At 38.5% G+C, this 56,240-nt stretch overlaps 4 protein-coding genes across 6 annotated transcripts in view; 1 reads left to right on the top strand and 3 right to left on the bottom strand.

Moving 5' to 3' along the window:
- The first annotated feature begins 5,919 nt into the window (after positions 1-5,919).
- Positions 5,920-28,878, top strand: tlk1b (tousled-like kinase 1b). 2 transcript variants are annotated; one of them, XM_084425559.1, is made up of 22 exons: positions 5,920-6,235; positions 11,337-11,455; positions 13,781-13,852; positions 13,985-14,023; positions 14,772-14,847; positions 15,081-15,124; positions 15,324-15,413; positions 15,496-15,582; positions 16,850-16,942; positions 17,062-17,172; positions 17,262-17,398; positions 19,502-19,687; positions 19,945-20,011; positions 21,028-21,125; positions 21,610-21,691; positions 22,714-22,805; positions 22,882-22,971; positions 23,064-23,233; positions 25,048-25,183; positions 27,295-27,406; positions 27,495-27,602; positions 28,321-28,878. In XM_084425559.1, the coding sequence occupies exons 1-22, from the start codon at positions 6,100-6,102 to the stop codon at positions 28,483-28,485; spliced, it is 2,310 nt and encodes a 769-aa protein (XP_084281685.1). In that variant the 5' UTR covers positions 5,920-6,099; the 3' UTR covers positions 28,486-28,878. The 2 variants fall into 2 exon arrangements, with proteins under 2 accessions (XP_084281685.1, XP_084281684.1); XM_084425558.1 differs by having other exon boundaries at positions 5,955-6,235; positions 13,781-14,023.
- A 3,296-nt stretch (positions 28,879-32,174) lies between these two features.
- On the bottom strand, positions 32,175-40,605 carry gorasp2 (golgi reassembly stacking protein 2). Its single transcript, XM_084425557.1, has 10 exons — positions 40,219-40,605; positions 39,556-39,636; positions 38,893-39,096; positions 38,553-38,639; positions 37,311-37,441; positions 37,067-37,199; positions 36,856-36,979; positions 36,673-36,759; positions 36,441-36,572; positions 32,175-32,982 (listed from the first exon to the last, which is right to left on the bottom strand). Exons 1-10 carry the CDS (start codon positions 40,279-40,281, stop codon positions 32,723-32,725), a joined length of 1,302 nt encoding a protein of 433 aa, XP_084281683.1. The 5' UTR covers positions 40,282-40,605; the 3' UTR covers positions 32,175-32,722.
- A 994-nt stretch (positions 40,606-41,599) lies between these two features.
- On the bottom strand, positions 41,600-45,869 carry LOC311301511 (uncharacterized protein). Its single transcript, XM_084426704.1, has 3 exons — positions 44,958-45,869; positions 44,284-44,425; positions 41,600-42,678 (listed from the first exon to the last, which is right to left on the bottom strand). The coding sequence occupies exons 1-3, from the start codon at positions 45,527-45,529 to the stop codon at positions 41,917-41,919; spliced, it is 1,476 nt and encodes a 491-aa protein (XP_084282830.1). The 5' UTR covers positions 45,530-45,869; the 3' UTR covers positions 41,600-41,916.
- Positions 45,870-48,438: 2,569 nt separating this feature from the next.
- The window catches only part of gad1b (glutamate decarboxylase 1b), a 21,858-nt gene continuing 14,056 nt past the window's right edge, over positions 48,439-56,240 (bottom strand). For both annotated transcript variants that reach the window (XM_084426987.1, XM_084426986.1), the window contains 11 exons: positions 54,860-54,972; positions 54,541-54,656; positions 54,302-54,381; positions 54,062-54,116; positions 53,708-53,824; positions 53,554-53,618; positions 53,379-53,457; positions 50,714-50,863; positions 49,789-49,896; positions 49,600-49,689; positions 48,439-49,518 (listed from right to left, as the gene is read on the bottom strand). In XM_084426987.1, the coding sequence (XP_084283113.1) occupies positions 49,345-49,518; positions 49,600-49,689; positions 49,789-49,896; positions 50,714-50,863; positions 53,379-53,457; positions 53,554-53,618; positions 53,708-53,824; positions 54,062-54,116; positions 54,302-54,381; positions 54,541-54,656; positions 54,860-54,972 (1,147 nt within the window). In that variant the 3' untranslated portion in view covers positions 48,439-49,344. The remainder of the gene's footprint in view (positions 49,519-49,599; positions 49,690-49,788; positions 49,897-50,713; positions 50,864-53,378; positions 53,458-53,553; positions 53,619-53,707; positions 53,825-54,061; positions 54,117-54,301; positions 54,382-54,540; positions 54,657-54,859; positions 54,973-56,240) is intronic.

The raw sequence follows: 56,240 nt of genomic DNA, 5'->3' as shown, positions 1-56,240 counted from the left end.
ACATCCTTAATGCATACCGTTCATATTAACTTTAGAAAACCAATAAGAGCTCAAATCATTCCAGAAAATTGATGAAACATTACAAGAAAAAAACAAATGACAGATGTCTTCAATTTCATTCTTACAGAAGGTGCATACATCAGCTACATCACAGTATTTGCATTACAAGGGTATATATTATGCAGAATTTTAAAATGCACTTCTCTCATTTTATTGGGTATGCAATATTTAAATGGTAGTAACCACGTTTTCTTCCACTGAATGTTATCTATTATAGAACCCCAAAAGAATTTTCCCTTTACACACAACACAAATAAATACCATTACCAGTCTCGCGATGACGTCCTGGATTCAATCAGAGATTTTAATTAAATCCAAAACGCACTAGACGCGTGTTTTTTTTAGTATTGGTTTTTAGTATTCGATTTTCTTATACTAAATAATCTAAATAATAACATGCAAATAGAACATAACCGTAAACCCAGCAAAAAGAAATGTACAAATTTATGAAACATTTTGAACAATATTTAGCTTAAATTCCATATCTAAGGGCCAGTGATAGTAGTCAGAAATTAAAATGATAAGGAACATGAAAGAAAATAATAAAATAAATGACTAAAACTAAAGGATAAACATTAAGGAGTGTAATGCTGTAATAAAAAAACTACATAGTACATATTATTTACATAGTAAATTTAAAAATGTCACTATAAAGTTTTCTAAGGAAAGCAATACATATTTACATAGAATAGAATAGAGTTGAATAGAATAAATGCAAAGTTTCTGTGATATATAACATTCCTAAGTCTTGAAGTTATTTTCTTAGTTGTTAGATCAGAGACATGTTTTCACGTGTAACTGATGTATAAGCATGACGTTTAAGCAATGAATAAGTAAATGTTTTTTTACTGGTGTATTCATCCATACAGTCTGGCACTTTCTTATTATAAAAGGAAAGATGAATATGTGTAGGCGGTAGATGCAGAGCTCTATTTCTGGCTCTGGTTTTATGCTTTGTCAGGTGTTATTGTCCTTGTTCAAGTGTCTTGTAAGGGAATAAATGTAAGTCTGAATGTAGTGTATATGTTTTCAGTTATATGAAGGGCAAACACTTGTGCATAATCCGTACTGACATGTGAAAGAATGTGATCTTGATGCATTAATTTATTCTGCAATCATTCATTACAAGAGAATATAAATCAATAATTCACCAAAAAAAAAAAAAAGTAATACCACCCTCATGTTGCTCCAATTATGGATGCATTATTTTTTTATTTGCATCTCTTTTCCATATGACAATATGGAGTGCAGTTCACAGTGCTTACGAATATCAAACAACAGCAGCAACAACAACAAAACGTCCTAAAATTGGTCCATACAGCTCATTCTACTTCTCATGTTTTCTAAAGTCATATGATATGCATATTCAAAATGGTGTACTGTGTTATGACATAGCCTATGTGAGAACCTATACTGCATTGTTGTGTGAATGACACCAAAGCTGGCTAAAAACAATACAAGTGACAATAAAACTGTCATCACATCGTTTTTTTTTCTCCCACCACACCCTGTTTGCCAATGCAGTTGGTGATTTCATTTATGAACTGTTGTGATTTTGATATATGAGGGGAAATATGACAACCTGAGGATGAGTGTGTGTGCATGCTGGTGCATGTGCTTGATTCAGGGACTGTGTGTGTGTGTGTGTGTGTGTGTGTGTGTGTGTGTGTGTGTGTGTGTGTGTGTGTGTGTGTGTGTGTGTGTGTGTGTGTGTGTGTGTGTGTGTGTGTGTGTGTGTGTGTGTGTGTAGAAATGAGTAAAAGCCCTGTAACCCACATCTCCTTTGTCTTTTGCCATATGACAATGGCTGTAAAGGGCCGTTGTAGTTTCCATGGCAACATGTCTGTGACTAAAAATCGGGTTATGGGTTAGCAGGTGCATGAACATGCATATGTGTAGAGATGTTTAACTATATTTTATCACCCCACATCAATCACACTCCCACGGCATCAGAGGAAATATATCTGCAACAGACACAAACGTCACCTGTTACCACATTAGTTTGGGTAGCTTATAATGTCTGATAGTTGAAAGGCACAAAATGCACAGATATATCTTGAAACTATATGTAGCCTATATAGTTTTAGACTCTTATAAGCATTTGCCTATTTAAATCCAAACAGCGACTTTCTTTTTGGCCGAGCAGTGTAGGATCTAACAGAATCAGAGCTTGATAAGTTTCTTAGGTGCTTTAAACAAAAATGTCCAGATTTTAAAGATATGACGCCACAAATCTGATAAACTTGATTATTTCTTCCTCAAAAAATGCTCATTATGTACAGCCGGAACTGTGTAAACACAAGGAGGACTGATAAAGCTGGGGGACCTATTATGCCCCTTTTTACAAGATGTAATATAAGTCTCAGGTGTCCCCAGAATGTGTCTGTGAAGTTTCAGCTCAAAATACCTCACAGATCATTGATCAAACCATGTTGTAAACAGAGACAGTGGTTGTAAATGCCAGTTTTTGAGTGGAAGGGAAATCATGTTGTTTTCGTGCACTTTCCAGAAGAGGGCGGAGCCTACAGCTCGTGCCTCGAAAAAAACACAAAACTGTTTGTTTTATCCTATGGTTTTATCACATTATCTGCATGCGTTTTATGGCCATATCAGTCTAAACCTCTGATATATGGTTTTCTGAGCGCACACATCCGAAACACGCGCACAGAAAGCTGGATGTCAGATGGAACATCCCGTGAGGATTAAACTGAGTTCTCTTTCACGTCTTATTGCGCTTAAACTATCAAACACACACGAAGTTCACATTGTGTTGGTTGTGTCTGTGAACGTAAACAGCAGGGAAAGAAATCGCATGTGTATTCAGTACCTACTGCTATATATGATGTTAACATGAATCAAACAACAAAAGAAAAACAGAAAATCACTCACTGCTCTTAATTGAAAAACTTGCCCGTAAATTTAGGTAGGGGTGATTCTGGGTATTAGCGCTAGTTTAACATGATAAACATTTTGTATGCTTTATATAATAAATAATCTAAAATAAAAATCTAATAGAATTCTAATGTCCTTGCATTATTCACCCTGAGGGTGGCGATCTAATGATGATTGACAGACTTTAGTACACATGTCAAACGCATAGAATTGCTTTAAAGGGATAGTTCAGCCAAAAATGAAAATTAGCCCATGATTTACTCACCCTCAAGTCATCCTAGGTGTATATGACATTCTTCTTTCAGACGAATACAATCGGAGCTATATTAAAAAATGTCCTGGCTCTTCCAAGACTTATAATGGCAGTGAATGGCCGTTTATGTTTCGAAGTCTATAAAAGTGCATCCATCCATGATAAAAGTGCATCTATCCATGATAAAAGTGCATCTATCCATGATAAAAGTGCATCTATCCATGATAAAAATGCTCCACACTGCTCTGGGGGGTTAATAAAGGCCTTCTGAAGCGAAGCGATGAGTTTGTGTAAGAAATCCATATTTAAAACTTTATCGACTAAAATAACTAGCTTCCGGCAGACGGCCGTACACAAGTCGACTTGTGCCGAAAGAGTAACACTTGACGATGACGTAGGATGTAGGAGTAGCGTAAGCTTTGACGCCTCTCGCGGGTCAAACAAACAGGGCTGGGCAACAAACTCAAGCTCCTCCGACATTTCTCTTTAAAAATTCTCGTTTTAAACTTCTAATTCATGACCGGTGTTTTGTTTTGCTCTTTCCTCTGTGCTTCCGTGTTCATCATTACATTGTGAATCAGGTCAAGGGTTACTCTTTCGCCGTAAATCGATGCGTACGGACGTCTGCCGGAAGCTAGTTATTTTAGTCTATAAAGTTTTAAATGTCGATATTTTTCTTACAGGAACGCATTGCTTCGCTTCAGCCGTGTCACGACAGAGTCCGCCAGCAGTCGTAGGCGGAGCCTAAGCATTTGTGACATCACAAAAGCTACAATCTGCAAATGGCTTGTTCTGAGACACTGCTTTGATTTATGGGGATTAAAATGTATAAAAATACTACAATTTAAATTAATCATTTGATACAATGCACTTATTGTGTTTTTACATTGTACTTATTTTATTTTTTAACGGTAACACTTTATTTTACAGTGTCCTTGTTACATGTTACATGTACTTACCAACAGTAAATTATGCATAATTACATGCAACTAACCCTCAACCAAACCCTAATCCTACCGTAACCCTTCAGTAAATAGTTGTTGTTAATTAATATTACTCAGTACTTAAATGTATAATTACATTGTAACAATGACACCTTAAAATAAAGTGTAACCAAAAAAATACCTGCATGCAATTACAGCTGTAATTAATCTCTGTAATTACATCTATAATGACCCTTCCCTTACATCCTAACCCATGCACCTTAAACCTAACCATCCCACCAAACCTGTACTAAGTAACCAGCCGTATACACCTCAATAGCAGCAAAAGACTTTTGCAATACATCATTAACACAATAACAAGAAGTTCATTGTACCTACCTATCACTTTTTTTTTAATGTAAGAACATCAAAAGAAGGTAAGAAGGTAAAGAGGTTCTTTAAAGATTGATAAATGCAACGTCTAGTCAAAGAACAAGGCATGATGACTTAAACTGTAGCAGCATTTTACCCTTCAGCAAGACATTTAATTCAGATTACAACCTCAATAGGATAAAAGTGTCTGATGCATTATTTTCCTTTTAATAACTTGATGGTGGGGGTGAAATTATGTCTGTGGAAATTTTAGACTCTGTGACATAAAATTTTCCAAGAACACCTTCAGATTGTGAAGGAGGAGGAACCTGACACATTTCCGGTCAGATGGCAAAAAGCAGTTCCTCAAAAAAGAATCTAGTGTGATTCAGCAGGATCTATACATAAACCGATCAACCCATGAACCGATACTGCTGTCATCTGTTGATGTGAAAAGGCAGAACATTTGCATTTGAAATTTTCTTCAGTTCAGCAGAATATATAATGTGTGCTCTTATTGCGGTGAATTCCTCTGTGGTGAGTTGAGACAGAGGAAGATAACTTTAGTGTGATGTGTGTTGTGAAATATGTGTCGTTCAGAGGGTAAAGCTCAGTTCTGGGCAGATCTCTGAGTCAGCAAATCACAGATCAAGATGTCTGCGTAAACCTGCATAGACAACCACACACACACACACACACACACACACACACACACACACACACACACACACACACACACACACATTAGGAAGTTTCATCCATTAAAAAAACACACTTTACATTGCAGTAGAAGCTCTAATGATAACATGAACTTAATGAACCTCTTTTGTGACGATGCTTGTACATTTTTATTATAATATAAATATTATATTTTTATATATTATGTTTTGCATTATATTTATTTAATAGTGATTGTTGGTAACACTTTATTGTACAGTGTCCTTGTTACACCTGTTACATGTAGTTACTATATTAATAACTAAAACTATAGTAGCCTACTATAGTAAACTACTACAAGTAGGCTACATGTTGTTAATTAATATTACTCAGTAATGTAAAAGTACACTGTAACAAGGACACCTTAAAATAAAGTGTAACCTAATTGTGATCTTAAAATATTTTAATAATATCATCAAATATTTCGGAATAACTATTGGACAATAACTAACCACTCATTCTACATAGCTGTGAGCTCGTGTCTCAATATCAATATGTGTTGCATATCAATCAATATGTTTATGGATGCAGTATTTGGTGAGTATTAATGTATGCTTATACATATGCTCATAGGCTACTTATCATTTTATTCATTCATATTTAATAGAATTTGTTTGAAGGGTTGAAGCATCAAACGTGGATTTGAAGTTTTGCACTGATGTGTGTGTGTGTAACCTTTGCAACTGGCGTCACGCATCGGCTACACACACATACACACACCAAGAGTGAGTTAGTGAGGATCTCAGTGCGCACTGCGGAGCTGAAAACATGAGCAGCCTTGCATTGATTATCAGTGTTAGTGCATGATGCATTAGACACACACAGGTGTGATTTGACGGAGATCATGTGTGCGATGCGCTCTTCGCGGGGGAAAGTGTCTTCATGAGTGTCCAAAGTAACAGCAACAGCAGTGGAAGTTTGGACGGAGCGCCATCTTGCTCTCAGTTCTCGACTGGATCTCCGACCCCGGGCTCACTTTCTCCGCTCGATATCTGCGCTCCGAGGAGGCATAAAGAAGGTAAAACCGGTGTGAATATCAATTTAAAGTCTGTTCATGTGAAATCGGTCGGGATTGTGTTAGATTGACGTGTGATTTTGAGTAAATCTGGTCTTTAATCGAAGCGGTCGTGTCGGAGGCCGCTGATCTCTCGTCTGCTGACTGTGTCTCTCTCTGTGTTTTTATAACTAGCATCGAGTCCTAGAGATGAGCTGGTGTGTTTTAAACCGTTTGCGATGGAATCCTGTCGCTTTGTGTGTTCATAACACGGTTCATTTGACGTGAGGATGCCCATGGTCACATATTAGGGGACTCAGTCACTGGTTGTGTCTCAACCTAGCGAGACGTCTTCTCAGACTGCATTTTTGGGCATCATAGGTGCTTATTTTTGTGTTGTTTTTATGATGCCCACAAAATGCTGTCTTTGTGTCTAGGTAGGCAGCTCGCTAGATTTTTTTAGAAACAGCCAGTCTGATTCAAACGAGTTGATGTTTTTGAGGTTCAGAGTGTATGTTTATCTTTGATGTATGTCATGCAATGGCTCACAAATGAGACACAGTCTGTACCTGATAAACTTAAGAATGTTTATCACCCATGCATGAAATGCAACGGCCCAAAAATGCTGTCTAGGTTGGTAGACACAGCCAGTACCTGACAAACATTAGCTGACATTTTTAAGGTTGACAGTATGCATTTGTCACTTATGCATGCATGCAATGCAATGGCACAAATGCTGTCTCACTGTTTACTAGCTTTTGAGACACAGCCTGTAAAGGATACATTATATAAGTTGATGTTTTTATGCTTAAGTGTATTTTTTTTCTAGCTCTTACGATTCAATGGTTCAATATCAACACAAGTTGATGTTTAATCTGTGAGAATGAAGTCAACAATGCACATAGAGAACTTGCTGGATTTCATTACAATAAACGTGATTTTGTGTTTTAATGGTTAAGTATTGATTTAATTATCTAGCACTTAGTGCATGTCATGCAATGGCTCGCAAGTGAGACACAGTCTGAACCTGATAAACATGAGAATGTATAGCCTACTGCATGCATGGAATGCAACAGCCCCAAAAATGTTAGGTAGGTAGATAGAAACTCGCTGGCTTTTAGGATGCCGTCAGTATCTGATGAACATGAGTTGCTATATGCATGTCATGCAATGGCTCATAAATGCTGTCTAGGTTGGTAGACACAGCCAGTACCTGACAAACGTTAGTTGACATTTTTTAAGGTTGACTCTGTATGCATTTGTCACTTATGCATGCATGCAATGCAATGGCACAGACTGCTGTCTGTTTACTAGCTTTTGAGACACAGCCAATATATGATATATTATGAGTTGATGTTTATGTGCTTGAGAGTCTGCATGCAGTAACAAATGTTATAGGTAGGCGGTTCAATATTAACACAAGTTGATTTTAAATGATTGAGAATGTCAACAATGCACACAGAGAACTTCCTGGATTTTATTACAATGAAAATGATTTTGTGTTTTTCTGGGTTGAAAGTATTGATGTATTTATCTAGCACTTAGTGCATGTCATGCAGTGGCCCAAAATGTTGTCTACTGGCAACAGACTAGGGTTTGAGACACATCTAGAACATGATACACGTTAGTTGGTGTTCTTTGTGTGTTTTGTGTGCAATGCAATGGCTCTAGGTAGGTAAGATTTTGGACACATCTGATAAACGTGAATTTGTATGATTGAGTATCAGCCTATTTATTTATCTAATTCATGCAATGCTCATAGCTTTTTCCCTGAAATCATCTGGATGACTTTGATCCTCTGAGCTAAAGACCATCTGATACACATCTGATTTAAATTAAAGTGCTTTTTCAAATTAAGTTGTTTTGCAAAATTTATTTTTTGATGTATTTTTGAAGAAATTAATGAACCTGTAAGTGTTTCACCGGATGTTTTCTAGTCCACCAGAGACTGGTCTGTGTTAATATGTGCTGTAAACACATGCATATGTGCACTGATGAGTGTAATATCATATGTGTGTTAATGCATTACTCAGATTCTCATGTCCAAGAATAAGTTCTCAGCCATGTAATGCATGCTCTGCCTTAATTTATTTTTTAAAATGATTTGAAAGAGTAATCTTTTACCTGCTTGTCAAACCAAAAAGTACAATGGTTAAGGATGAAGTACCACGTTTTATGGATATCTATACCGTATAATGTTAAATAAAAATGGAACTTTCTATTCATCAAAGGATTCTGAAAAAATGTATCACTGGTTGAACAAAAATATGAAGCAGCGCAACTGGTTTCAACATTGATAATAATAATAAATGTCTCTTGAGCAGCAGATCATCATATTAGAATGATTTCTGAAGGATCATGTGACGCTGAAGACTGGAGTAATGATGCTGAAAATTCAGCTTTGATCACAGGAACACATATTCTAAACTAATAATATTTCACAATATTACTGTTTTTACAGTATTTTTTGATTATTTAATTGCAGCATATTAAAAACTTCTTACGAGCCCAAACTCTTAAGCAGTAGTGTATATTGAAGTGCAATGCTATTAACGTCTGATGATACTAATATATATTAAGTGGAATTAAGATTTGAGCATGTAAAACAAATGGTTGATGTTTCATCCATTTAATTTTAAATCCTTCACTTGAATGAATGAATGACTGAAATAAATTCTCACTTTAAACAATTGGGTGTTGTTGCCTATTAAAATCAAATCAACAATCAGATATAAAAGTAGCTGTAAAAAATGTGCAAGATCATGGGAAATAAAATACAACCTTTGTTAAAGTTAGGTTATAACTGTTCATTGTTAGTTCATGTCAGCTCAGGTCCATTAAATAATATTAGCACAGACAGAGACTGTTGGAATTAAAATGAAAGTTTAATAAATGCTTAGTTCATGTTAACAAACGTAACCTTACTGTAAAAGTTTTACCATGTTTTTTTTAATACTCATGATTATTATCATGTTATAGTATGATATCTCGATGGCTCAGTCACCTGTGCATCGGTGCACAAACTAGGATGTGGTTTGTTTGTTTCCTGATCATTTGCTTGTACTAATTCTTCCACTCCACCTCCTGCATGTTTGGATCTTGTGTCTTTCTTATGCAGCCAAGCAGTACTTGGGTAATTTGCCAAACCAGACGTGGCCTTAGGTTTGTGTATACCCATTCCTAGTATTTTGATTTGTCATTTATGTCCTTTATCTGGGCAGCTGTGCTCTTCCTTCTCTGTTGACCTTCATAATTTTTCCACCCCTCCACCATCTTGGGATCTCTTTGGCTTGTAGCTCTTTCTGGCACGAATCTTATCATGGCAGTGGTGTCGTTCGCTTCCAGTGCGCAGGTTATTATGGCTGGAGAACACGAGTGAACCTGGGCTGTTTCGTCTAGTCACTGTAATGAGGTTTGAAGACCAGATGATTCTTTGAGACAGGTTTTATAATGATGATTCATATTGGTCTTGTCGGCTGCTGATACTGTATTCTCATGTGCTGAAGAAACGGGGCCATTTGGCTGCGGCATCGATGATGGATTCTGTCATCGGGCTTCTGGTGCCAGATCACGTCAAACATGTTAAACTAAAGGAATGGTTAATTCACCCCAAAAATGTAATTCTTTCATTATTTATTCACGCTCTCATGTTGTTCCAAACCTGTACGCTGTCATTTTTCTGTGAAAATCAAGAAAATCTTTCATGATCTATTTTTCCATATTCAGCAATAATTCCCAAAAATGGCACAAGAACTCTATAACTAACTAATGCACAATGATCGGCCTTATGAAGTCATACAAGATTAAATTGTTATTCATTGAAAAGAACAGGAATAGAATTTTTAATTCATCTCTTTCACTCAGAATTCTTAGAAGAACATTATTTTATACTTACTAAAGTTACATTTATTTGGTCAAAAATAAAGTAAAAAAAGGTATGAATGTATTGTAATTTATTCCTGTGATGGTAAAGCTATATTTTCAGCAGCATCATTACTCCAGTCTTCAGTGTCTGATCCTTAAGAAATCATTCTAAAATGCTGATATAATGATCAAGAAACATGATTTCTGATTATTATCAATGTCGAAAACAGTTGTGCTGCTTCATAATTTTTCGGAAACTGTGATGAATGTTTTTCAGGATTTTTGATGAATAGAAAGTTCAAAAGAACAGCATTCATTGAAATTGGATGTTGACTTTTGTTGAATAAATGTATTATTATTATTATTTATTTATTTTAAATTTCCTGACCCCAAACTTTTGAATGGTAGTGTATGTACAGTAGTCACAGTGGCATGTGAAAAATACTCATTGTATTTACTTGCATTTTTAGTTTTTTTCTGTAGATTGTGTCGTCATTATTTTCTGAGACTAAAATAGATGAATGGAGCTAAACTGTCAGTGGCATCAGCTGATAATGAGCAGGAAACCTCTCATTGTACTTCCTGTTTGTCATTCTGACTCCCGCAGGAAGACGCTGTGCTGAAGTTTGCCATGAAAAATGGCTAAAAGAGCAGATACATTTTTTTTTTGGTTTTAAGAAGCTTGAGCATAGTCAGATCTGAAGGATGGTGGACGTCTCGAGGCCGGGACACACCAAGCCGACACCAAAGAACTATCAGCGACGAAAGCTGACTGTGTTGTCGGCTGCGTCTCGGCCATAAAGCCGTGCTTGAACAACTAGCGACTGTTAACTAGCATGTGCGCTTGTGCCTGCGTGTAGTGTATGATGATGTAAAAAGTTCCGGCGCGACGCAAAATATACGTAATGAAAGCCGAGTAGCCGACCAATCAGTTTGTGAACATATCCCTATGCCTTTAGGTTCAGTATCTTTAGGTTCGGTGTTAAAATGCCAATGTGAACGCTATTTAGGGTTTTTTATTTTATTTTTGGGAACAGAACTACAAGTGTGAACACATCCTAAGTTCTTGGTGTGCCTTTAAACCAGTAATACGTATGATGTTTTGGCTCTTTTAGGGTGGCATATGATCAGAAAACAATGACTTGATGGTCTCGTAAGATTCCAGGAGGATGCGTCACCATGATCACACCCCTCCCGAACCCGAAGCCTGAGTACCTGTGTGTGAATGTGTTGAGCGTGACATGTTTGTCTGTGTTTGTAGGAATGGATGAGCTGCATTCCCTGGATCCACGTCGGCAGGAGCTCTTGGAGGCACGTTTCATCGGGGCAGTTAGTGGAAACACCGGAGGAAGCACAGGGAGCGCGAGCGGCGGACCTAAAGTAATGCACACGCATGCAAACACACACATGTGCACCATCATGTAATTATAACTTATTATTTATATAGGGGTGGCACGGTTCACAAAACCCACGGTTCGGTTCGTATCACGGTTTTAGGGTCACGGTTTTCGGTTCTGTACGGTTCATGTTGTTGTTTTTTCTTTTAATCTTTAACACTCCAAAAATTTACTTCAGCATATGATATATAGCTGAATTATCTAATTATTTATTTATTTATTTCATAAATGGGGTGTGTTTGCAAAACGCAGCTTCTCATTTCCCATTCTGAAGTAATATGAGTGAGCAGTCACCCTGAGGAAACTTTCAGTGGCCCTGGAGGTCCATCATCTGTAGAGCTACGTGGGCTGTGTTGGACCGTTATTTGTCAATTTATCCTCGTGTCTCGTCATCATAGGCGGGACATGTCCCCACCATTTTTTGCCAGGGTTGATATTATCTTGCAGCACGGCCCGGGTGTACCAATACAAATAAATAAAACATTTCCAGTTAACTAGCAAAGTATTTGTTTCATTCGTTTGTTAAATAAGAAGCAATTTAGCGCTGAAATGTGTTTTTTTAATCAAGTGATCAAAGTGCTCGTTGCAGTTGCGATCAGTGGTGCTGATACAGTGTTCTCGTGGCTCGCGCACACACCGCAGCGGCCGCACATTCATCACTCGGACGCGCGCTTCAAGCCATTGAGGAGACTCAAGGCTACTCGTTCCGATTAAATAATAAAACAAAATTCATACAAATCGGTCCCTGCTTGATATACAACCGCTGATAAACATAATCGGTTTTGATAAAGAAAAAAATATATACGAGCGCAGATTAGAACTCAGAACCTTTGATACGCTTGGCAAGTTCTGCCACTGGACCATTAGGCTACGTGGAACAGTCGATCTATGTAGCCTATTTATTCACATGAAAAAACAACATATAGTGGAGTAGATCTCATTAAATGTCTAGGTAAACTCAGTGTACTATATAAATCGATTGCTGGACATTGTAATGTAATTCTACATATGTCTGATTTATGATTTAGCATTGTATTAGCACGGGCACGAGGCTACATTGCGCATGCGTCGAACCGTGCAAACCGCGCGACGCACACGCGCACCGAACCGAGACAAGCGAACCGAACGGTTCGGATGTTTTTTCATGTACCGTGCCACCCCTATATTTATATTTAATTCATTTGGATATAATTTAGATATGTTGATACTTTCTCTAAAATGGCAAAATGGGTTATTTTTGTTTTCTTTAAACTGAATCATTCAAGCATCTTTCAACTAATTAAACGATGTTTAATGTATAAAACAAGTATAAAGCTATTTGAAATGTTTTTCCGACACTAATTTCGTTTTAATTTTTCACTAAATGAACACCAATAAGAATCTGCTCATTTTATGTGCATCAGTTCAACAATAGATAGTAATAAAAAGCAAAATGTAAAGGATTTTTGGTAAAGGATTGAAACGTCCAATGCATGGACTTTATTCTGAATCATTGAATAAAAGATTGAATCGATTCACTTTGAAGTGAACTGAACTCACCAAGCCTAACACAGTTTTAGCTGTTGTAGTTTAAATCAAAGACTCCATTAAAACCATATTTCGTAACACTCACATACTTGCAAGAACCCAAGATGAGACTATTGTTGTGACATTATAGTCATAATATTGACCTATTATGTCTTTTTTTAAAGTCTTAATTTTGTTTTGGGCTCTGCTAGAATAGGTTTTCATGCTTGAATGTTCAAAAAAACAAATTTTCACGTATTCGACATTGTCGTAGCGAGCATCTCTCTTCCCAGTCTGTCAGTAACGCTTAGTTTAGTTCCTGTCTCTATAAAGCCCCTCCTGAAAAGCGCAGTGTGCTCTGATTGGTCGGCTGGATCAGTGTGTTGTGATTGGTCAACCTCTTCAAGCATGTTTGGGAAATGTTACGCCCCGTACCATAACAGCGAGTTTCAGCACACTACTAACGCAACTCAGGCCTCACCTGCACATGCCTTGGGCTGGAATTATTTAAATGAGGAATATTGTGACGCGTTCGTTCCTGGAAGAAAATTCAAGACTCAGGGAGTTTCAGGGAGTTCAAGAGAGAAACAGTGCGCACTGATATAGAGAATAACACCCTTCAGACTGTTTCATGCTCAAACAGCAACATTACAACCTAAAGAAAGTTGAACATGTAAAAAAGCATTTAGGGACCCCTTTAATTTGGTTTCACCAGTGAAATCAGTGTGAATATTTAGAAAGATTTTGAGCTCTCTGTCACGACCTGGACTAAACCTGCTTTATATTCTTTTTCTTTTTTTAGGGTTTGAACAATAACGAATGTTCTAGTCACAGTTTTGGCAGCCTGGGGTCATCTAGTGACAAGGAGTCCGAGGTGAACTTTATGGACATGTATACTCAAAGATTTGACATTTATATTTATAGCTTTATATTGATTGAACGGATCCGTTTCAACAGTTCAATGTGTTTAATGTGTTTAAAAAGTACTTTTTTCATTCCCATAAAGAACTCTGACATAAAGAAAGGAGGATCGCCTGCCTATTCAGTAAGTTGGACGATTTTCACTTTGCTGTGTGACTTTTATTATTTTTATATATATATATATATATATATATATATATATATATATATATATATATATATATATATATATATGTATATACATATATATATATATGTATATACATACATACATACATACATACATGCATACATGCATACACGCATACATGCATACATGCATACACACATACATGCATACACACATACACACACACATATATACATATACATATATATATATATATATATATATATATATACACATATAAAATACAGTTATGTGATATAATATCTTAGATGTTAAAGTTGACGTGCCATAATTTGAAAGCTGAAGTGGAGAGAAGATTTTCAGTAATAACTTATTTTTGAGTTCCTTCCTCCTGCAAAGCAATTTGATTCTTTGTTTTCTAAGTGCATAACTCTTATGAATTGCTTTTATGATTGTTTGATTGTCATTTTGAAGCGTGACTGCACCTGTCCATATTCACATTTATTACATGGAAAAGAGCAGGATAGTAATAAAAAAAAAGTCAAATGGGTTTGGGAATGACATGGTAAATGATGTTTGGAATGCAGAGTGTGTGTCTGGAAGCCTCTTTGGTGAAACTTTTACAACTCCTTTGAGGCCTGAATTCAGCTTTAGATGGAACGTACCCAAAGCATTTATATTGATTTAGTGAATGGAAGAACTGATTGAATAAAATAGTAATGCTTTTTCCTGTTTTCCCAAGACTCCAGAGAAGAAGCACTCCGAGTCATCCAGGGGAAGAAAGAGGAAGGTTGATAACCAATCAGAGAGCAGTCAAGGTAACGTTGACTTCCTCTGCTTATGAATGAAGCATTTCTTAACGAGACATAATAGTTTGTTTGACAACTACATTTTTCAGTTAACAGACGTGCATTTTGGAAACATCCAGGATCAGAGTTTGTTGGGAAATACAGCATTTAATTTTTAGCATGGAAATAATGCAGTGCACTCACAGAAAAGTGATTGTATCCATTGACCATACTTTTTTTTATTTTTTTTATTTTTTTTTTAGGAAAGTCTTCCGGCCGAGGGCCCAAGATCAGCGATTATTTTGATGTAAGTAAAGCTTTGTGCGGATGACTCTGCGTTTAGTCATCTGTGTATTAAATGTCAGTCAGGTGTCAGAGAGCTTTTAGTCAGAGTACTGCTGCTTTTTCATCGTGTAATGGCTGCTCGCTTTAGGAGATAATTTGACTTGTGGAGTTGTGAATTTGGTAACATTGTGATGATGCCACATCATATCTCCTTCCTGAAGTTCCAAGGAGGAAACGGATCAAGTCCGGTCAGGGGTCTTCCTCCGGTCCTGCGCTCGCCACAGAACTCTCACTCTGCACCTGGGGCTATCGTAAGTCGTGAGGAAGATCTCAACCTCAGCATGGATCCAGTGATGCTTATTTTTATTAATGTCGCTGTTTTTCACTCTTCAGGTCAGACAGAACAGCTCCTCACCCACCAGCCTGTGTTTCATAGATCACATGATGAATTCAAAACAGCTTAGCAGCAGAAGTGTCCAGGTAATACTTGCGTCACTATTGCTCGCGCGCTATCGAATATGCTCAGCTCTTTCTGATTCTGTTAAACTTGTCGGTCTGCAGGACACTGTTGTGCACTGCGCTCAGTTGCACTATGAGACACTGATTAACGTGCACTGATACTGTTAAACCTGTGCATTGCACACTTGGACAGTGAAACATGCGCTGCACACTGCCATTGTTAAATAAGCACTGCATGCTCTGCTGTTAAATGTATGCACTGTTAAACAAGGTCAACATGACACCGTTGCACAATGCACACTGAATATTACTGTCACTGTTTAACTTGCACTGCACAATTCGTCACTGTAATGTGCACTGCACACTGACATTTAAATATACACTGCATACGGTGACACCGAAGTAGTTCAAGGTTATTTGTCACACATGTGCACTGCATGCTCTGGCACTCTAAGCTCACTCTCACACTGATGCTCTTAAAAATACACACTGTACACTATGATTCGTTTACATTAATAATTGCGCTGTACAGTGACAGTTCAACAGGCACATTGGGACACTTTTAAAAATATTCATTGCACGCTCTGACACTGCAAAACTTACACTGCACACTGGCACTGTTAAATAAGCACTGCACACACTGATGCTGTTAAATGTGTGCACTACATGCCCTTGCACTGATAAACAAGGTCAACATGACACTGTTTAACAGAAGCACTGCATGCTCTGATGCTGTGAAATGTGCACTGCACTTAAGCACTATATACAGTGTCGCTGTTAAGTGGTTCAAAGTTCTTTGTCACGTGTCCACTGCACGCTCTGGCACTGTTAAATGAGCTCACTCTCTAAAAATGTACACGGTTACATCATAATTTGCACTGCCCAGTCACAGTGACAAACCGTTTACTTCACACTGACACTGTTAAATAAGCACTGCATACGCAGATTAAATGCATGCGTGCTCTGGCACTCTTAAACAAGTCAAACTTTGATGCTGTTAAACATGCGCACTTCTCTGACACTGTTTTTAAACACCTTTTAAACATGCACTGCACACACACACACACTTACATTATTAAACCTGCACTGCACATACTCCAAATACTACATACTCTGACACATTTATATGTGTGGTGGACTACATGCTCTGATGCTATTAAACAAACTCGCTTGCACTGTATGATGCACAGTTTACTGTGACTTGATAACACATGATGACATAGGATATTCTCTCTCAATCTCTGTTGTTATTTTCATTCTTTATTTCTCTTTCCTTCTCTGCTCTCAGACGGATTTGACACTGTTGAAACTGGCTGCACTTGAGAGCAATAAGAATCTTGACCTTGAGAAGAAAGAGGGCAGAATAGACGATCTACTCAGGGTGAGTAACAAACAGACGAGCATCTGAGTGTCACCTGTCCTTGAGATTTATTTTTATGCAGAAATCACAAAGTGCCATTTGGGTTCAGAAATTGAGTGGTTTTGATATTTTCTCCCCAGGCGAACTGTGACCTCCGCAGACAGATAGATGAGCAACAGAAGCTGCTGGAACGTTTCAAGGAGCGTCTGAACAAATGCACTACGATGAGTAAAAAACTCCTCATTGAGAAGGTGAGCTGTGTTTGATATGCTCACAGCTGCTTATTTCTAACGTGTCAGGGGTAGTTGAGTGACTCTTGAGTGTGTTCTCGTCTTCCCAGAGCACTCAAGAGAAGCAGTCCTGCCGGGAAAAGAGCATGCAGGACCGGCTGCGCCTGGGGCACTTCACCACAGTCCGGCACGGAGCGTCCTACTCAGAACAGTGGACAGATGGATATGCCTTCCAGAACCTGGTCAAGTAAGAGTCGCACACAGACGCACACTCAATCTGTGTGGCTTTGTCTGGGACGGAAAAAGTGCAGAAATGGACCGTCATCATTTAGGACTTGACCTGGATGCAAATGTGCTGCTATTCAGTTTGACGCAATGTAGTCTCACAATGTAACCGGTCCTTCAGGCTGACGGCAGAAGGACTAGACTCCATAGCAGCTTTCATTGGCCAAGGACCGCCCAGAGGCCGTCTGACTGACATGAAAAGCAGCCAATCACAGTTCGTTTTGTTTAGCGTCATGTTTAGGGGCATGAAAATATAAAGTCAATGTCCCAATGATAACAGACATTGATTCTTGGACGTCTTTTAATGGATCTATGCGTCTTACACCGTGTCCTATCCAGATGCGATGCGATAAGATTCCAGCGACAAATAATTAGTCTGTCCACACTAGACGCGACTGCGAGATGCGTCGAAATCAATCAAAACCCACAGCCGATCAGAACAGCGTGTGGGCGGCGTCTCACAGCACCAGAGAGTAATCTTGACGGCAATCGCAAGAAAATGGATAAGAAGCAACATAATCAAATTCACAAATATTACACCATTTAAACAGTATTAAAAATACATAGGCTACTGAGTTACTAAAACAATCTTTGTCTATGAATATGCTTGTTTGTTCACAGTTTGAACGTTCTTGTTTCCATTTGTTTAATTTCAAGATCTGAGGTGAATTATCCATTGTTGCTTTTACAGCCACAAAGCTGGAGCACTAAATGATATTCAAAGTCACATTACACGCTTTTAACATTAAATAAAGCACATAAACAGTACCTGAGATTATCATCGCCACACTTTGTGTTTGTTGTTCCAGCGCGACGTCGCCGAAAAATAGAAACCGTTTCTAAAATAGAATCGTCGCGTGTCGCCGTCGCGGCTGGTTAGGACAAAAACTCTGATTAACATTGGAAAATATACCTTAGTTAGGACACGGTGTTAGCTCCACCCCTTAGGATGCGAGGGAAGGATAGACCTGTGTGTCCTCGCTCATGACTCCTCAGAAAGCAATCCTCACTCCTTGTGGGGCAATTAGAGAATTGAGATGTCCTTAAAGACGGCTGAGTTTGATCGGTTTCTGGGTCACGGGCTGGAGGACGTTAGCCTGGTCCTACCAGACTCTCGTACATTTCATTTGGACAGAGAGTCTGGCCACTCTCCATTGACAAGCGTTAACTTCCTTGAAGGTGGGTACTCTGTTGAAGTTTAAAACTATTGGATCTGCCCAGAGCCACTCTGGATCTCCCAAAACCAATCGCTAACGTTTGGTCGTGACGTAACCCTACAACTCAAACTAGCGTCATCGTTCTCAGCCACTCACTCTGTTCGCTGATTGGACCGGTAAAAATTTGGCCGGAGAAAACCCAAGAATATACCGCAAACCCAGACGGAGTACTGAAGGAAAATGAAAATTGAGCCGAAGTACGTAGGAGGGCGAGGAAGCATTAATTTGAGTATTGAGAAGCACCCACTGACACTCTACTACAGGATGTAGTGATGGGTCACATGCACTCCACTGACTTCACTCCTATTGGTTGTCGCTTCCGAAAGTCACTCTTCATTTGCATAAAGTTAAACATGTCTTAACTTCGTTGCATATCTACAAGCTACATCCTGTCGCCGGAAATGGCTAGCTCTCCATTGAAATGAATGGGATCATGTTGCTTTGTCATGCTGGTGCATGTTGGTGGTTTGAACCGAGCTTTATGCATCAGATGTTCAGCCAACGGTCTGGGCGTGACATCTGAGGCTGAGACTAGACGAAATGTGACATAAAGCATAAAGTTAATGCACTGACCTCAGCCCTAACCCTAATTTTCAGAATTTGACATTATATTTAGTCTGTAAATAATTCTAGAAATGAAATCCAGATGGGATATTGGTGAACTTTTAATGAATTAATTAAATATAGAATTTTTGTACAAACGTTGGTGTTAATGCATTGTACATTAGTTTGGATTAAAGTATCTGCCATTGTAAATAATAAAATAGGGCGAGTCTTTTCTGTCCTGCATTTGCCTGTTATTATTTTTTTATTGGGGTTTTAATATTTTTCTATTTCTGTTTTAATAGGCAGCAAGAGTGGATAAACCAGCAGAGAGAAGAGATCGAGAGGCAACGGAAACTTCTAGCAAAGCGCAAACCTCCCAGCACCCCCTCCTCCCAGAGCCCGACCCCCAATGAGTCCAAACAGAGAAAGACCAAAGCCGTCAATGGAGCTGACAACGACCCCTTCCTCAAACCCAGCCTGCCTACGCTGTGAGATATTAACACACACACTCACACACACACACGCGTACTCGTTTCTTGCCTTCGAAATGCAGACTTCCCATTGAGTTCTAATGTTATTAAAATTAGATAATAAGGACACAATTCATCATTTTTAAGATCATTATACAAGCATGGATGATTTATAGAAGCAGAAAAGGCTGATAAGGAAAAAAAGTCAAATGTGTTCTGCAATATTGTCTTCAAAATGGTTCTATTATTGAAATGCTTCTGTATTGAATGTGCAGACTGACTGTGGCAGAGTATCATGAGCAAGAAGAAATTTTCAAACTGAGACTGGGTCATCTCAAAAAGGTTAGTTTCTCTATATAAACATAATACACACACACACACACACGGTCATGAGCATCAGAGTAATATGGTTAAAAGGCAGTGAGGTGCTTCATGCAAAAGCAGTCTTGCAGAAAGGATGTTTTAAGGTTTCTTTTTGTCCTTTCACTGGAATCTGTCATTCGTGTGTGTGGTCCAGGTAAATCCTACGGTATGGGGACAAAATGTCCCCACAAAGATGGCAATTTCTGAAATCCTTGTCCATGTGGGGACATTTTTTGGTCCCCATGAGAAAAAACGCTTATAAATCATACAGAATTATGTTTTTTTGAAAATGTTAAAATCATAGACTGTAAAAAAATATGGACGTAGTGTCCGTGACGTCACCCGTAGGTTTCTGAAGACCGGTTTTGAAGCCTAAAGTGGGCGTGGCCGACCGTCGCCATCTTGGCAGCGCGTCACTCCCTGAATTTATTTATTTTTACAGTCAGACAATGAACTGAGGTAACGTGACGGCTAACAGACAGCAGACAAACGGCTAATGATGACTATTGACCACAGCAGCGGGAATCCACCCGTCACTCAAAAGTGGACACCCTTAATTATGCAGAAATTTTAAGGCTTAATATAATGTAAACGGATGAGTTATAAAAAAATTCACCCCCCTCACATTTGTCATGAAGGGAAAAATAAGCTATATAGACCAAAGCCACTTTTTGCACCAGGCTGTAAACGTGTTTTTTTCTCCTGTAAAGTTGGGTATTTTAACATGGGGGAGATACAGATTTGACTCACTTCTGCAGCCAGCCTCAAGCGGCCAGTCGATTAATTCCCGCTGAATTCACTTCCGTGTTGGTTTCAAGAGAGAGACAGGGAGGTTGCCGCTTGGTTAAAATGCAGAAAGTTTTGTGCGATGGGTAGGTTTAGGGGTGGGGTTAGTGTAAGGGGAGAGCATATACAGTCTGTACAGTATAAAAATCATTGTGTCTATGGAAAGTTCCCTTAACGCATGAAAACCCAACGTGTGTGTGTGTGTTCAGGAGGAGGCAGAGATTCAGGCGGAGCTGGAACGGTTGGAGCGCGTGAGGAATCTGCACATTCGAGAACTTAAAAGAATCAACAATGAGGACAGTTCTCAGTATGTCCCGCCCACTTCTTATTACATATAATTATTTCAATGAAATCTTAAATATTGTTTTTGGAGATTTAAAATATGGGGATGGAAAGAGCTGAGAAACACTGCAGAGTTTGCAGATAAAATGCACTGCCTACATGCATGTAAATGAAGCGCTGCATCAGAGACACGTCAGTTATTGCATGTGTTTTTTCTATTGGCCGTACACAAGAACAACTTTGAGAGTGTGCTACTCTGTGCTGAATTAAAAAGTCTGGGTCAACATTTTCATGTGCAGTTTAAAGACAGATTGCAGACATGATTATAGCTTAAAAAACTGCAATTGTAAAACATACCCCCCCCCTTTTTTTTTTTACTATTTTATTGACATTTTAGTTTTCTTTGCAACAATTGCTGTTTGCTCCATAATGTGCTTCTGAAAAGAAATAATAACACTCTTAATCTCAGAATATCTCTTAAGTTGTGAATATGCCTGGTGTGTTTGTAGGTTTAAAGACCATCCAACCCTTAATGAAAGGTATCTTCTGTTACACTTGCTGGGAAGAGGTGGTTTCAGTGAAGTTTATAAGGTATTTAGTTTTTTATTATTAGATGCACGCACTCACTTTCATACAGTTTGTGTTCTCTCCTGTTCAACACAGAGATATATTACTGTATTTTACTGTTTTTTTATTTATTTAAAGAAATGAATGCTTTTATTCAGCAAGGACACATTAAATTGGTTGAATGGCAGATTTCTGTTTCAAATAAATGCTGTTCTATTGAACTTTTTATTCATCAAAGAATCCTGAAAACATGGTATCACGGTTTCCACAAAAATTTGGAGCAGCAAAACTGTTTTCAACATTGATAATAATCAGAAATGAGCAGCAAATCATCATATTAGAATGATTTCTGAAGGATCATGTGACTGAAAACACAGTAATGATGCTGAAAATTCAGCTTTGATCACAGGAATTACATTTTACTATATATTCACATGGAAAACAGTTATTTAAAATTGTAATAATATTACACATAATTACTGCTTTTATAAAAAATTTAATTAAAATGTAGCCTTGGTGAGCAGAAGAAACGAAAAGAAAAAAAATCATTAATGTACATTAAAGTCAACAACAAACCATTTTCACAACCCATTTGACTTCTGTGATATGACATTTCATTGAGAAATATGTAGAACAGGACTGGATTTGATCAAATATTATTAGATCATGGAACTGTTACATAGCATTTTGTTTAAAAAAAAAAATCTGATATTTATATTAGCATTCATGTTGTGAATTATTCTCAGTAATACCAGAAATGTATATATTTGTACATTTGTAAAGAGAAAAACTGATAAGCCTGAACCATTGTAAAACTACACGCAGCTTTGCATTGCTTAATGCAGACGGCAAATGCAATATCATAAAAGACACCAATTTTCTAAAAAATTATAGTAATATAAAACATGTGGTTACAGCTGTGGCGTGAAACACCCAATCATTAGAAAATGTTCACAGACAGCATAGAATTATTAACCTTACTTTATACGTGTTGTGAAAAATTGGGTCTTCTTGCCTAATGTAGCGTTTTCTGTTGTTGCGTGAAGGCATTTGACCTGTTTGAGCAACGATATGCTGCTGTGAAGATCCACCAGCTCAACAAGAACTGGAGAGAAGAGAAGAAAGAGAACTACCACAAGTATGTCACCCACCTTTTTTTTTTCCTTTCTCTCCCTCCCAAGTTTTTCACGCTCATTTGTTTGCGTCCACTCCAGACATGCCTGTAGAGAATACAGAATCCACAAGCAACTGGACCATCCCAGAATAGTCAAACTTTACGACTACTTTTCTCTGGACACTGACACGTAAGCATTTTCCATATAGTCTTTTTTCTGCATTTCACTTGCTCTAGTTTTTGCGACTATACAAATGTCGACTTGATGTGTTTCTGTTGTAGATTCTGCACTGTTCTCGAGTTCTGCGAGGGGAACGATCTTGATTTCTATCTGAAGCAACACAAGCTGATGTCTGAGAAAGAGGCTCGCTCCATCGTCATGCAGATAGTCAACGCCCTCCGATACCTCAATGAGATCAAACCGCCCATCATCCACTACGACCTGAAACCGGGTGAATGCAACACGCACAATTTACCTTTGTGTGGTGCGGGACGAGTTTTGAATTGCGGGAGGAAAGATACTGGGGGTGTGTTCACACTTGGCATGTTTGGTTGGATTAAAACGAACCTTGGTGCTATTGCTCGGTTAGTGCGGTTCATTTGAATAAGAGTGAACGCTGCCATCTGAACCAAACAAGTGGACCGAGACGCTGAAAAGATGGGTTTCAGAACGCAACACAGACCGAAGACATGTAAACGAACCAAAAACAGGACATGATGTCACAAGATGTGACCCTAAAAAGGACAGAATACTCAAACACACCTGGTTTTTCTCATCATAGTCGTGATGTTGCTCATCACAGTTCAGTACAGGCATCAGAACCGCGTCTGCTCGCTGCAGATCTTGGTTTGTGTGACGGAGGGATTCCTGACGCTGTTTTGACGCCTTTACACATTTTATAAGCTCTTCACGAGTTCCCAGCTGGTCAGAATACCATCATATGTAGCTACGCACATACAGCGAGTGCATTTATCCCAGCACACAGCATTGTTTAGGATTTTCGGTAAGTTCTGTCATGAAATATATATGAACCAAGCCAACCAATCAGGTTGTGAACATATCCATATGCCTTTAGGTTCGGTGTTAAACGTTTTTTGGTCCGGTCCAAACGAGCAAGTGTGAACACACCCTAGTATGTGTACGGGAAGCGGGAGAAAGAAATGACAAATTATAATTATCTAATAGTAACAGCATGCACAAGTCTGTCACTGGAGATCTGAAGCATCATTTGTGTCTGGAAAGTGGAAAAAATGGCCTATAGACACCAGAACGAGACAGAATCCAACCGGACCGGGACTGAAAAATCTGTGTAGACCTCTTCCAACGGGACAAAACGGGAGTGGGATAAAATCTTAACATATTTTTGACAGGAGCGGGATTGAAAAATCCTTCCGGCACAGAGCTCTACTACAGAACATGGCTGTGTCCGAAAGCTAAAAAACACTGCCTCAATAGGCGGCATACGGTGCTACAAAGACAAGAAGACGCGTCCGAATCCAATAATCGTGTCAAGTCCCGTCTCCTGAGATCCCTTCATCTGATCGATTTTTGAAGGCATCATAGATGCATCTTTCCCTGCACTTAATATCCCACAATCCTGTGCGTTCCATTCCATGACCCTTGAGCTAAAAAAAATAAAGATGGCGCATGAAAGTTGCAGTTGATGGTCAGTTTGTGTGTAAATGTACATTTTTGACCATCTTTTTCCACTCCATTTCTAGTGAGAAATTACTATTTTAGTAATTCAATATTTGCTTAGTTATCACCAAAGCTCTCTCTGTTTTGTTGTAGATCATTAAACCGTTACGCCGCCTCAGAAGTCTGTCTGAAATCAGTTTCGTGAGGAACCTTCGTGCGCAAACGCTGCCTGGCAGGTTATCGCCTGATAGGGCAGCGAGGCAACAAGTCCCTAAGCTTTCGGACACAGCCAATGGCCTCTTTCATTCACACACGTGAACTCTTCTCAGAGACTAGCGCAGCTCTTGTAGCTCATGGTGTGAATGGTGAATTGGTGCAAAAAAATGCTCCTTTTAAGGATGGTTTACATTTTATGCATTTGGCAGACGCTTTTATCCAAAGTGACTTGCTTTGCATTTCAAGGTACACATATACATTCTTATCAGTTCTTGCTTTCCCTTGGGAATCGAACCCATGACCTTGGGCGTTGCAAGCGCCAACACTCTACAGGAAAGGTGTTGATTGGTTGATTGTTATTTGTCATGTAGGCTGTATAGGAAGTATGTTTTTTTTGTTTTGGTTGCTCAGGAAATATCCTGTTGGTGGATGGGACAGCGTGTGGGGAGATTAAAATCACAGACTTCGGCCTGTCTAAAATCATGGATGACGACAGCTACGGAGTGGACGGGATGGACTTGACATCACAGGGAGCCGGAACCTACTGGTCAGTGTCCAGCTAAAAACACTGCGCTTTCTAGTGCATATTACTTCTGTGTTCCCCCATGAACTCAATCCCATGTCATTCCAAACATATTTTGTATTGTGGAACAGAAAATGTAGGAATCGGCTCTAAAAGGACGAAATAGCTGCATAAATTTGTGAGGAACAGACCAGCTGTTCTCCACTGAAAATCGTTTCCTCTGTCATAGCTCTCATATCAAATATGATGGCAGGGATCAGGCTGAATGACAGTAACGTCATGCATTAAACATGCATCTGTTTTTGCATTTACATTTATGCATTTGGCAGATGCTTTTATCCAAGGCAGCTTACATTTTATTTAAGGTACACATTTTTATCTGGTCATGCATTTTTCCTGGGAATTTCCATATGACCTCAGAAGAATTATATGGACCACCTTTATATTTTTTTATTTTGACATTTTAGAGTGAAGCTTAAAGGGATACTTCAGCATTTAGCATTAAGCTTTGTATCAGTAGAAAACCTGTAGTATTTTCGAGTGACCATGCTTCCCTCCCTCATGTCCCGCTGAGACGAGAGATTTATGTATTTTTTGTCTGGAAAAAATCCTCCGATGATGCAAAAATCGTCATTTAGCTCATCAGAGGTGAGAGACTACAGCCAGTAGGAGGAGCCCGGAACGGGCTGGAACGAGGAGCCCGGAACGCATGTGTTCAACCCGCCCATAGGGGGATCTCACGATAAAACGGCCTCTTTTCAGTTTCGACTCGACTAGTAGCCTAGTTGTGTCATTTCTTCCAACACTGCCCTCTGTAACCGGTAGGCGTGGCTTGGGAGTGTCCTCGTAGGGCAGTGAAGCAAGTGCATTCTGGGAGTTGTTGTCTTTCATCCACATGAAAATTTCTAAAATTTCATACAATTTCTGGCTTTTCTCAGTCTAGAAGGCTCCAAATTCAAAAATAATTTAACATTTCTACTACATAAATGACCCAATTTAAATACACATACATCTTTCCAGCGGTGAAAGATCCCTTTAAGATTCTTAAATTTCTCTCTTTTTTTTTTTTTTTTAGAAAAATCATGTTAAATGTATGCATCAAATATGATCCATCAGGCTTATGAGGAATGTTCATTTGTTCATGTCAATCATCATTGTATTGCATTATACATTTTGCTCCCCAGAGTTAAAACTACAGAGCTTTGATCATAAAACTAAGCATAGAGTGACAGCTGATACTTAGGCCTGTATCCTAGTATTAAGTATTGGTATTAAGGACTGGTATTAAGGCCATTAAGGACTGGTATTAAGATGTGTTTTGGTCGATCGGATCACAAGCAGACGAGGGAGACACATTCCCGTTTACACCTGGTGTTTTAATCCGTCTCTTTTGTCCACTTTCAACCACGTCTGTCCTGATTTCTTTGAGGGAATGGTCTATGGGCTATGGTAAATGTATGGATTTTTTCAGATCTTTCAATCTAATGGATGAAATAAACACTGCAATTTACATATGAACGCCCGGAGACAATGGAAAAACAAACGGAGAGCAGCATAAATGCGTTTCATCTTCAAACCAAACTTGGTTCTTCAGTCGATAAAGTTAAATCCCGTCTGACTAGAGCTTTTTCTATAATGTTTATGCTTTAGTTCAGTAGACGGTCTTTTGTGGCTGTTTGAACACATTCGACCACATGAGCGTTTACTAAAAGCAAGTGGTCGAAAGTTTAATGTCGTCTACTTGTGATCCGATCGACCAAAACGCATCTTAATAACAGGTGTAAACGGGGCATTTTATGCAAGTAGTCTGTTATACTTTTACAAATATCTCATTGATTTACATTTTCAAGCTACCAGAATTTAATCTTACTTTTTGGCCATATTATATAAATATCAGCATCTGCAGCAAATAGTATATTTTTACTCAGTTTGAGGTCCCCTGTTTTTATCTCCACTATTATGAGCTCCATATTCTCACTATGTGGACCATAAAAGTTTTGATGTATCAAATATATAAAACATGCATTTTATTGTCTTAGTTCAATAAACTTGCATTAAAAAAAGTTGATTTTTCGGACTAATATTTTAAATGTATAACAAAACCAAATGTTCTATTTTTTATTTTTATTTTGTAGGTATTTGCCACCAGAGTGTTTTGTTGTTGGTAAAGAGCCTCCAAAGATCTCTAATAAAGTAGATGTGTGGTCTGTGGGCGTCATCTTCTTCCAGTGCCTGTATGGACGAAAGGTCAGTCTCAGTGTTTAGAAACTGCACGGCTTTTGATCTAAACTGCATTTTAGGATGAAGCTGCATTGAATCTTTTGTCATTCTGTAGCCGTTTGGCCATAATCAGTCCCAGCAAGACATCCTTCAAGAGAACACCATCCTGAAAGCCACTGAGGTGCAGTTTCCTGCCAAACCCGTGGCTAGCAACGAGGCTAAGGTCAGTATTGCGCATTTGTATGTAAACGCAGTAGTGCTGCACAATTAATCGCAATGAAACCGCACGCGATTTGGCGAAGGCTGAGATTATTTTATGCGCAGCTTGTCAGTGAAGTACGGCTGATCGGTAGTAAATGATGCTCCATCTGAACACCAGAGGGCGTCACACACACACGCCAAATATGCCCCGCCGCAGAAGTACAAGAACACACATCATTCCAGGAAATCCCTATCAGGCATCATCGCTGTAGCTGAATAAACAGAAGATTGAAACGCTTTGATTAAACATGACTAATAAACACACGACTGCCTTATTCTGTGTAAGAAGCACATCATCTCACAGGAGGCTGAGCTCAACTGTCGTTATGAAGTGAGTTTGGAGTAAAAGCATGTTAGTAAATGTTGTCTTTTGTTGGAAAAGAGGGTTATAAATGCCTCTCATGCTTGGAAAGATGTTGCTTTTTCAAATCCAATCCAACTTTATTTGTAAAGCACATTTAAAACAACAGATTGACCAAAGTGCTGGACATTGACATGATTTCGGACAAAAATGCAACTCAAACTCGCAGTGCTTTCAGAGCCGTACGTCACTGACAAGCTGCGCGTAACAAATAAGCCAAATCGGTTTAAGAACGATTACATGTAAATTACGATTCATCGTGCAGCCCTAAAACGCACGTGTGGGAACGACCGTCTGAGTTGCTTCTTGTCCTCCGCAGGCGTTTATCCGCCGCTGTCTGGCTTACAGAAAGGAGGACCGTTTTGACGTCCACCAACTGGGCAGTGACTCGTACCTCCTTCCTCACATGAGACGGTCCAATTCGTCGGGGAACTTGCAGGCCACGCCCGCCAGCCCCGCCTCTTCAGGAATAATCTCCTACTGATCTCATTGGCTGATCGATCGTGATTGATGGTTCTGATGGTGATTTCCCTCCCTTCAACACCTCGGGGTGGACAGGAAGGGGGAGGAGCTATGTATCAGCTGACAGGCTGTAGGACACACCCACAACGGCCACAGTGACTGCCATTGATATTGGGGCAGGAATGACTGACGTCATTTCCTGTGTGGATCCAGATGTCAGTCAGAGCTAGAACCATTTGAAAATGGATATTTGTTTTTGTTTTTTTTTACCCGAGGCATTTTGTGGAGTAGATTTGGGAGGGTTGCGCTAACGTGTTAGCTTCTTGTTGATATCCTCCCTGAGCTACGCCTCAGTAAAGGGGTGTTTTGTTTTGTGTAAGTGTGAAATTTAGAGGCAATTAATTGTAGTGTGATTGGAAATAGACGAACGAGTGTTTTAATGTGGCACAAAGGTGTCCGTAAGAATTTGTGTGTGTGTGCGCACCTGAGAATGGATGTTTTACGCCACAGCGTTATATGTTGGCTGTTCATAACATACATGTGTGTTGGCCACAGATTGCAAGGTGTGTGTGTGTGTGTGTGTGTGTGTGTTTGTGTGTTACAAAGTACTGTCTGTTTCACTTCAAAGCAACATGTATGAACATTGTCAGCTTATGTTTAAATGGGCGCAATATTTAAAAAATGTGGATGGATGAATCTATACAAATAATGTCCAGGTCATGTTTCACCCCAAAAACAAGCGTGAAAAATTCATTTTAATTTACATTAAAGAAATCAAGTTTCAGGACCATTACAGATTTTGGCACAGATTTATCGTGACACTATTTTTATTGAGTTTTACTGTATTTACATAATTCAACTTTATAACAGTAAAACTCATCAAAATAGTGTCACAATCTGTATATCTCATACTGCAATGATGTATGCATACATTTAATTGCCATATATTGTCAAAATTGTGATTCTTTTAAGTCGCGTAATTATTTATTTGGATTTTGGGCTGTAAAATGACCTGCACGTGTTATATAGATCAGTTTGATGAGACCAGTTTCACCTGGGCGTCCTGCATGTAGGAGGAGACGCCGTAAAGAGAGTCGTCTCAGTAGACCTCTCGAACCACGCCTGCGTATTTAATGAATCCAACCCTGAGCAGGTTTTCATATTTTCTCCGTTTGTTTGTAGATTTTGTCGTCTGACGCAGCATCACCTCGCTGCTACCCGATGTTGCTTTTAGTTCTATGATTTACTCAGAATCCGACCAAATATAAATTTGATTTACCCGGAAACAGCATGAAAAAAAAACAAACTCCATTGTGGTTGTGAATGAGGTGTGTTGTGAGTCTGAGGGTCTGAGCGTACGAGTGTGTGTTCGAGCAGACGGAAGGTGGGCCGGACCCCACCCTTGATCGTTTAACCCCTTTATGCCCAGACCCAGTGCTGTCATGTTGCTTAGCAACCCTCGCTGATCCCGGAGCCTGAGTCAGGTCAGCATCTCCGAATGACGTGGACCCGGACCGCGATCAAACTTGTCAAAGCTTCCAGAGTCTGTTTTCAGGGGAAGAATCTCAGCTTTTGTTGTTTCCTCTCTCTCTAAATACTCTTTCAAACCCCAGAAGCAGTTTTCAGCTCAACATATTGGTGATCTGTCTCTAAAGTGCTGCTGCGATTGTAGAGAATGTAGCCAAAAGAGAAATAAACATTTTGAAAATATTTGGATGCATGTGCTGTTCTTTCCTTTGGTGTTTGTGGTGACGTTTCTTTTTGACGTTTTCGTGTGATGTCAGAGCTGCTGTTGTTAATGCCAGCTCTGTTTGCTTTCAGGACCCCTGCTGGACAGAACCAAAAGTTGGATTACACTTCACAGTCAAGTTGAGTGATCAGTCCACAACTGACCAGTGAATTTACCAGCTGTTTATAATTACTGACAATTAAACAAATGTTTTGCATGGAAAAACACACAATTCACTAAAGAAATGTCCATGACTTGATTTAATTGTATTTATGTATGTGCATATGTACGTATGTGTATACATATACACATATACAGTATCGGTCAAAAGTTTGGAAACATTACTATTTTTAATGTTTTTAAAAGAAGTCTCCTCTTCTCACCAAGGCTGCATTTATTTGATCAAAAATACAGTAAAAACAGTAATATTGTAAAATATTATTATATTATAAAATAATGGATTTCTATTTTAATATACTTTAAAATATAATTTATTTTGATGATGCAAAGCTGAATTTTCATCAGTCCAATACTCCAGTTCTCAGTCACATGATCCTTCAGAAATCATTCTAATATACACTACTGGTCAAAAGTTTTAGATCGGTAAGATTTTTTTATGTTTTTAAAAGAAGTCTCTTCTGCTCACCAAGGCTGCATTTATTTATTTTTTAAAGAAGAAAAAAATTAAAAAACAGTAATATTGTGAAATATTATGACAATTTAAAATGACTGTTTTCTATTTTAATATATTTTAAAATGTAATTTATTCCTCAGATGAAAGCTGAATTTTCAGCATCATTACTCCAGTCTTCAGTGTCACATGATCCTTCAGAAATCATACTAATATACATCTGTATATATATATATATGTATACATACACGTATATACACATACATATGTTTGTCAGTAATTACAAATAGCTGGTAAATACACAATTACATTTTATAGCATAAAAAAAAAACTACAATACTTTCTCTCTCTCTCTCTCTCTATATATATATATATATATATATATATATATATATATAAAAAATATATATATATATATATATATATATATATATATATACATACATACAGATAAATCACTCTCTGCTCTTGACTGGATAGTCTTCACGGTATAAATTGAACAGATTAATCCTTACTAAAAAGTTACAGAAGTTGTTCAGTGTTATTTTACATTTGATTACTTTATTCAGTGTCTCTACCAGAAACTGTTACTTCTCTTTAATAATATTTTACATTTATATTAGTTAGGCTAATAGTTTCAGCTGTGGTATCTAAATTGGAAAAGAGAATTATGAATTTTCACTGGTGTCTAAAATGTTGGTTTCATAACTGCCTGTTTTTTGCAAAAATAAATAAAAATTGCCTGTAAAAGATATTTATGGCAGACAAGATTTCTTGTCATCGGCCATTGGCAGGAGTGGCAAAAAGTTACTTTTAGGCCCTGTGTGTGTGTGTGTATGTATATATCTTAATCTGACCCTACATTATCACATACACCATGCTCTCTAAATATTAGCATAAACTACTGAAAACCTCATCACTTAGGAGTTTGCATAGGAATTGCAATTTGACACACACACGCATACACACACACACACACACATATATATATATATATATATATATATATATAAACAGGTGAAACTCGAAAAATGTGAATATCGTGCAAAAGTTCATTTATTTCAGTAATTCAACTTAAAAGGTGAAACTAATATATAGACTCATTACATGCAAAGTGAGATATTTCAAGCCTTTGTTATAATTTTGACAATATTCTAATTTTCTGAGATTTTCATAAGCTGTAAGCCATAATCATCAAAATTATAACAAATAAAGGTTTGAAATATCTCACTTTGTACACACACACACATACATCACTGCACCCAATACAAACTATATTTCTACTTAACTGAGATAGATTTATAATCAATTCATAAATCACTCATTTAGACTCAACAGACAGAGACGGTGATAGTGTAAAACTGGGAAGTTTATTGCTTGTGTATGTTTGAATGAGAGATTCCTTCACAATCTTCAAACTGCACAAGCGCACATTCATCTGAATTGTGTTTCCGCCCATCTTGACGGCAGAGCTATCTTACAGAGTGTGTGTGAGCGAGAGAAACAGAGGCCCAGAGCCCAGTCTGACCACGTATAAAGAAAAATCAAAGCATTCGAAATGTGGCGCAAAGAAAGAAAAAAAGGCCAGACGTTACATTGTAAAATCACATAGCAATTGGTAATTACAGGGAATGCTATACTAACGTTTGATTACAGGATATACAGAAAGAAAAAGCACGAGACGGCACAGATTCTGAGGAGAGTGTAAACCAGACGTACAACAGTCGCTTTTCATTTTACCGTATGTTTTAATGTTAGATATCCGTCCACGCGCTCCTTACTCTCGGACCTCGGACACTGGCATCTCTCAACAGAACCGTGTTTATCTCTGTGTGTGTGTGTGTTTGCACACTGGAATCTTTTTGTACTGAATAAATACAATAGAGACATACAGGGTCGTTACGAGGACTCCGGGGTCGTCTGCTGTAAGAGGGTCTCGGTGGGTGCAGGCATGTCTTTGACTGCAGGGTTAGGTGTGGCATCCAGTATGAGCGCTGGAGTTTGCACGTTCGCTAAGGAGACGGGCGGTCCGAAGTCAGATGGTGCCAGGGAAGATGGCAGCGTGACGCCTGGCATGCTGGGAAGTGTGGAAGATAGAACGGGGTGCATGGGCAGAGGAGAGATGCCAGGCAGGTTCAGAGGAGGAAGAGGGGGCAAACCTACAGAGAGACACGAGCGTTTGCATTAGTGTGATTAAATCAGCACCTTCTCAATTTAAATAAATCACATTCATTTGTTTCACCATTACTGCTTTTCTGTCCCCAAATTTAAAACCTCTTAAATTGACAATTAAGGCCCCGATCACACCAAACGCGTTTTTCAGGTTCGTAGAGAACGGCCCCATCACACAGAACGCTGCGTTTTTTATGTTGCTAGGCAACCACTGAAACAGCTGTCCTGTCAGTCAAGTAAACGTCAAATCAGCCTTTCTGTTGACATTGTGGTAGTTATGGTTTGTGAAGTCGTAAAGCTCCTGGTAACCCGCGAGAACACCACGAGTTTATCCTCCATCATCGCACTCTCCAAGTGTTCAAGGCAAGCAACTGTAGCTTTCATCACAAAACGGAAGGCCCGCCTCTCCACTCATTTGATTGGACAGTGGGAAAAAACGATGACGTTGCGGGCTTTTTCCGCTCGGAGTTGCTTTTTTTTCAACTGCAAAAACACGAGGCGCAGTAGGCGCATAAGTCAAGTCAAGTATATTTGTATAGCGCTTTTCACAATACAGATTGTATCAAAGCAGCTTCACAGTATTAAATTAAAATAATACAACAAGGTTTGTTTCTAGTGGAATTTATTGATTGATAAAATCAAATTAAATATCCCCAAAATATCCCCAACTGAGCAAGCCAAAGGCAACAGTGGCAAGGAACCGAAACACTCCATCAAGTGACCTAATGGTGTCCTAAAACTCCATCAGGTGACCCAATGGAGAAAAGAAAACCTTGGGAGAACCCAGGCTCAGTCGCCGGGCCAGTTCTCCTCTGGCGTTTATGAACTAGAGGCCGGATTGTAGTTTGAACTGTAAGATTAAAAATATTATATGAATGCCTGGCTGAAGAGATGCGACTTTAATCTAGTTTTAAACTGGGAGAGCGAGTCTGAGCAACGAACACTATCAGGAAGACTATTCCAGAGTTTTGGAGCTAAATGTGAAAATGCTCTCCCTCCTTTGGTGGTTCTGGATATCCTAGGTATGACCAAAAGCCTTGAATTTAGTGATCTTAAAGTGCGCGATGGATTATAGGGCGATAGAAGATCCGTTAAATAGACTGGAGCTAAGCCGTTTAGGGCTTTATAAGTCAGTAGCAATACCTTGTAATTAATACGGAACTTTATAGGTAACCAATGCAGTGATGATAAAATCGGTGTTATATGATCATATTTTCTTGATCTAGTAAGAACTCTAGCGGCGGCATTCTGGACTAACTGTAGCTTGTTTATTGAGGATGCAGGACAACCAGCTAATAAAGCATTACAGTAATCTAGTCTCGAGGTCATGAATGCATGAACTAACTTTTCTGCATCAGAAACTGATAGCATATTATGTAGCTTAGCAATGTTTCTAAGGTGGAAAAAGGCTGTTTTTGTAACATATGAAATATGATTTTCGAAAGACAGGTTGCAGTCGAGTATAAATTGAGCATAAACGCTCACTGCCATAGGAAAACAATTGAAAAAAGGCACCTCTCATTGCAAAAAAACGCGTTAGGTGAGATTGGGGCCTAAGACTTTTGTATTACCATTTAAGATATTTAATGTGCTTTTTTACATGTTCATCTTGTAATGTTGCTGTTTGAGCTTGAAAAAGCTGAGCAAAATTAAAAAGTCCCTCCAGCGGGAGTTCTCTACATCAGTAGCCGCGTTTCCATTAACGTTACCCTTCAAATTGCGCTATTTGAAATTGCGAATTAAAAATACGCCCAATGGAAACACGTCAATTTCGCAAAAACTCCCATTTATCGCAAAAAAGTTTTTACGCTCGCATGAGGTGGTTTTTCAGGCAATTCGAAAAATAAATATTTCGCAAAACTGCAATGGAAACAGTTTTTGCGCATTTCCAGGTCACCTGACGTAGATGACGCGGTGTGTTTGGACAGAAGACGAGACAGAGTTCTTTATTAAATTCATAAAAGACAGAAGAATTACAGGAATACTGGATTCTAAACCTCGAAGACATGCCACAATCAAGACCTCGAAGCAGATATGAGGGAGAAACACCCAGAAACTCCTCATATGTGCCGCTCACAAGTATAATAAGGGTCTTTCCTTGCCATTAATGCTTGGAAAACACACATACATCTCCTTCGATTAATAATAATGGCCAGTGCAGTGGCTGGGATACAGTAGGCTACATAAACCTACCAACGTCCGTTGCCATGGTTTTGGAATGATTTTATTTATCGCGAGAGGAAAAAAATGAAGGTTTAGTCGCATAACATCGGTTAATGGAAACGCCGTCATTTCGCAATCGTTTTTTTGTCGACATTTAGAAGAAAAAAAAGAAAAGAAAAAAGAAGAAAAGTTTCACAAAAGTTTTGCGCAAATCTGTAATGGAAAGGCCTACTGTCACTGTTTCTGAACTCCCTGAAACGCCTCCATTGTAGTCTCTGAGTTTTCTTCGGGGAACGAACACGTTACAATATTCCTCATTTAAATAATTACCGCCCAAAGAAGTTAGGCATTCTTTCAGGCATGAAAACCTATTCTAGCAGACTCCAAAAACAAAATCAAGGCTTTGCAAAAGGGCATAACTGGTAGTAGGTTCCCTTTAAAGGGATAGTTCACTTTGAAATTAAATTTTGGTATGTTTTAGCTTACCTCAAGGGCATCCAAGATGTAGGTGTCTTTTTTTCCGCAGTAGTTTCAATTTTGATATTTTTATGTCAAACCGTTCTTGTCTGTCAGTCATATAATGCAGGTCTATGGTCACTGTCTCAAAGAGCATGCACAGAGAAGTCCAAATTAAAACAATTCTAGTTAAAACTAGTTGTCGCCTTGTCTACGGCAGTTCATTGGAACGAATGTCTTTAAGGCGACAACTAATGTATATATCTATGCACCAGTCTGCGTACACGTCAGATCAGATTACTTGGACGTGACTGTGTATAAGAGGTAAAAACGATATAAATACTGTTCGTTTTCTCACACAAACCGCTCGTTTCGTGTCTTAGGCCATCAATGTGTACTTACGATGGGGAATTGTTTAATTTGGACGACGGGGAATTGTTTTAATTTGGACTTCTCTGTGCATGCTCTTTGAGACAATGACCATAGACCTGCATTAAATGACTGACAGACAAGAACGGTTTGACCTAAAAATATCAAAATTGAAACTACTGCGGAAACAAAGACACCTACATCTTGGATGCCCTTGAGGTAAGCTAAAACATATCAAAAATTAATTTCAAAGTGAACTATCCCTTTAAGACTTTGAAATTTGATTGAATTTAAGACTTGTAAAGACTGGAATTTAAGACATGTAAACAAGGACCCGTGAGGACCTTGTTTACATGTCAGTCACACACATGTCAGTTCCTTCCTGCCTAAGTGGGCGGTTCTTAGTCAGAATAAGCTGTAACATGGTATAATGTCTTTAATGTGTAATAATGTATACCTGCTGTATTATGAGGTAACCCACTGATTCCAGCTAAAGATACAGCGCTAAGGTTCGGTAATGGTAGATTAAGGTTCGGGAGGTTAGGCAGGTTTGGCAGGGGAGGGAGACCAGACGGTAAGGACATCAAACCTACAAGCACAAAATGAAAATCATGTATTCACATAACAGAGAATGTGAAAAGAAACTTTTCTTCCAGCTTATATTACTTTCACAAGTGCATGTTCTCTACCTGGCACAGTGGTGGAGGGGTTGACGATGGGAAGGGGACCCAGCCCTGGGGTCACCTGAGTGGGCAGCAGGGGGACTGTAGGAACACCTGCAGATAATGACGATATTTGTATTATGTTAATATTATAAATTATGAGTGATGTAGAAAAAAATATGAAGGAGAGAATAAATGTAGACATTTCACCTGTGTGGAGCTCGCTGGGCATTGAGGGCTGGGCAGAGCTGAGTGACAGGCCGGACAGACTGTCCTCAAGTCCTGTGGGAACAGACTGTGACACAGGGGGCGGAGTCACTGCCGACAGCTGAACCTACACAAAACATCATCGTAGTCAAACGGCAGACCAAATATATTCAAATACGCCATGTGAAATGCACACACACACACACACACTAACCTCCGTGAAGCCATCTTTCAGCGGGCTGGCGGGTTCACTGGGGGTGTGTCCGGGGAAGCTGATTTTCTTGCCCTCTTCGAAGGGCCGAGTTGGGATTCTGTGCAGGTAACCATAGCCGATACCGCAGCCGAGACTGAACGGAGAAAAATAATCACGTCAGAGACACACACACACACACACACACACACACACACACACACACACAGAGGCAGGAACCAGAGGAGAGCACGAGAGTTTCACACACCTGCCCTCTCCACCCCAGGCACCGTTGGGCGTAATGACCACTTCTCTGCAGTTGTCCGTGTCAGTGTTGTAGACGTAGAGTTTCAGGCCTTTGCCCTCGTGGGTTTCTATCAATGAGAATAAGTCCTCTGACTGGAGGAAGAGCACAGCACACAATTAAGACAATACAAATAAATATCACTGAAATGTATGTTGTGATGTATTCTACAATGTTGCAAATTCTGCTGATTTGTAAATAAAATAATGTCATCTAACTGGCTAAAGCAAAGGAGTTGGTAATTTTGCACAAGAGGCCTCGTGACAGTCTTGAACTGTTATTTTAGTATTATTTACTTAATGTATTTTTTGTATATTTTCAGATTTCAAGTCACCTTTATTTATATAGCGCTTTTTACAATACAGATTGTTTCAAAGCAGCTATACAGTGAATAATGCACCAGAGTTTGTTTCTGCTGTACATCAGATCTAGAAGAAAATAGCATCATAGTCCAGCTTAAGTAAGTTCAGTGATGGTTCATTTTCACTGTAAAAAGTTATTAATTTAGTTCATTTATATTTATCTGGAGAAAACAGTGATGTGATATCGTCCAGTTCAGTTCAGTTCTCATATATAATGGTGTCAATGCAGGCAGATCAATATAAGACTGTTGAATATTACATTTTGGTTTCAGTTTTAGTCATTTTGTTATGCATTTATCATTATTGTATATTTTTATTTATCTTTCCTTTATTTTTTAGGAATTTTAGTACCTAAACTTAGTAGCGTTTATCAAAAACTTTTTCGTTAGTTTTATTTAACAACAACAACAACAACAACAACAACAACACTGGTCTTGAAAACTTAAGAATGTGTTTAAAACTATAAAACCAATCAGTTTTCATGTCGTTGTTTTACAGAAAATGTGTGCTCATGAATTTATGGAGTTTATTATAGCGGATTAATTCACAGCTTATTTTTCTTTAAAAAAAGAAAAAACAAAAGTGTAATATGTAGTGAACGAAACATTTAATGAAAAATCTAAATATTTCTAGCAAATATAAAAATGCAAAATGCTAAAAACATATTTTATGACCATGATGAGCACAGCACTTTTTGATCATTTCAGCTCTTTTCTAGGATGCCTGAAGAATCTGCAAGCTGCAGAGCGTGATATTAATTGACAATTTATCCAAAATACAGATGTTTTTGCACAATTATCATGACGTCTGAGAAGAGTTTGTGATGTGAATGAGAGAAATGTACCTCGTTCATGACTGTGTCTGCTCCGATGATGTAGTCGGTGTGTGGTCTTAATCCTGCTAATGCTGCTGGAGAATTTGGTTCCACCTCCTACAAAACAAGTGAAAAACGAGTCAAGGCGAACATTTCTTACAACTCGACCGACCGGTCTGTTTTACGAGAACACACCCATGCTGAAGCACGACTAATTGACCACAAGTTGTTAATCAGAATGAGTTCAAAGCAAACGTGCTGCTATGTTCATCAAGTGCAACCCCGCCCTTACAAAAATATGCAGTGTAAATAAATAACTAATTCCAGCAGTTTTCTCCGATTGTGTTTCACCACTCTTTCATTTGCTCACCAAAACATGCCAGACGTTCTCATTGGCTCCTTCAAAGCTGCAAAAGCGGATGCTGACCCCCAGAAGACCCTGGCCGCCCCACATGTTGCTGGGAGTAACAGTGGCTTCCCGCAGCTCGAGGGTTTTGCTGCTGTACACCAGCATCTTCACAGGTTTCTCAACGCTAGCCTTCAATATGTCTTTCAGCGTGTCGTTATCCTTGTTCTACATAAATCAAAGCAAAAACAACATTAAACAGCAACAAACATACTAGGTAGGATAGTGTAAAATGATGCCATATAACACCATACAAAATGAATGTCAACTACACATTCATTTTAAACTTTAAATAATGTACAGTCCAGGTGTGCATATATCAGATGTTTTACAATGGCTTCAAATGTGGTTCGTCCAATCAGATTTTAGAGTCAGAACTGTCAGTTTTACTGCATTACATAATACCAGTTAATTTTAAAACTATCTAATTCACTGGATTGTCCCAAAATTGGTATTATTACATGGCTATTCAATAAATAAACCAATTTTCCATTCCAAGGCAAATCAAGCTTGTTTCTTTATCAGTTTCTCACATGCTTGTAACTTAAAAACACTGATGAGGTTCGATGAATAGTCAGTTAATTGAAGAGATGATGGATGACCATGCAACATGTGCAACAAACCTACCAGTCTGGTGTTGTTGATGGACACAATGAAGTCAAAGAAGGGTTCAAGACCTGCTCTGTGCCCGGGAGAATTCTCCTGCACCTGCATAACAGAGAAAGGAGACTGGTTATACCATAACATTCAAATAAAAATACCAAACATCAATATCTTCTGGCAAAACTCTAAACTGATAAATATGTGATCATGAAATAATGCTCTTTGCCTCAGGAAAATGTCAACCAACAAAATATGCAGTCCAACCCAAATATCAAAATGGCATGCTGCTCTTACACACGTTATGCTGTTTCTTGAGTAAATTGCTTTAGTTTAGGTCAATTTGAGTTGTGGCAGATGGAAGCTGAACATTTTAACAGCTATGCATAATGAAGCTATGCATAAAGCTTCTTCAACAGCCCATCCACACACAAAAAAATGACATGGCGCAGTAGGATAAATAAAGACTTGCAGGCTATCAGTCTTTGCATGTCAAATGCTGAAAAGAAATCTCTTGACAATTAACAGCAGAGATTTTCATTTAGCCGCGTTAGCATTTAGCCAATGTTAGCAGGCCGCACTGATGTCCCCGCCCTCGATTTGAACTTTCCGCTGCCTGAGAGTCGCGATCTCCCGTATGAGTGAAAGAAAGAGACCGATAGAGCGGACGGGTCTGTAAAACACACTCACTCTGAGAACGTGATAGCCCTCCGAACCACCTCCTGGAATTTCCAAACTCTGCGATCCCCCCATGATCCCCGCTTAGTGTCACCTGTGAGAATATAATCAATTTTATTATTTTTCTCCCAGCTGCCGGTTTTGTGGACAGACACGTCGGAGTCTTCCAGAGATGCGCGCGACGGTTGTGAATGACGTGGCAGCGCAAGGAGGGCTCGTGCTTATGTGGCGCACAGGTGAGACTGCAGCGGTACACACACACGGAGGCATTGATTTTTCATATTATGAATCAGTGAAGCAGGGTCTATTTCTCATTTTTAAGCGTAAAGCAGGTAAACGATTGGATATGCAAGCAACCATACCGCCAGAATACACACTAGTGATGTCCGGTTCGTGAACGAATCGTTCTTTTGAACCGGTTCTTTTTAGTGAACCGGTCTAACCAGTAACGTTACACTAGATCGGACTGAATCGTCCGAAACAGTTCGCGTCTTGCGTCAGCGATGATCCACAACTACTCACTTTCGGACATGCCTGACAGTCCCTCTGACTCGAAATAAACCAATATCCTGGAGTATATTTTACTACAGTAAATCCAACAGTTCACTGAACTGAGTCATGTTGTGCTGAGAGAAGTGATAAGCACGAGCAGCTGATACTGAGCATGCGCGTACTACCGAACGTACAGGTAGCGGTTCTCAATCACCAGTACATAACCGAGAACTGTTTCTTTCGAACACGTTCGACATACTGAGAACCGAGAACCGATGAGCTGATGAGCTCACGGGAGCGATGTTCGTTTGAATCGGATCTTTTTTTAATGAATCGGTTGAGCGGTTCACAAACCAGTCTGAACTCGAGTTGAAGTAAATCTGTTTCGGACAGTCTTCAAAAATGCCCCACTCGTTCTCTCTGCTAATAAAAATAATACATAATTATTTTTGGTGCCTTGCCTCTCCAAAGATTAGATTAAGATAAGTGGTGGATGTATTTTCTAAATATCATTAAAGGCACCATGAAATCAATTGAACAACTATTTTTTTTTAAATGAAATTTACCAGTGTTTGTTATAAATGATTTATCCATGCACAACATTATTTATTATGTCCGCTCCCTCCTGCAACAACATCATTCTCTACTCTGGTGACGTGTTCACTGGCTTGAGGGCGGGGCAACCTGTCACTCACATGGGATCTCAGCAATTGCAAACAATGATCCAACGAACCAATCAATTCCTTTACAGACCAAATCAAGTCCAGTTCTATTCAGAATCATGTTTAGGTGCATGAAAATGTAAAGTCGATGTCCCTAAACTAACAGACCTTTTGGTTTGGTCACATAGATGGATGTCACAGTCCATTGTCACAGTTGTAAACATGATGGACGGCAGAAGGACGATGAACAAATGGGGAAAAAAGTTTATTTGCTAGACAGATTTATTTGTCAATGACAAAAATCATTATAACATTTCAAATAAATGTATCACATTGTGACTGTGTAAAATATGTTTTCTGATTTTATACATTTTACTAGATATAAAACTTAATGAAAACTTTGACAAACAGCTTGAAGTCAAAACATAACTTGTATAACAACATAAATATGCATATCACATCTGCAACACCAGTTCTTTTTGAAATCATGTGTCTTAAGAACCAGAACTGAGGGAGACGAGCAGATCTGAGACAAGCATCCAGTTTCTCAGTGAGGTTAACACAGAGTCAGTTCTTTGGCCCAAGCCTTGACCAGTGGCTTGTTTTGATAGTTTGTTAGGAGGCAGGCTACCGCAAAAAGCTGGTTGATCCTGCCAGAAATGCTCAGAGGGATAACAGTGTCAAACAGATAGATTCCTTTTATTCGCTGAATGATCTTTTCCACATGTATTCTTACCCGTGCAAAGTCCTGAGTGACCAGCAATTCATCGTGAGACAGATGGGATTTGTCACAAAGCAGTCTGTGAACTTTGCAGGGCACTAGGTCTTCGATTCTGAAACCCTCGTCCACCATTACAGCCATGTCTTTATCCAAAAGAGGGATAATTCCAGATTGCCTGAACAATTCTTCGTCTCTGACAGATCCAGGATACAGTGAGGAAACAAAAGTTACAGCACCATGCGGTGACACACCGATCATTCCTTTCATGGAAGTGTGGGACTTACACTGAGAAAACGTCTCGCTCTGTACGAGTAAAGACGAAGGCATCTGACATCTCAGCTCTGTATGGTCAATGATGACTTGGGTGTCAGAGTACTTGCTGAACACACTCGGCATCGTGGCTCTAATTTCCTCAGGAGACATCCATATTCTGACAGCGCCCAATAAGGTGTACAAAAAATTGACCCAACTTTTGATTATCCTGCTGACGGCAGTCTGATGAATGTTAAAGCGATCGCCCAGATCTTTCTCCTTCAGACCCAGCGACAGGTACACCAAGAACAGGAACAGTTCATCGATCAGTGGAAGACATCGGCTCTGGTAGGAGGTAAGTCTTAGAGTTAATGAAGATAATCATTGCCTGGTCATCATAAATTAGATTGACTTAGATATATCAGTGTTCTTTCGGCTGCTGATTTATCAGCAAGCTGCTTTTAAAAACAAAATGTTGTAGTATAAACTTTTAGTATAAAACTAAAACTTTTAGTATTAAGTTTCTCAACTCCAGTCCAGAACAGAATGTCTCTCAAATTAAAACATCTGATTCGACTCATCAGCTTCTTAGGATTTGTTCACTCTTGTAGTTTGGTTTGTTTAGTCCGGACTAAAATAATAACAGTAAAAAAAAAAAAAAAAACTTTAGTCCTGGTCCACCAAGCATTCACATTGGCATTTCAACACCGAACCTAAAGGCATAGGGATATGTTCACAATCCTTACCGAACATCCAAAACAATTCTGTTGTATAGAGACAGAGAGACGCATCATAATCTGAAGACCACGCCCACCGGGGGGGAAACCAATCCAACCGTCTCCATTGACTTTAAATTGCGAGAGGCTGCCTCCTTGTCATTTATGACTTATAACAAAAGACAGAAAAATGCCTAAAAGCTGCTGTGTGACAAGGCGTACAGCAAACAAGCTAAAAAACCCAGAAATACATTTTTATAAGCTTCCGAACCGTAAAAGCCAGCCTTTAAGGAGACAAAAGTGGACACAGGCAATAAGACGTGAAGCATCAGCAGGAAGAATGGGTAAATTGTGGGATCCTGACACTCAGTATGTCTACGTGTGCACTGTGCAGTAAACATTTTGTCACTGTTAAGTCAAATATCCAAATGTCAGTGTTATATATTATATTTATGTAAGCTAAGCTGTAGCCGTTCCAGTGGGCGTAGAGTAGTTCGAGAACTAGTTGCGCTCTGTCTCAATTGATCCACTTTTATGTCCTGAAACAACCGTTTTTTTGGAGTCGACAGCTTATAAAAATGTATTTCTGGGTTATTTAGCTTGTTTGCTGAACACCTTGTCACATAGCAGATTTTAGACATTGTTTTGTCTTTTGTTATAAGTCATAAATGACAAGGAGGCAGCCTCTCGCAATGCAAAGTCAATGGAGACGGTTGGATTGTTTTCCCCCCGGTGTGGGCGTGGCCTAAATACGCTCTGTCTCTATGTGCGTAGCTACATATAATGGTGTTTTGACCAGCTGAGAACTCGTGAAGAGCTTATAAAATGTGTAAAGGAGTCAAAACATCGTCAGGAATCCCTCCGTCACACAAACCAAGATCTGCAGCGAGGAGACGCGGTTCTGATGCCTGTACTGAACTGTGATGAGCAACATCGAGACTATGATGAGTAAAAACAGGCGTGCTCCTTTTTAGCGTCGCATCTTGTGACATCATATCCTGTTTTTGGTGCGTTTACATGTCTTTGATCTGTGTTGCGTTCTGAAACCCATCTTTTTAGCGTCTCGGATTCGGATTGGCATCGTTTACACTTATTCAAATGAGCCACACTAACAGAGCAATCGCACCAGGGTTCGCTTTAATGGATTATTGTGTGAACACACCCATAATGTGTTGTATAGGGATATATCTTAAACACTCTGGAGTTGAGAAACACTGGTATAAATGATGCTTACCGTTTGTCGAGATGGATCAGCTGCCTTGACAGGAGCTTCTGTTGAGCTGGGAGTGGATGGCTGTGTACCAACACGCACAATTCTGCTGGTTGCAGGTTCAATCTGCCTCCAAAATGCCTGTAGATGTCGGTAGCTGGCAAATCTAATAGTGTGAAACAAATATTTCCTTTAAATCCAAACATAACTTATTATTGAGGATAGCCCTGGTAGATCTAGGCTGTTTGTTAGAATAAATTCCAGCATGATCTGAATTTTTAATGGCTGCATTGTTATATCAGCAGTCCTATGTAAATCTCATATTGCTTTTATTCATTTTGGGACCCTAAATTCAATTTGTTCATCATATGAGTGAGTCACTTCAGAAAATTTGTACTGAAACCGCTCAATTCATATGGATTAGTTTTACGATATCTTTATGAACTGTCAATGGAGGGACAGAAACCTCTAAGAGATATTCATTTGTGTTCAGAAGATGAATGAAAGTCTTATAGGTTTGGAGCAACATGGGGGTGAGTAATTCATTTTTGTGTGAACTATCCCTTTAAGTTGGTCTCATTGGTCACACACAGTATAAAGGTTATCGATTGAATGAGTGAACACAATGTAGGTCAGCAACAAAGTCATCATAACCACAGGGGTATGCAAGATAACTATCATATGACACAAATACGTACCTGGTATAGAATCTAATGTCATCATCCGATGCTGAAAACCTCTCCAAGCCAAACGACTGCTTCAGTGTCACTTCTTCCAGCCTCTTTTGCAGCTCTTCTATCAGCAGCTGCTGGGCCTCTATTTTCTCATATGCTATATCCAACGCTGATGGTTCTGGTTTTGCATCGTAATCGTGGCACTGAAGCAACAATTCAACATCCATGTTTTCCTTTCCAGTTCCTTCATCCTCCGGACGTGGTCTTCTTCTCTCCCAGACACTGCCTGCCGGTAAAGAGTAATCGTTCCAGGCGAACAACACAGGGACAGCCCCCTCTCTCAGGTGTCGTCGCCCACCCTGAATAACATCCGTGGAAACGAAATGTCTACTGCAGACTGTCGTGGTCCTCTTAACTATCAAATTCTCACGTCTCACATTTCGCATCCATAGTTTCCTTAAGGTTTCGTCCTTTGGGATGTGGTGGAAACTAACGGTGGAGTTGAACTTCCCTGACACCGCGCATTTAGGCACACAACAGAAGTCGCTGTTAGGATTATCCCGCTTCTGGTACTTTGGTGGTTTTGACGAAGCCATTTTCCTCTCAATAACATTCAGATATTAAAATAAAATAGTGTAAACATAGAATGAACTAGCCAGGTTAGCAGATATGGCATGGCAACGCGCCATTTTGTTTTGTTTTTGTCAACGCGCAACAAACTTCCGTTTTCTGTAAAACAGGTCGCATCACTTCCGGTTCAGGTGAGCCGCTTTTCTCAAGATGCATATCCACCGCATATGCAGATTCATATATATATATTTTTAAATTATTCTTCTCACAAACATTCGAACATTTAAATCGAATAAAACGACGACAATAAAAATAACTAGCTAGGTTATATGATTAGTACAAAGATATCGGGGTCATTTCACTTTCTCCAAACCGGATGTGTTGAGAGCAGGTGTCCGGTTTTTTTTTTTTTATTTTTATTTTTTACCCTGTCTACATATTTGTTTATGTGTGTACTGTACACTTGTTTAGTTTGTTCCTTCTATTTCTGTGTCTACACTGCCTTAATAAAAAAAGAGCAGTTTTCCGGATTTGTCACGTGACATTCTTCGACATTTAGCCTACATTCAGGAATAAATATGCTACAAGTAAATAAGTAGGCATTAGCCTTTATGCCATTTTGAGAGTGTAGTCAAATAGAGATTTTTGGAAATGTATAAATAAAACTTAATAGAAAAAAATATATATATAAATACCAATGTGCGTGTACTAAATAAAAATTATGCTTTTTGTAACTTATCTCTTACATTAAATTAAATACCTGTATAATAAAGTTTTTAGTATCATTATTCATGTGTCAATGATTGTCCAGTAGAACACAGACAACGTTCTCACATTTTACCACTTACAAATTATGTAGTCTTCTTGAACTATGTTGTGTTAAAGGGATAGTTCACCCAAAAATGAAAATTCTGTTATCATTTACTCACCGTCAAGTTGTTCCAAACCTGTATAAAGAAGAAGATATTTTGAAGAAAATCGGTAATCAAACAGTTGTAATCCATAGTATGAAGAAAAAATCCCATTAACTTTTTGGTTAATACCGACATTCTTCAAAATATCTTCTTTTGTGTTCAACAGAAGAAAGAAATTCATACAGGTTTGGAACAACTTGAGGGTTAGTAAACGATGACAGACGTGTCATTTTTGGGTGAACTTTCCCTTTAATGTTAACGTGGGGTTCAGCGCCCTCTGGAGGGAGTCAAATGTTTTCAGGTCTTCATTTCTGTGTGACACTGCCTCCCTGTGGCTGATACATTACAGTAGAAGAACATACAGGCCAATAAAAGGAAAACATGATAAGCGATCTTTTATAGAGTCATGCTTTTGCAAATGTTTTACAACTGAACTTTTCTCTAATCTTTGCATCATTTAATATACAGAATTTGGCTCCTCGGCTCTCTGATCTGATAGTCTGATTATTCACTGCTATATGTAACTTGGCATATGAATATGGTAATATTTCAGCAGTGCTGGGTAGATTACTTACAAATTATAAACGCAGCTGGTTAAAATAAGAATTAAATAAAAGGAAACACGAACGATCTCAAGTGTGAAAGCTTTAAAATAAAAGAGTCAGATTTTACATTTCAAAAAGACGACCAACAGAACATTCTTATAGTTTAGTAGCTTTTATTGTGTTAATAACAGTTTACATATAGTGATTGCATTTTAAAGTGCCAGCCTTACCGAGGAGACCAGATCGCCCTCCTCACATTCAACATTTACAGTCAACAATTTACTGCAATAGAGGAAAAAGATTATTGTGCATTTGTCAAAAACATTGAACATTAAATAAAGTTCCAAAGACAACAGTTGAATCTTAATACAGCAGTGAAATATCAATAAACCTTTAATAAATATTTATATTATTAACACAATCTTCCAGCATCCAGAGGACATCATTTCCATCCTTCCCTCTAAGTTTGTGCTTTTTGCTTTATTGTTTTCTTTTGTGGTTTCTTCTCTTTATATATATATATTTATATGATGCTATAATCGCCTGAGTTGAATATCAATAATCAGCATTAAACATCTGGTTACTAACCTTCAGATAATTGATAGGATTGCTTGTAACATTCAGTCAAAGATACACAATAACATTATAACACTAACACACTGATTGCACAGAGTCAAGGGCCTGAACAACAATAAACATATACAATATATTCATATTTACTGTATATAAATGTCTATAGATTCATCCTATAATTTATATGCTTGCTTATTTCAAAGAATATCGAGTATATTGTAAAATGTATGGCACTAGTTCTGTCTTTGGCTCACAAGTACACTACAGGACTATTAAACATTAACCTAAACTTTATTGATTATATATATATATATTGTCTTAAAGTACAAATGAAGAACCATTACAAATGGGAGAAATACTGAACCTTTAAACACTGCTCGGCTCACAATATAAATAAAGGTCTTTGTTTATCTATTTTTATATCATTTCAAACGGAAAATTCTTGAATATGTTTCACCTCACAAAGGTGTTGATTAACCACTTTACATGACCTACTAACAAGGTAAGTTCTAGAAACACAACACTAAAATACAGATCAACCACTGGTTCACACACACAGACCCCGCTACTACACAGAAAGGGCTTCGAGCTTCATTAAAAGGGTGGTGCGCCTTTGCTCGTCTTTATCTTGTATTTACAAACCCGAAGCGCCGGCTGTTACACATGATCCCAGTGGACTTAAACTGTGCTGTAAGGTGACCGTGTAGTTATACTAGGGAAAAGCTTGCTTCCGCCATGGAATAAAACAATAAAATTGCTTTAAAAAAAAAAAAAGATTAATTGTGAGTTTATCTTACAATTCAGATTTTTTTTCTCCCAGGTAAATTTGTTTTATTTGTAATTGCGAGTTTATATCTCACAATTCTGACTTTATTATTTGCGATTCCACATTTTTATAACTCTCAATTCTGACTTTTTTTTCTCAAAGTGTGTCAAAAAAAGTCAGAATTGTGAGATATAAACTTAATCGCAACTTTTTTTCTCGTAATTGCAAGTTTAGGCTATATCTTACAATTCTGACTTTTTGCTCGCAATTGCGAGTTTTATTTGTAATTGCGAGCTTTTCATAATTCAGAATTTTATTCTACCAATTATAACTTTTTATTTGTAATTTATTTGTAAATTCTGCGAAAAAAATCTGAATTGCGTGTTATAAACTCGAAAATTGCGAGAAATAAAGTCAGAATTGTGATATAAGCTCGCAATTATAACACACTTCTTTTTTTTTTTACAATTATGATGTTTTTCTCGCAATTGCAAATTTTTATATTAACTCTCAATTCTGACTTTTTTTCCCAGAATATAACTTTTGTGAGTTATAAAGTCTGGATTCTGAAATATAAACTAACAACTGCAACAAAAAAAAAGTCAGAATTGTGATATAAACACTTTTTTTTCTTACAATTATGATGGTTTTCCTCGCAATTGCAAGTTTATATCTCACAATTCCAACTTTATTTCTCACAATTCCAAATTTTTATGATACATCTCAATTCTGATTTTTTTTCTCAGAATATATCTTTTGTGAGTTATAAAGTCAGGATTCTGAAATATAAACTAGCAACTGCAACAAAAAAAAGTCAGAATTGTGAGATAAAAATGTTCCTTTTATTCCAAGGCGGAAACATGCCTCCATGCTAAACAGGCTATGCAATCTGTAAGTAAAAGATCTACAGACACTGAGAAGAAGGACAGAACATATTGGACCACAACACGACGTCGAAACATAGCCATTAAATGTGTAGAGCGCACGACTGTCCCGTCGAGTGCCTGAGCCTCTATTATACACAGAGCTGCAGTTCCCTGCTCTTACACGTCATGACCCAGCCTCTCGATCTCGTCGATCAGGAAATCGATGTCTGACATTGTGACGGCATGATTGGAGACCACCATTCGGAAGAAGTTGACTTTGTCTCCCTGTGGTTGGTATCCTACCATGGTTGTGCCGCACTCCATCATCAATGCCTTGATCTTCGGCGCCACCTGCAGGGGAAACCAGAGTAATTACGACACATGCTACTCTTGTTACTCTTGATTTGGTTGTTATATGAGATGATGAAGTACCCTGTGTAGCTTCTCCCGTCGTTCGTCTCCGTGTGGCATGCCACGCAAGCTTGGTGGAATATACCAGAAGCAAACATTTGTGTGCTGGGGCTGTAGAGAGCAAAAGAAAATCAATAACAAAAGCCATTACATCCAGTGTTAGGTAAGCAGTTCTTTCAATCTATAAATATGTGTGTTCCAGATACAAACCTGGCCCTCAAAGACCATTTCATATCCCTCACGGTTCTTGATTTTATTGTAGAGATATTCAGAAAGCTCCAGGCATCTGTCAATGTGCTGCTCAAACCCAATTGTGCCCTGCATGGATAAAATTCACCAGGCACAATAAAAATGTTTTTCTCTACAAAATACTTAATGCTAGAGCCACATAACTGTCTTCATATTAAAAGTTGAGGTAACACTTCATTTTAAGGTACATGTACTTACTATTGCAATAACAGTAAATTATGCATAATTACAACTAACCCCAAACCAAACCCTAACCGTAACCCTATAGTAATAACTATAGTTAATTAATACTCATGGAAAGCAAAATAGACTATATTGCAAATCTCAGTTTGTATTGTCGCAAAAAGTGGGATATATTTATATCCAACTTTTTTTCACATACATACAGTATGCGAAAAAGGTACAGCAATATATAGCCTACTACATAGCAAATCCCAACTCTTTGATTGTTTACATCATCATAAAATGTAACTGTATAATCGCATAGGTCTATATATAAGTTGAATGTATATATATACAACTTTATTCGCATACATACAGTACACTCATGTAAAGCAACTGCATACATGCTTTTATTTAGTCACAAAATGCAACTATACTATTGCCCAGCTCTTCATATGAAGTTGGATATATAAGTGTCCAACTTTATCCGCATGCGCTGATATACTATATAGCAAATCTCAACGGCTTGATTGCTTTTATTGTGGAGAAATGTAAACTATACTCAGCTCTAATCTGCTGAATGTGACTAAGACATGAAGATATTATAAACACTGAAACATGATTTTCTTTAAAGTTGTTTCAAAACAATATATATTGTGAAAATCGCTATGCAAATAAATTTGACTTGACTTGACTTGACATAATAGCGGCTGCTGTGACCCACCTTGGCCTTCCACATGAGCCAGAATTTGAAGATGTCTACATGTCTGCCACACTGGATGGCCTTGTCTCCGGTGTCGTAGTTCACGTCGTACTGTTTGTCAGGTTGGAAGAGGTATCCAGCACACATGGAGTTGCAGCCCTGCAGAATGCCCTGAAACAGAAGCACAGCGTATTCAAGTCCCTCTCAAATGTGATCAAGTAGCTGTATTAACTTGATCTACATGCATTCATTTAGCAGATGAGTATAGCCACATGAGTTAGGTGTGTAACTGCATTGCCAAGATTTCTGTTTAGACTTGAAATTAACACTCGCCAAGCGCCATGTAAGTAAAAATCGGCGTTGAGGACGAGTATATGAAACGGTGTCACTCGCCGGTTGGCCTGTAACATTTTTATGAATTCTAACAATGCATGAACTTGAACGACGCAATTGGCATGAAAGTTTAAGCCTAGAATATTTTAATATTCAAGCGCAAGAAGATGCAAAAGGGATACATTTCGTTTCTCGCTCTAGGTGGAAAGTTTTGTTTGCGAACCCATCTGAAGCGCGCGCACAAACACTAAGCTAAGCTTTCATGTCTTCTTGCACTGGATCAGACAAATTCACACAAAATTATGTAAAAAAAATACCAAGTATCCTAGCAAACACAGTCAGTTATGTCTTAAAGCTACACTGTGTAGTATTTTCTCCCATCTAGCGGTGAAATTGTTTATGACTACCAACTGAATATTACTTTCTAGCCCCTCCCATTCCGAGGGCGCTTTAACTCCTACGGTGGCCGTATTATTTCAAATCTGCCGGCAGTCGCGAGTAATCTCCCCCTCGCATTCGTCACGGCGCCACTGAGTGTAAAAATGCGAAGGGCGAAGCTTGAATTTCCAGATATGTCCCTCTTTGGCTAATGTATTTTCAAGATGGAGGCGCAAAATGGCCATGGCATGGTTCGTATGTATTCTAAATGGCAGATTCTACGCTTACGTGAATTCTTCATTAGTTGGTAGAAGTAATTACACATTAATGAGCACATATCATTTTGAAAGAACAAAGTGTTTTTTTTGCTAAGAATCAACTTAAAAAATTACACAGTGTAGCTTTAAGTGAATGTAAACAGTTGAGAAAGTATATTAGATCCGTGCATTCACTCTTAAAGTGACAGCAGCCTAATATTCCTGATGCCGTATGTGTTTTTAATGTTAATCAAATAACAAAGGACAAAGATAAAAATCACTCACTGCTCTTGACTAAACAGCTTTTGTAACTTTAATAAGGATTAATTAATACAGATGTTTAATTTATACAGTGAAGACTATGCAATGTCGTTTTACATTTGCGTACTTTTAGTACAGTTCTGTACCTGAAAACTACTGTCAGACCTGAAAAGCCTGAAAAGCTCTGGGGTGCGTTCTCCGATAACGTTGTCTCTTAGCGCGCTACGAAGACTCAAAAGGTACACCTTAACTACAGGTATACATTTCCTACGTGTGTTCTCCGAACTATACCTTAGGATGTTGCTTAAGGTAAACCTTCTTAAGTTCGACCTTAGCAGGTGCTGTCCATGGTGGAGGCCCTGAATAGGTTGATATCGATGCCTCGATGATCGATTGTGCGCTCTTTCCTTCACAGCGGTATAGGTAAAGTATTGAGAAAACAATGTTCTTTATAAAGAAGCGTTTTAGAAATAGTACAAACTGCATTTATCGGGGCTCATTGAAATATGTACATGCAGAAATAAATATGAGTATGTGTTTATAATTTAGCAAGTGTGCAATCCCAAACCCTCACGGCCATAAGTGTGTTAATGATCTCCACAACGTATGCTGATTATCCACCAGCCATGTAGTTGACATACACTAACTGGCTCCGCGGACGGCGCCGTCTTTGATTTAAAACAAGTACTCGTTGTCTCGCTGCCATAGCTACAAAGTTTGTGTAAACTCATCTTTCTTTATATAGACTCCTAAGCCTTTTCTGTCAAATGATTCGCCAGCTGATGTGCCTTAGGATAGTAATTAAAAAAGCTAACAACCATTAGTGTATGGAAACTTTATTAATGAACTCACTTCCATACACTGGGTGTGCTATAACAACTTAAGTATTTTATGTGTAAAATTTTAAAGTAAAGTAAAAATGTAATTTTAATACTAAATCAGATTTTATATTAAATGTTCATATAAAATTTTCTATGTGTAATTAAACTGCGATGTAAAAAAGCTTTTTGCGTAGTGGTGGCCACTAGCGGTATGAACCGTCAGCAGCGATAAGGTATAGCTAAGAGCGCTCCAGACCAACCTTACGAACGTATGACTTACAGAAGGTATACTTAACTAAGAAGGTTTCGGAAACCACGTATTAACGATAAGGTACTTCTTAAGGTACAACTTAAGAACGACGTAGCGTTAAGGTAGTTTCGGAGAACGCACCCCTGTTTATTTAATTTGTATCTTTGTTATATTGTATTTATTTGTCCTTTTGCTTGTAATTTGATTATTTGTTCTTATTTTTTTACTGACTGTTTACTTGTCTTTAATAATGTTTTTAATTTATATTAGTTAAGCTAGTAGTTTTAGCTGTGGTATCAAAATTGCATTAGAGAATTGTGAATTTTCACTTTTTTCACCAATTTTGTTTACAATAGTGTATATGTCTGTTTATGTCCAAGTCTCACCTTGTCTCTAACCAGGATGGCTGAACATTGCAACGGTACACCCATCATCTTATGAGGGTTCCATGTGACAGAGTTTGCCCTGAAACAAACAAACGAGTGGAGTTTCAGCTCACCCTGCACCTTACCTGTGATATACAGTCATTTTAGCACCTCATCGCCGATGGTTTTTACATACCTCTCAATGCCGCTTAGCTTGTGACGGTGTTTCCTGGACATCAACAGTCCTCCGCCCCATGCGCCCTGGAGATTTATTCATTTATTCAGTGATATATTCATGTATTTATCCTGAAAGCACTGATTGAAAATGCATGCATTTGAGTCAAACTTACATCCACGTGCAACCACAGGTCGTACTTCTCGCAGATGTCGGCAATGTCATTGATGGGATCGAATGCTCCATATACCGTGGTACCAGCCGTCGCATTCACAAACAGTGGCACGTAACCCTAAAATACACATTTAAAATCACATTCACTGTTGATAGTGCATGGCCTAAAGATAATGCCCTAACAGCAGAGTGCCACTTCATCAACAGAAGCACAAAAAGATCAAATCATCCATCAGCTTGAGGATACCTGCCCCGGTATTGATCCACTGAACTCTTCAGGCACAGAGGGTAAATACGCTCACTCACTTGTCTCAAGAGCACAGAACAGAGCAGTGTAGTCTGTGCATTTACACACCTTCTGTTTAGCATCAATGATCTTGGCCTCTAAGTCAGCAGGTATGACACGCCCCCTAAACAAGACAGCCAATTAGGTATAAGTGGGAGGGACTATAAAAGCAAATAAAATATAAGCTTTGAAAGAAAGTAACCAAGTGCTTATATATATATATATATATATATATATATATATATATATAACATAGTTTTGAGCTTTTTATTCTTATATAACTGACAAAGAACTGCACTGTCATGATACCTCTCATCTGTCTTCAGGAGAATGACGTTTTCTCTGCCAAATCCCAGTACAGCTCCAGCCTTTTTGATTGAGTAATGACTCTGCAAAAAAATAAGCAAGTGTTGCCAGTCAACCAAAATGGCCAAAATACTATCGATAGAGAATGCAATTAATGTAATCATTCACACTTACACGACAAAAATAAATATATGACCCCCAGAGGGAGACAAATCCTCTGTTTAACTGCCGTGTGCACTTACATGTTCAGATGTGAAGAGCACGAGTCGTGGTGCTGCTGACATGCCTTTGGTTTTGACTTCTGGGAAATACTTATACCGTGCAACCATCACACTGTACATGTTTGATATGGCACCACCTGTGAACAGATGAGCATTCAGTGTATTTCAGCACCACTCACAGCTGTGGTCAAAGGAACTAAGCCAACATGAAATGTCATCATTGCCTATTTTTATGCATAATCTATGGTCATTGTTTTATTATATGTTTTTGGGTGAACATCATACGTTTGTAATATTAAATCATTTTGTTTGTTATTGATTATTTCGACTGATTATTCACCTGGAGAGAAGAGTCCATCGCCATCCCCGTTCGGCCAGCCAATAATCTCTCTCATCTTCTTTAGGGTCAGCTGCTCCATCAGAACAAACACGGGCGCGATCTCATATGTGAACCTGAACACAAAAACACCAAATTAAATTTGGTCAATATGAGATTCGTTTGAGATTCGAATTTAGTAGGCTTTATTTAGTCACAAGTAGACACATATTTTTGCTTAGTTTAACAACCAAATCACAGTGTAAAGAAAATATAAATAATAAATTAAATTACACTTTTTCACCGCCAAAAAAATAATCACATTATTTTAATTGGTGGTTTTTGATTGGCGAGTTAGTTTTGGAACTCGATTCTGATTGGCTTTCCAAGAATGCTGACGCTGATTTATAGCTATATGGCGTTAAGATAACTCGATAAGCTTAAATATGGAAGCTTAATGTTTCCGCCACAGAATAAAAAATAAAAAAGTTAGCCTAATTGCGAATTTTTATCCCACATTTCTGACTTTTTTTCGAAGAATTGCATGATTTGACTCACAATTGCGATTTATAAAGTCAGAATTACGAGACTAAACTCGCAATTGCGAGAAAATAATTTCGTCAGAGTTTACTGAAACAAGCTGTGTGGTGTTTTTCTTTTATTTATTTATTTTATGAAATTTGACTTGGTTATGAGGTTCGTTTGAGATTTATATTCATGACATTCATAGCTACTTATGTTCTGCTTCTCCAAATCGTCAAAATCAGGCAACAGCTACTTCAGAGATTCACAGTCCCTGCAGACATTACACACTGTTCCGACAGAGGAACATTCTGTCCCTCTCGGCTGCTTTGAATATCGCTAATTAAAAGACGGCTGTGATAGATTAGATAAGGGCTCATTTCAGGGTGTTTTAATGAAGGGAGTCGGTATTCTGATGGCTATCTGTCCGTCTAAATGCAGGAGTAACTTCAGTCTGACGGGGGACAGACAGCGTGTAAATGAGGGGACGGCTGCGCGCGCCTGATAAGAACACACTCCCGCACAAATCCATCTCATTCAGAGAAGAGAGGGACAAGAGTGTGATGAACACAAGTAGGACAGGGAACAGCCCCGGGCAGACTCATTGTTCAGCTCCGTCACAAAAGGAACAAAGATTTAAGACACTAAAAATAACCGAGAATCATCAATAACATGCAGCTAAAACATGATTCCGGCTGTCATAATGTCATATAAATAGAACAATGTATTTTCCCGCAGATCTTACACGTGTTGGATTTGACAAATTGCATTTTCATGTACAAAGGAGGAGAAACCAACCGGAAATTTAATACCTGTCTGAATATTGTGGTGGCACAATGTATATCGGGACCTTTTACCGAAATTGTGTCATATAGCCTACATT

The sequence above is a fragment of the Rutilus rutilus genome (genome assembly GCF_951802725.1).
Source record: "Rutilus rutilus genome assembly, chromosome: 12".
Lineage (NCBI taxonomy): Eukaryota > Metazoa > Chordata > Actinopteri > Cypriniformes > Leuciscidae > Rutilus > Rutilus rutilus.
The sequence above is the reverse complement of the archived record's forward strand: the minus strand, read 5'-3'. Positions and strand labels throughout refer to the sequence as shown.

What these genes read in the sequence shown, in the direction of transcription:
- LOC311301511 (XM_084426704.1), bottom strand. Translation starts at nt 45,529, where the DNA reads ATGGCTTCGTCAAAACCACCAAAGTACCAGAAGCGGGATAATCCTAAC. An exon ending in GACATTAGATTCTATACCAG is followed by an intron (nt 44,426 to 44,957) that starts GTACGTATTTGT and finishes TCACACTATTAG; the next exon opens with ATTTGCCAGCTACCGACATC. An exon ending in CTGATCCATCTCGACAAACG is followed by an intron (nt 42,679 to 44,283) that starts GTAAGCATCATT and finishes ACCTCCTACCAG; the next exon opens with AGCCGATGTCTTCCACTGAT.
- gorasp2 (XM_084425557.1), bottom strand. Translation starts at nt 40,281, where the DNA reads ATGGGGGGATCGCAGAGTTTGGAAATTCCAGGAGGTGGTTCGGAGGGC. An exon ending in GCCTGGGGTGGAGAGGGCAG is followed by an intron (nt 37,200 to 37,310) that starts GTGTGTGAAACT and finishes TTCTCCGTTCAG; the next exon opens with TCTCGGCTGCGGTATCGGCT. An exon ending in GCCCAGCGAGCTCCACACAG is followed by an intron (nt 36,760 to 36,855) that starts GTGAAATGTCTA and finishes CATTATCTGCAG; the next exon opens with GTGTTCCTACAGTCCCCCTG.
- tlk1b (XM_084425558.1), top strand. Translation starts at nt 6,100, where the DNA reads ATGAGTGTCCAAAGTAACAGCAACAGCAGTGGAAGTTTGGACGGAGCG. An exon ending in CCAATCAGAGAGCAGTCAAG is followed by an intron (nt 14,848 to 15,080) that starts GTAACGTTGACT and finishes TTTTTTTTTTAG; the next exon opens with GAAAGTCTTCCGGCCGAGGG. An exon ending in GCCTTCCAGAACCTGGTCAA is followed by an intron (nt 17,399 to 19,501) that starts GTAAGAGTCGCA and finishes CTGTTTTAATAG; the next exon opens with GCAGCAAGAGTGGATAAACC.